General features: G+C 40.3%; 2 pseudogenes; one reads left to right on the forward strand and one right to left on the reverse strand.

Moving 5' to 3' along the window:
• Positions 1–25,521: 25,521 nt before the first annotated feature.
• On the reverse strand, positions 25,522–32,536 carry LOC141249763 (uncharacterized; annotated as a pseudogene).
• A 17,669-nt stretch (positions 32,537–50,205) lies between these two features.
• LOC141249764 (uncharacterized) lies at positions 50,206–51,919 on the forward strand (annotated as a pseudogene).
• The last annotated feature ends 2,436 nt before the right edge of the window (positions 51,920–54,355 follow it).

Below are 54,355 nucleotides of genomic sequence, written 5' to 3' on the forward strand. Positions count from 1 at the left end.
CGCCCCGGTATCTAGGTCTAATTTTATTTTAGCTGTCCTCATAAAGGGTCTACCTAGTAGGACAGGTACATCCTGTGTATCATGAACATCATCTAGTACATAAAAATCAGCAGGGAATATAAGGTCCTCGACCATAACCAACACATCTTCGACTAACCCTTTCGGGTAAATCGTAGACCTATCAGCTAACTGAAGCACGATCCCTGTCCGACTCATAGATCCTAATTCTAATGATTTATACAATGAGTACGGTAAAACATTAATAGATGATCCTAGATCTAGCATGGCCTTATCGATTTTTGTTTTCCATATAGTGCACGGGATACTCACCATCGCTGGGTCTGAGCGCTTGGCAGCTATCTTCTGTTGGATGGCTGCCGAAACTCTTTCGCTGACTTGGACTTTCTTCCTTCCTTGTAGATTCTCACTTCTCTTCTTAGTGCACAGTTCTTTCAAATATTTAGCATAGCGAGGGACATTCTTGACGAGTTCGAGCAGAGGGATATTCACTTTACACTTACTAAGTGTTTTGAAAATATCTTTGTAGTCGCGGACATCGGCATTCGGTAGCGGTCGAGATGTATGGTCGCGGTAGAGATTGGATGAACTGGAGCTAAATCACGGTCAAAATGTTATATCACGGTCGAGATTCTTGTCGATCAATTTTTTGGAAACTCGGGTACCGTCATCTTGGTCGAGACATGCATGTCGCGATCGCGACATCTCTACTGGGGCCAAGTCTCGGTCGCGACCTTCCTGTCTTGGTCGAGACATCAGCTTAAGAACCGTTTTCAACATCTCTTCCTGTAACACCCCCAAATTACCTTGGGAATATTACCGCCAGTAACCCCGAATCATCGACCCGAAGTTACTAAGGCTTAGAACATTAAATGTAAAAACAAATACTCAATGTATTAATAATAAATAATTGTCTTACAATGCAAAACCAAATCCCAAAAATAATAATATAGCGGAAGACTTAATCATAAACAGATCGTAACCTTGTTGAAACTGAAACAAACAAAATCTTCAACTGCCCTGCGCCCGAAATCTTCAATCCTTGAAGCTACCACCTGATGTGCCGTAAAGAGACGGATGACACCAGCCAAACATAAGGAAAAAAAATAGTGGTTGGTTAGTCGAGAGACTATGCAGTGGGATTTATGTGATGCTCTATGTAGTCGTATCTAGTTAAACCTAACGGTTTCTCGAATAAAAAGCCGATAACCGAGGCAACTCCGACACTTCCACGGAATAAGGAAGAGATATAATAATATATATATATATGTATATATAACAAGAGAAGACTCCAAAAAGTTGAGTCTTATGGGAAGATATTAATATAATATTAATATAATAACTGTGTGGGAACATTTTATATAATTCAAGCAATAGGTTTTGAAATCACCCCCATGAATAATTGGGTCAACGACCAACCTCACCGCATACGTTTTGTGCGAATTCAGATCGGAAAGATGACTTACTTACCCAGGAGGCCAGACAATTTTCCAAGTTGTACTAATTGTCCGGAATACATTAATTATGCACAAAAGTGCTTATCTTTCGTACTTCCAAAACGATTTACGTTGAAGCTTTTAATGATGTCTCGCAATGAGAACAAGGGAATAATCCCGATAATCGGCACCAACTGTGTGCACCACCCTCATATAAGGATAAGGGTATGATCATGACCAAAAAGGCTATTAGGGAAAAATCCTCCTAATACCAGTTATAAAGAAACCACTAGACCTCGCGAGGTACATAGTGTTCCTACGAATACTCGTTCTAACTATATAGTATATATATCCACAACAATCCACAACAAGTCCATCAATCACCCTAAGGTAATAATATAAATATCATCATATATATACTATATCCACTATATGCATACAACCTAAATAACATTTATTTTAGGTTATTAAAGTTCCCAACACACAAGAGAATAATATTTTATCCCAACTTAATATAACAACCGATTCATTGTTAATTAAGACAAATATGGAATAAAAGCAAATAGATAAGCAAGAGCGAACCGCCACTTCCCTTAATTTCGGGAATTGATCGGGATCTAAGATGGAGTTTGGAGCCTTGTCAACGAACTCGATCTTCACGAATTTCGATCCAACGCGATACCGAAGAAAAATCAATAAATTACCATTAATCATTTATTCTGATACGACTTTTCTAATAAGTTTGTATCATTGATTAACTAGATGGTATCTCTAAGTATGTTATTAAACACTATATAATATATACTATACAGTCTTTCGTAAAATATATTTTATCTATTAATAGTGATTAATAAGATGATTAATGTATATAACTATGCACTTTAAGTAATCAACATGATTAAGTAGTACATGTGTATACTCTCTGAACGAAGCAGTATATATGATTAAGCAATACATGTATATACTTTTCTGAACGAATCAACACCTCTGTAGTTAACTATGTATATATAAGGAAACGTGGGTCTTTCAACCAAAACGTAACAGGGAAACGCACTCGGCAACTCACCGGAGGTGATGGCGGTGGTCTTGTGGTGGCACGGCAGCGACACGATGGCGATGGATAGGGCTGGGAACGGAACCGGAAGGGTTAGCACACCAGATCTATATATATACAAACCAAAAACTTTGAAAGCTCGGAGCTTTACCGATGGTTGCCGACGACGGAGGCGGAGCCACGGTGAAGACGACCACTGAACCGACTTCGACGATGCCGTCGACGACTATGATAGCGGACGAACCGGTGGCGCGGAGCGGCTTTCGTCGGCGCTGAAAACAGGGGACGTCGAACTTACCGGGAAGAAAGGAACTCTCGCCGGAAGAGGGAGGGAGGAGCTGCGGTGGTTGGCAAGCGACGACCGAAACAGAGGAGGAAGACGGCTGGGGGAGTAAACGAAACCTCTGTTTCGTTTATTTGTGCGGCCGTTTAAAGAGATATAAAAATATGTGGAACGGAGGTGGGTTTATATAGGGGTAGAATAGATACCTCCAAACCCTAATTTTAATTAAGGAAATCACTAATAAACAAAATTTAATCTAATTAAATTTATGGAACCACTTTATGGTTGATGCACCACAGATCACAGATACTACTCGTCGAGCATCTCCATGAGGTGCTCGTCGAGTATCTGTTGAAGGCCAAAGAGACACATAAATCAGATAGTCTTTGGGAGACTATCTGCTCGCCGAGTATCTCTCCAAGATGCTCGTCGAGAACCAATCCAACATGCTCGTCGAGAACCTATCCAACACGCTCGTCGAGAACCTATCCAACGTGCTCGTCGAGAACCTATCCAACGTGCTCGTCGAGAACCTCTCGACGGCCAAAGAGACACATATATCAGATAGTCTTTGGGAGACTATCTGCTCGTCGAGTATCTCTCCAAGATGCTCGTCGAGTACCTAACGACAGTTAAAGAGATACGTATAACAGATAGTCTCTGGGAGACTATCTGCTCAATTCATCCAAAATATAACATTCAAAAAGAAATCAACTGAATATCAAAGTACCAAAATAACCTTCAGAAATAGAGGGTTATTACAATACTACCCCCTTAAGAAAAAGTTTCGACCCCGAAACTTGGCTAAAAGAACGACAAGAACGACAAGAATCAAATACAAAAATAGGGGTTATTACATCACTCACCCCTCAAGAAAAGTTTCGACCCGAAACTAAGCTGAAAATAACTCAGGGAAACGACTATGCATATAAGCTTCAGTCTCCCAAGTTTCCCAAGTCACCTGCTCGGAACCGGTCTTGGACCATTGAACTCTGACGAGTGGAACATTCTTATGACGTAACTGCTTGACCCTTTCTTCCAGGATACGAACGGGTTGCTCTTCGTACGTTCCATTCTCCTGAATCTCGATGTCATCATAATTGAGAACATGAGAGTCGTCTGGGACGTATTTCCTTAGCAACGATACATGGAAGACATTATGCACCGGGTGCGCTGATGGCGGTAATGCTAGACGATAAGCCAACGATCCAACTCTATCAAGAATTTCGAACGGTCCAACGTAGCGAGGGTTAAGCTTCCCACGCTTGCCGAACCTGAACACTCCCTTCGATGGAGATACACGGACGAATACCTTGTCGCCGACTATAAACTCAACATCTCTCCTCTTCAAATCTGCATAGGACTTCTGTCTGCTCTGGGCTGTGAGCATCCTCTGTCTGATTAATGCGACATCTGTGGCAGTCCTTTCTACTAGCTCAGGACCCAACAAGATCTTGTCAGCATTCTCATCCCAACAGATAGGCGATCTGCACTTCCGACCATACAAGGCTTCGAATGGAGCCATCTTGATGGTTGCATGCCAACTGTTGTTGTAGGTGAATTCTATCAGACTTAAGCTACTTTCCCAACTGGATGTTCGATCTAGGACACAAGCTCTCAACATGTCTTCAAGAGTCTGAATCGTCCTTTCTGACTGACCATCTGTTTGTGGATGAAAAGCAGTACTAAACCTCAGCTCGGTTCCCATGGCCTTATGCAATTCTTTCGAGAACCTTGACATGAAACGACCATCACGATCAGAGATTATGGTCTTAGGAGTACCGTGAAGACGCACAATCTCCTGCAGGAATACTTCGGCCAACTTTTGAGTTCCCCAAGTCGACTTGATGGCGACAAAATGAGCACTCTTAGTAAGCCTATCAATAACCACCCCGATAGCGTCTTTCTGCCCTTGAGTCTTAGGCAGTCCAGTAACGAAGTCCATAGCAATGTCTTCCCACTTCCATACTGGTACCGGAAGAGGTTGCATCTCTCCACCTGGCCTACGATGTTCAATCTTTACCCTTTGGCAAGTCAAACACCTTGACACGAACTCTGCAACATCCCATTTCATGTTCGTCCACCAGAAGTTCCTCTTCAAGTCTTTGTACATCTTACTTGATCCTGGATGTACCGAATATGCTGAAGAATGAGCTTCCTTCATGATCAGTTGACGCACTTCTGCTACGTCAGGCACACAAATACGGTTCTGAAACCAAAGTGATCCATCATCCTGTATCACGAAACCAGGTACTTTCCCATCATGGACATCACTGCAAAGTTTGACCAAGACTAGATCATCCACTTGTTTCTCTCTAATCTGCTCTAGCAAGGTTGACTGCACTTCCAGCATGTTCAAGTGCCCTTGATGACGATCGAACAACACTTCAGTCTCACTTCTCAATAGTTCACGTTGCGATTCCGGCTGAGCAGTGAGCAAAGCTATAGCCGTTTCATGGTTTGGCTTCCTACTCAAAGCATCGGCTACAACGTTAGCCTTTCCTGGATGGTAGAGTAACTCGATATCATAATCCTTGATCAACTCCAACCATCGACGTTGTCTCATATTCAACTCCTTCTGAGTGAACACATATTTCAAGCTCTTATGGTCAGTGAATATCTGGCAACGCACACCATAGAGATAGTGTCTCCAGATCTTAAGAGCGAACACCACAGCTGCTAACTCGAGGTCATGGGTAGGGTAGTTTGCTTCATATGGCTTTAGCTGTCGAGAAGCATATGCTATGGCTTTCCCATTCTGCATGAGTACGCATCCCAAACCTTGTTTCGAGGCATCACTGTAAACCACATAACCATTTGTGCCCTCTGGCAGAGCTAACACTGGTGCAGATGTCAAACACTTTTTCAGCTTCTGAAAACTGGTCTCACAAGCTTCACTCCAGATAAATTTCTTGTGAACCTTGCGCAATAGAGCGGTCATAGGTAAGGCGATCTTTGAAAATCCCTCGACAAACCGTCTGTAGTAGCCCGCAAGTCCCAAGAAACTACGAACTTCTTTCACATTCTGAGGCTGTTTCCAGTTAGCAACCGCTTCGATCTTCTGAGGATCAACCATCACACCATTCTCGTTAATCACGTGACCCAAGAAGGCAACTTCCTTCAACCAGAAATCACATTTGGACAACTTGGCGTACAACTGGTTTTCCCGAAGAACTGATAAGACAATGCGAAGGTGGTCTTCATGAGTATGCCTGTCTGGAGAGTAGACCAGGATGTCGTCAATGAACACCACAACAAACTTGTCAAGATACTGCTGGAAACATCTATGCATCAGGTCCATGAACACAGCAGGGGCATTAGTTAGTCCGAATGGCATAACTACAAACTCGTAGTGGCCATAACGTGTCCGGAATGCAGTTCTCGGAATATCCTCCTCTCGAACCCTGAGCTGGTGGTAACCTGATCTCAGATCGATTTTGGAGAAGACTTTAGCACCCTGTAACTGGTCTAGGAGATCATCAATTCTAGGCAAAGGATACTTGTTCTTGATGGTGACTTTGTTTAGCTCGCGATAATCAATGCAAAGCCTAAACGATCCATCCTTCTTCTTGACAAACAAGACGGGAGCACCCCAAGGCGATGCACTTGGTCGAATATAGCCTTTCTCAAGCAACTCTTCAAGCTGCTTCTTCATCTCTTGCATCTTTATTGGAGCCATACGGTAGGGTGCCTTAGAGAATGGCACCGTCCCGGGTTCCAACTCAATAGTAAACTCCACGTCACGATTCGGGGGTAGACCTGGGATTTCTTCCGGAAAGACATCCGCAAATTCTCGCACAATAGGAATGTCGTGAACCAAAACTTCACCTTTCCTGGGCGCATCTAAATAGCACAAATACCCGACACAACCTTGTCGCAGTAGCTTAAACGCTGCCATAGCATTAATTAAGTTCCCGTTATCGGAGTCATTCCGACCTTTGAACTTACACACATGATGGCCCCCAGATGAAACTGTCACTGTCCTCGTACAAAAGTCAATCACCGCCGCATGACGTGTCAGCCAATCCATCCCGAGAATAATGTCGTATGGAGCCATGGCAATGCAGATTAAATCAGCTTCGAATTCCCGACCTTGGAGTGTCACTGGGAATCTTGACAACTGTCTAGTTCCTATTAACTGTTCTCCATTGGGAAGATTTACTACGAATGGTTCGCATGTATCTCACATGTCAGATTGGAATTTCATCACACACATATTATTACGATTTTGCAATAACTACATGCAAAAGTCATAACTTATGTGACTTGTGATTCTATAAATTCAAATCATGATAGAGAACAAATAAGGATGAGAAATATAGAACGGAAGGATCTGATCTTCCTATATTTCAAGTGGAATAGAACCATCATCACACGGGCGGGCAGAAGTTTTCAAGACATTTTAAGGGGATTTGGTAGGACAAAAATTCTTAAGTTTAAATAATTATTTATTCAAAATAATATTTTACAAAAACATCATGACGTATTAAAAATATTTTGGAAGAATATTTAAAATACGTTTTTAAAAAGTTTAGCTCTGATACCATAATTGTAACACCCCCAAATTACCTTGGGAATATTACCGCCAGTAACCCCGAATCATCGACCCGAAGTTACTAAGGCTTAGAACATTAAATGTAAAAACAAATACTCAATGTATTAATAATAAATAATTGTCTTACAATGCAAAACCAAATCCCAAAAATAATAATATAGTGGAAGACTTAATCATAAACAGATCGTAACCTTGTTGAAACTGAAACAAACAAAATCTTCAACTGCCCTGCGCCCGAAATCTTCAATCCTTGAAGCTACCACCTGATGTGCCGTAAAGAGACGGATGACACCAGCCAACCATAAGGAAAAAAAATAGTGGTTGGTTAGTCGAGAGACTATGCAGTGGGATTTATGTGATGCTCTATGTAGTCGTATCTAGTTAAACCTAACGGTTTCTCGAATAAAAAGCCGATAACCGAGGCAACTCCGACACTTCCACGGAATAAGGAAGAGATATAATAATATATATATATATATGTATATATAACAAGAGAAGACTCCAAAAAGTTGAGTCTTATGGGAAGATATTAATATAATATTAATATAATAACTGTGTGGGAACATTTTATATAATTCAAGCAATAGGTTTTGAAATCACCCCCATGAATAATTGGGTCAACGACCAACCTCACCGCATACGTGTTGTGCGAATTCAGATCGGAAAGATGACTTACTTACCCAGGAGGCCAGACAATTTTCCAAGTTGTACTAATTGTCCGGAATACATTAATTATGCACAAAAGTGCTTATCTTTCGTACTTCCAAAACGATTTACGTTGAAGCTTTTAATGATGTCTCGCAATGAGAACAAGGGAATAATCCCGATAATCGGCACCAGCTGTGTGCACCACCCTCATATAAGGATAAGGGTATGATCATGACCAAAAAGGCTATTAGGGCAAAATCCTCCTAATACCAGTTATAAAGAAACCACTAGACCTCGCGAGGTACATAGTGTTCCTACGAATACTCGTTCTAACTATATAGTATATATATCCACAACAATCCACAACAAGTCCATCTATCACCCTAAGGTAATAATATAAATATCATCATATATATAGTATATCCACTATATGCATACAACCTAAATAACATTTATTTTAGGTTATTAAAGTTCCCAACACACAAGAGAATAATATTTTATCCCAACTTAATATAACAACCGATTCATTGTTAATTAAGACAAATATGGAATAAAAGCAAATAGATAAGCAAGAGCGAACCGCCACTTGCCTTAATTACGGGAATTGATCGGGATCTAAGATGGAGTTTGGAGCCTTGTCAACGAACTCGATCTTCACGAATTTCGATCCAACGCGATACCGAAGAAAAATCAATAAATTACCATTAATAATTTATTCCGATACGAATTTTCTAATAAGTTTGTATCATTGATTAACTAGATGGTATCTCTAAGTATGTTATTAAACACTATATAATATATACTATACAGTCTTTCGTAAAATATATATTATCTATTAATAGTGATTAATAAGATGATTAATGTATATAACTATGCACTTTAAGTAATCAACATGATTAAGTAGTAAATGTGTATACTCTCTGAACGAAGCAGTATATATGATTAAGCAATACATGTATATACTTTTCTGAACGAATCAACACCTCTGTAGTTAACTATGTATATATAAGGAAACGTGGGTCTTTCAACCAGAACGTAACAGGGAAACGCACTCGGCAACTCACCGGAGGTGATGGCGGTGGTCTTGTGGTGGCACGGCAGCGACACGATGGCGATGGATAGGGCTGGGAACGGAACCGGAAGGGTTAGCACACCAGATCTATATATATACAAACCAAAAACTTTGAAAGCTCGGAGCTTTACCGATGGTTGCCAACGACGGAGGCGGAGCCACGGTGAAGACGACCACTGAACCGACTTCGACGATGCCGTCGACGACTATGATAGCGGACGAACCGGTGGCGCGGAGCGGCTTTCGTCGGCGCTGAAAACAGGGGACGTCGAACTTACCGGGAAGAAAGGAACTCTCGCCGGAAGAGGGAGGGAGGAGCTGCGGTGGTTGGCAAGCGACGACCGAAACAGAGGAGGAAGACGGCTGGGGGAGTAAACGAAACCTCTGTTTCGTTTATTTGTGCGGCCGTTTAAAGAGATATAAAAATATGTGGAACGGAGGTGGGTTTATATAGGGGTAGAATAGATACCTCCAAACCCTAATTTTAATTAAGGAAATCACTAATAAACAAAATTTAATCTAATTAAATTTATGGAACCACTTTATGGTTGATGCACCACAGATCACAGATACTACTCGTCGAGCATCTCCATGAGGTGCTCGTCGAGTATCTGTTGACGGCCAAAGAGACACATAAATCAGATAGTCTTTGGGAGACTATCTGCTCGTCGAGTATCTCTCCAAGATGCTCGTCGAGTACCTAACGACAGTTAAAGAGATACGTATAACAGAAAGTCTCTGGGAGACTATCTGCTCAATTCATCCAAAAGATAACATTCAAAAAGAAATCAACTGAATATCAAAGTACCAAAATAACCTTCAGAAATAGAGGGTTATTACACTTCCTCTACCTTTTCATCAAGTGTCTGTCCACCTCGTATCATGATGACACTTACGTTCTCCCTCGGGGCTGCGATAGTCTGCAATGGTAGCTTTCCCGAATTCTGTTGTTGCAAGTTGTTTACCGCCTCCGCTATTTGTGCGGCCTGTTTCTCTAGAATGCGTATGCTGGACTCGGTTGTTTGAACATGGGCGGTGAAGTGTTTGGTCAAGGACTCGAGCATTTTTTCATAGATGGTTCATCGGATTTCGGTTGATATGGAGAGCAGTACTGGTTTTTGTATGGATATTGTCTATTCTGCGCCCCAGCCGAGTCACCCCATCTAAAACCAGGATGATTGTTACCTCTCGGATTGTAGTTGTTATTCTCTCACTGATTGTAGTTGTTGTTGTTCTCAAACCGAGGTCTAGGAGGTCCGAAACCTCCTACAGCATGTACTTCAACGATGGTTTGTTCCTGGAGTTGTGGGAACATGTCGGTAGGATGGCTCTCGTCCGCACAAATTCCGCATAGTCTCGTAGGTTTCTGATTTCTGATGGCCATGTTCTTGATCATACTTTTTAGTTCAGCTAACTCTTCCATCCGGGCTCTCTAATGCGGATAAATCCAACACTAGCACGCGAACAAGTTCGGTTATAGTATCAAGGTGTCAAACACAGGGACTATGTAGTATCAATTGTTATGCCAACGAATAGACTAATCCAAAGATCACGGAGTGAATAGTTTATGATCAAATTCAAATTAACAAGTAACTCGAGTTATCAATAGAGATACTTCAAAGGCTAGGATCCCCACTATGATATTTCAATAAGCTTAAGACGATATATGGTTAACTTCCAAATTGAATTACGTTTGAAGGACCAACTATCTAATGTCAGCACTACCTCTTCTCAGAAGATAAGTGCATGTGCCTAGATTCGACTAGCCATCACTCTCGTGCAAGGCTATCGTAAACTAGACCCTTTACGCCTCTTAGAGATCAAATGACAAACAAATCAACTTCCGCTCTCGCGCTCCGCATAATCTATTCAATCATCGATCAACTACAATAGTTGAAATTCCACAAGAGAAATTAAATCACTCTCATGCAAATAATTCTCAAGTTCTTCCTAGGGATCTAACATGAATTGACCAAGGCAAACTCAAATGATCAATCCCTAAAATCAAAATCTCCTCTCGGACTCAAATGATAGTAGGACTTCCTATTGCAATAGTATTAGGGCACTAAGCATCCTAGGAGAGAATCAAACTTCATTCAAATGATCAATCAACCAAATAAGAGGACTTTGCAATTGTAGTCCAAGAAAGGCAAACAAGCTCACTAGGACATTTATCTAGAGTTTCGGTTCTAATGCATCTTAATCAAAGTCCACATGCTCAGTTCATTGTTCAAAGCGTGCTCAATCATATCATCCTCATAATGCAATTGAAATATCAACAACAAAAGAATATTAAAAAGATTCACAATCAATACACAATTATAAGAACCCACAAAAGATCAAGCCGGGAAAATTGTCAACTAAATACGCAAAGTACACCAAGCAAATGCGAATAGCAAATAATAACAAGAAAAACAAAAGAAAGATCCAACTAATAAAACAAACTACATGCAATGCAAATCATAGATGCTGTAGAAAACACGTGTTTGATCAGCTATTGTTCGCTGTCACTAAGGTTCATTAAGCCTTAGTTGCGCTTAACAAGGATTCAATTGCGCTTTGAATGCTTGGCTTGCGCTTAACCTATGATGAACTAATAGTAATGAATTTACTAAAGTCCTTAAGTGCGGAAAAGGTTAGACAGACAATAAAGCGCGCTTTAAGTTGTTAAAGCGCACCTATATTTGCACACACAAGAATTTCCAAACGGTGAGAACCCTAAGTCACTAGTTGACTCGGGATAAAACTCACCACTACACTTGTATTGATTAAGAAAGGATTACAATCTCTCGCTTCAACACTTGAAGCTCACTCATAAACACTCTCTTTACAATACTCTGAGTTCAGCTCTGAAGAACAAGAAGGCACTCTCAACACTCTCTGATTACAAACGAAATATCTCTTAAGCTCTCTCTAACTTCCTATATTCTCTCGGTTTGCAATTCCTAGAGTGAATGTAATAGTACTCTATTTATACACAATCCTCAAGCTAAACCTATAACTCAATTATGTAACAAAGAAATACTAAACACAATGCCACCTCATCAACACCGTTTGTAACCGAGGCATTGAGGTTGATAGAGCTAAGATCAAAGTCATTGTAGGGATGCCACCACCTACCTCGGTGAATGGAGTAAGAAGTTTTCTTGGGCATGCAGGCTTCTACAGGCGGTTCATAAAAGATTTTTCTAAAATTGCCAAACCACTAACCAATCTGCTTTTTTACTATTCTATAGTGAAATAGAAGGGAGAAAATTGGATATAAAGAGCAAGATAACACTCTATAATCATATATCATTGTCCACCTCATCATCTACCACTCCCCAACACTTGTCTCACACCCACACAAAGTAAATAGAAGTTCAATCCCCTAGATAGGTAGGATACAAATATAAGCTCGGATTACTTTTGTGGAGCTACAAAAGAAACGCTAATAGGCTCAAAAGGGCTACAAGAAGAGGATAACAATTCAATGGTGTTCAAGGATAATATGGGCTCACGAAAATAATGTCTCAATCAAATGTGATGCATTTTTAGTCCTATATGCAATCTCAAAGAGATTTAGAAGTAAGTTCTAGAGATACAAACAAAGAGAGTTCACCCATGAGAAATAAGAGGACTTTGCAATTGTAGTCCAAGAAAGGCAAACAAGCTCACTAGGACATTTATCTAGAGTTTCGGTTCTAATGCATCTTAATCAAAGTCCACATGTTCAGTTCATTGTTCAAAGCGTGCTCAATCATATCATCCTCATAATGCAATTGAAATATCAACAACAAAAGAATATTAAAAAGATTCACAATCAATACACCATTATAAGAACCCACAAAAGATCAAGCCGGGAAAATTGTCAACTAAATACGCAAAGTACACCAAGCAAATGCGAATAGAAAATAATAACAAGAAAAACAAAAGAAAGATCCAACTAATAAAACAAACTACATGCAATGCAAATCATAGATGCTGTAGAAAACACGTGTTTGATCAGCTATTGTTCGCTGTCACTAAGGTTCATTAAGCCTTAGTTGCGCTTAACAAGGATTCAATTGCGCTTTGAATTCTTGGCTTGCGCTTAACCTATGATGAACTAATAGTAATGAATTTACTAAATTCCTTAAGTGCGGAAAAGGTTAGACAGACAATAAAGCGCGCTTTAAGTTGTTAAAGCGCACCTATATTTGCACACAAAAGAATTTCCAAACGGTGAGAACCCTAAGTCACTAGTTGACTCGGGATAAAACTCACCACTACACTTGTATTGATTAAGAAAGGATTACAATCTCTCGCTTCAACACTTGAAGCTCACTCGTAAACACTCTCTTTACAATACTCTAAGTTCAGCTCTGAAGAACAAGAAGGCACTCTCAACACTCTCTGATTACAAACGAAATATCTCTTAAGCTCTCTCTAACTTCCTATATTCTCTCGGTTTGCAATTCCTAGAGTGAATGTAATAGTACTCTATTTATACACAATCCTCAAGCTAAATCTATAACTCAATTGTGTAACAAACAAATACTAAACACAATGCCACCTCATCAACACCGTTTGTAACCGAGGCATTGAGGTTGATAGAGCTAAGATCAAAGTCATTGTAGGGATGCCACCACCTACCTCGGTGAATGGAGTAAGAAGTTTTCTTGGGCATGCAGGCTTCTACAGGCGGTTCATAAAAGATTTTTCTACAATTGCCAAACCACTAACCAATCTGCTTTTTTACTATTCTATAGTGAAATAGAAGGGAGAAAATTGGATATAAAGAGCAAGATAACACTCTATAATCATATATCATTGTCCACCTCATCATCTACCACTCCCCCACACTTGTCTCACACCCACACAAAGTAAATAGAAGTTCAATCCCCTAGATAGGTAGGATACAAATATAAGCTCGGATTACTTTTGTGGAGCTACAAAAGAAACGCTAATAGGCTCAAAAGGGCTACAAGAAGAGGATAACAATTCAATGGTGGTCAAGGATAATATGGGCTCACGAAAATAATGTCTCAATCAAATGTGATGCATTTTTAGTCCTATATGCAATCTCAAAGAGATTTAGAAGTAAGTTCTAGAGATACAAACAAAGAGAGTTCACCCATGAGAAATAAGAGGACTTTGCAATTGTAGTCCAAGAAAGGCAAACAAGCTCACTAGGACATTTATCTAGCGTTTCGGTTCTAATGCATCTTAATCAAAATCCACATGCTCAGTTCATTGTTCAAAGCGTGCTCAATCATATCATCCTCATAATGCAATTGAAATATCAACAACAAAAGAATATTAAAAAGATTCACAATAAATACACCATTATAAGAACCCACAAAAGATCAAGCCGGGAAAATTGTCAACTAAATACGCAAAGTACACCAAGCAAATGCGAATAGCAAATAATAACAAGAAAAACAAAAGAAAGATCCAACTAATAAAACAAACTACATGCAATGCAAATCATAGATGCTGTACAAAACACGTGTTTGATCAGCTATTGTTCGCTGTCACTAAGGTTCATTAAGCCTTAGTTGCGCTTAACAAGGATTCAATTGCGCTTTGAATGCTTGGCTTGCGCTTAACCTATGATGAACTAATAGTAATGAATTTACTAAAGTCCTTAAGTGCGGAAAAGGTTAGACAGACAATAAAGCGCGCTTTAAGTTGTTAAAGCGTACCTATATTTGCACACACAAGAATTTCCAAACGGTGAGAACCCTAAGTCACTAGTTGACTCGGGATAAAACTCACCACTACACTTGTATTGATTAAGAAAGGATTACAATCTCTCGTTTCAACACTTGAAGCTCACTCGTAAACACTCTCTTTACAATACTCTGAGTTCAGCTCTGAAGAACAAGAAGGCACTCTCAACACTCTCTGATTACAAACGAAATATCTCTTAAGCTCTCTCTAGCTTCCTATATTCTCTCGGTTTGCAATTCCTAGAGTGAATGTAATAGTACTCTATTTATACACAATCCTCAAGCTAAACCTATAACTCAATTGTGTAACAAACAAAGACTAAACACAATGCCACCTCATCAATCCGTGTGCCTTGATCACTTCACCAGAATTAATCAACGGCTTGGAGTGAATTGGTTTTGTTCTTCATGTGTTGATCCACGCCACATAAGCAATCCGTGTGCTTCAAGCTCTAACAAACTCTTGCCACGTTGGCGATCCCTAGAGTGGCGTCCCAAAGAGTGTAAAGTTCTTCTCGCACCTTCCTGTGCACACAACTTGCACTCTCCCGCTTTACCAGCCTTCGTAGCGTGTAGATTTGTTCTTCTGCGCTCTGGCGCACCCTATGCTTCAGTGGAACCTCGTGGTCAACTTTCTTCAACTTCATTCAAGCGCGTCTCTACGCCCTCGAAGCTCGATCACTCTTACTTCTTGGTCTTGAATGGATTTATTAAACACCGTTTGTGAAACTTACTTTCTCCGCTTGGTGTTAAGCGCGACTGTGACCAGTCAAGCGCATCTCTAAGTGACTTAAGCGCATCCTTACAAATATGGAAATGACCTGGAAGGCTTAAAAATACTAAGAGATTAAACATATTAGTTTGTTATCATCAAAACAAAGAGAAATAGATTAAGCTTTAACAAGACGATTAAAGCTCAACTAACAATTTCCCCCTTTTTGATGATGACAAACTGTAAACAGGTAAGCTCATGAATACTTTCTTAAGTGACTAAAATGAAGACAGTAATATCAATTTAATCAAGTATTCAGATTCGGAATTGGATCAAAGTATCTTACCAAGGTACTTAACCATACCAGTTTTCAATTCCCCCTGAATTCAAGCACGATCTCATACTTCCCCCTTAATCAAAGAGGAATGTACCTGTGTTTCCCCCCTTTTGACATCATCGAAAAATTCAAAGCAAAGTCATACGGTAAGAAAAATAGTAGAGTGCGCTTGCTAGCTAAGACGTCACACAAAGCTCAATAGAGAACATTAAGCAACTGAAGTAAAGAAAAGTCACGTTAGTAAGGCTCTCAAAGATATAAAAATCAAATGCATACTTCATTATCATTAATCACAAACTGTCACAAGAAAGGCTGGAACCCTAACGAGCGAATTCATAAAAAACATAAACAAAGCAGAGAGAAAAGAGAGAATCAGCGCTTAAAAGCGCAACCATCACAACATCTCAAGAACTACCACCCCGTTCAGTATCGAACTTCTCATGAACTAGCTTCAACATAGAAGACATAATCTCCACCATCTCACCGAGACGCTTCTCAACCCGCTCCTGATGCGCTTCCATCAAAGCCACTATAACAGACAGATCAACCGAGCTAGAGGAGACCCGAGCGCGAGGGCTCAGCTCCGACCGCGAGCTAGAGTGGGGTTTCTCCTCAGTCTTGGGTAAAAGAATGGGCGACGATGGCGTCGGTGGTAAGAAACGTAGAACATGCATAGTCGGGGAGAGAATTGTCATACAAACCGTCTACTCGAAGCATTTTGCAGATAAGGTGGGGAAAAGGCAGAGGACCGGAAGTAGCAGCGCGACACAGCACCAAGTGGCTCATCATAAGCTGAGCAGTGTTGACTACCTGATTGGAAATTACGGCGGCCATAATGCAACAGTCAGCGATAGTCACCTTATCACTATCATAATCGCGTGGCGTGATGTTGGTGATGATGAAGTGGTGGAGTAAGCGCTTGGAAGGGCAAAGAAGGTCAACTGTGAGTGCACCCTTCGGCACATTGGGGCCAAACACGGTCTTCTTAAGCGCAGTAGCACCAGCTGGCCAATTCTTCTTGTATAGCCGACCAAACCCACTGGACTGCTCTGTCAGCCCTATTGCCTTTGCCAGATCTTTAACCCTAAAGCTTTCCTTAGCATTCCCTTTCCAAGTGAAGGTCACCGAGCTGTATTCAGGATTGGGCGGTGAGTACTCTAGAGTGGCATAGAATTGATAGACCATCGCGTTGTTGCAGCGCGCTGGTTCCGTCTCGAGCGTATCCCACCCTTGAAAGCTTAACCACGTGGCAAAGCGAGCAACATGAGAGGAGTCTTGAAGGCCGGTGAGCAAGTCGGGAGTCACTATCTCCGGAAACAAAAAGGAGCGCTTCTGCACACCCTGAGGAATGAGAGGAAAGTCAGTCAAACCTATTACCTTGGTGCGCTTTGATCTTGTTGAAGCGCCAACCGGTTTCGGCTCAGGGGGAGGAGACTCATGCTCGGAACCATCGGAGGATTCAACATCCTCTGAGACAACTGGTGGAGGAGCAACTGCCTTGCGCTTTTTACCTTTTCTGTGAAGCGCATCACTCTATCTATCCGGCTTCTGAGACTGGAGAGGAAGAGGAGACTGAGCGCTAGATCTGGGAAGGAGCTGGAACTCTTCATCGGCGTCAGAGTCAGAGGGGATACTGGCCAAGAGCTCCTTAGGTGACTGGAGGGATTGCGCTGGAGGCCTGATTTTAGAGCCAGGGTGAGAGGGAGTATCTATACTGAGAATCCCTTTACCTTTAGTCGGTGTGGTGTGAGAGGTCTCGGTCTGAAGTCTTCCAAGCTCTTGAACCGGATCATATCCAGCGAGCTCTAGATCTGAAGCAAGCAAATCCAAGTCTACAGGAGGATCATGTGAGAATTTGGGTTTTGAGGGGTTGTCTGTGTGAGGAGATGGGTCATCGGTGATGGTTAGATCAATGGGAGGAGATGGTGATTTATGAGCTGGGGACGTAGTAGGTGGTGGTGGTTGAGATGCCGCTTTAGTGGAGGGGGATGTTACCTCATGAGATACTGGGGTATGGTGTGAGGCAGGCTGTGTTGAGGATGAAGCTTGGACGATGGATTGGATTTTTGCAAGTGTTTCAGGGTCAAGGTCTGGAAGTGCGCTCAGAACTTTGTCCATGGTGGCGTGTGTAAGTAAAAATGGAGAAAGAGGGTAGGAGAAGAGAGTAAAGGTAGGAGATAAAAGATGGTAAGGTACGATAGGAAGAAGAATACCTCATATATATATCTCTTTCAACAATTCTGGAGCCGCTTCAAGGACCAATCAAATAAAAGAGCCGTTGCCCAACCAACGGTCCAATAAAATCGCCTGAATCCGCACTAGGCCTGCGCATAGCCTCCAACAGCTAGAAATACGACCGTTACACTGCAAAGTAGCCGTTACATCTCTCGAGCGGCACGCTGATTAGATCAAAAGGCATTTCTTCAACGTTAAGCAAACCCAACTCGGAAGGAATTCCACCCTGATGCGCTGCAAAGCGCGATGCACTATAACACTTATATGCGCTAAACACTGAAGGGCATGCCGAATCACCTTTGAATGCTAAAACCGAAGAAGCATAACACTGATTGAGATGAGTAGATGTAAGAGTGTGATGTCCAGTTCAATTCTCAAACTACAATGTAAAGAAATTCATGAATAGGAAGATGCACATTTCATAAAAGGGACATTAGAGCATTCAATTACTCAAGTTGATGTGGAAGTATGTGCATATACATGTAGCATGGTAATTTAGGCTTTATGTCACCAAATGAATACTTCTCTAATGTAGAGCTTAATAAAGAACGAGAGAAGCGTTACATCTAGTCAGGCTAGGGACACCTATGCAATGGATCATTTCTTAGGCATGTAATATGGGTAGAAGACGATCACCATTGTCACAGTTTTGGCAAAGAAGAGCATGCATGGACTAGGATTATATCAAATCGAGCCAAACAAGTCAGACAAGTTCAATACTAATTCATTTCAATGATCAACTAAAAGCATGAAAGACTCAAAGCTATCAAGCGCAAGCGACCATAGTTCGTACCTTGATACTAAGCTCGCTAGTTCTAGTCAAATAGAGGAATACTTACAGTTCCATTGCCTCGAAGCTAATGGAGTCAAACAAGGCCAAGCTGAACCCTGAGGTTTAGGAATACCTGACGATTAAGCGCCTTAGTGAAGATATCTGCCAATTGCCCTTCTGAAGATACTTGAATAAGCTCAATATGCTTGCGCTCCACATGGTCTCGTAGAAAGTGATGTCTTACGTCAATGTGCTTCGTTCTTGTATGATGGACATGATTCTTCGAAACACATATAGCGATAGTATTATCACAAAATATAGATATAGTGTCAAGAGTAATACCATAGTCAACGAGTTGTTGCTTTATCCACAACACTTGAGCGCAACATTGCGCTGCAGCTATGTATTCGGCCTCAGTCGTTGAAAGCGCTGTACAGTTTTGTTTCTTGGATCCCCAGGAGACTAAGCAGGGGCCAAGGAACTGTGCCATACCACTAGTGCTCTTTCTATCAACCAAGTAACCTGCATAATCTGCATCGGTATAGCCAACAAGAGAAAGACCGCCCCCTTTGGAGTACCAAAGGCAAAGATCGCCAGACCCTTTTAAATACCTGAAGATGCGCTTTACATGAGCAAGGTGAGAAGCGCGAGGGTCTGACTGTGATCGAGCGCATAAACTACCGGCAAAAACGATATCGGGATGTGCAGCAGTTAAATACATTAAGGAACCTATCATACCTCGATACATGGTTTCATCTACATTCTCAGCCATTAGATCTTTGTCCAGTTTTGTAGTAGTTGAGAGAGGAGTAGGACAAGGTTTAGAGTTCTCCATTTGATACTTCTTAAGCAACTCTTTGATGTATTTCTTCTGGTGAATCTCAATGCCTTCATCCATTTGGTTGACTTGAAGCCCTAGAAAATACTTGAGCTCACCAATCATGCTCATGCTGAACTTGAGGCTCATGGTGTTCCTAAAGTCTTCTACAAGCTGCAAGTTAGTAGAACCAAATATAATATCATCAACATAAATTTGAACAATGAGAATATCACCTTTCACTTCCCTTATGAAGAGGGTTTTGTCCACCATACCTCTCTTGTAGTCATTTGCCAACAAGTACTTAGATAGACAGTCATACCAAGCGCGAGGGGCTTGCTTTAGTCCATATAGCTCTTTGTCAAGAAAGTACACGTGGTCTGGATAAGCTGGATCTTCAAATCCTGGTGGTTGCTTGACATAGACCTCCTCATTAAGCTTACCATTGAGGAAGGTTGTCTTCACATCCATTTGAAATAGCTTGAATCCTTTGTGTGTTGCGTAAGCTATCAACAGTGGAATTGCCTCTAGACGAGCTACTGGTGCGTACGTTTCATCGTAGTCAATGCCCTCTTGTTGATTGTAACCCTGTGCAACAAGACGCGCTTTGTTTCGTACCACCACTCCACTATTATCCAGCTTGTTTCTGTATACCCAGCGCGTACCAATAATGCTTCTATCACCTGGCCGGGGTACTAGACGCCAAACTTGGTTGCGCTTGAACTCCTCTAACTCTTCTTGCATGGTTATTATCCAATCTGGATCTTGAAGCACAACTTGTATGGACTTGGGTTCCTTTTTCATACTGAGATATGATAGCAGAAACTGGATGAGAGTTCATCTGTTGATAATCGCGCACGGTGACCTCTGTATTGTCTGGTAGCTTCATCGTTGTTGTTTTGGACAAGCTTTCACTACCACCAGAAAGGCCACTTGGTCCCGCTTGAGGACTTCCAGGTTGTGCTTCACCATTGCTAGGTCCCGCTTGAGAGCTAGAAGGGGTAGAAGAAGTAACAGAGGGAGTTACCTGACCTGGAGAAAGAGGTGAAGGAGGAGCAAGAACGTCAATGGATGGGCCACTTTCATGATCTTCATTCTGAGTATTGTCCTCTGGAGTTGCTTCTTCACTGGGAATGCAGGCTTCTGTGGCCAAGGGATGAGAAGCGCATCTTCCACTATCATCATCGTCACTTTCCATACCTGAAGAAGGGATAGAAGGTTGCGCTTGAGGACTGGGAAGAAAAGCTGGAAGTAGATCATGACTGGAGAATGGATCATCGTTGATTTCTGGAACACTTTCAAGCCCTCCTTCATTGAATTTCACATGGATGCTATCTTCTTCCCTCTGAGTTCTCAGATTGAGTACTCTATATCCTTGACTAGTAGGTGCATATCCAAGGAAGATAGCCTCGTCATTCCTAGCATCAAATTTATCCAAAAGATCTCTCCCATTGTTATGGATGTAACACTTGCAACCAAACACCCTTAGGTGAGAGATATTTGGTGTATGCCCTTTAAGCAGTTCATAGGGAGTTTTCTCAAGAATAGGCCTTAAGAAGGCACGGTTAGTTATATAACATGCAGTGCTCACAGCTTGAGCCCAATAGTGTGAAGCGACACCACTAGAGATTAGCATTGTACGTGCCATCTCTTGGAGTGTCCTATTCTTGCGCTCAACCACACCATTTTGCTCAGGGGTTCTAGGAGTAGAAAAATTATGATCTATACCCCTATCTTCACAAAATGATAGGAACTCATCATTCTTGAATTCAGTTCCATTGTCAGAACGAATTGAACAAATGGGGAGCCCTAGCTTCTTTTCCAGTAAAAGCGCAAGAGCTTGAAACTTTGCAAAGGTTTCACTCTTGTGTTTCAAGAAAAGAGTCCAGGTATAGCGAGAATAATCATCAACTATTACAAAAATATAGCGATTACCTCCTTTACTCTGCGTTCGTAGTGGTCCACATAAGTCCATGTAGAGAAGCTCAAGGGGAGCTTTAGTCTGCACTACCTTGATAGAGGGAAAGGAGCTATGAGTCGCTTTAGCTTTTGAGCAGTCTGAGCACGAAGTCATGGATTCAACCTTGATGTGAGGAAGACCACGAACCAGATCTTTGGACTGAAGCTTGTTGAGTAGATGTAGACTTGCGTGTCCCATTCTCTTGTGCCAAAGATTTGTCGTTTCAGTGAGTGTAGCTAGACAAAGGTTGCGCTTAGGAGAGAAGGAGTGGTCGAAGAGGTAAGTGTTGTCTATGCGCTTTCCCTTAAGAAGCACCTCTTGTTAAGGACTGACCACTGCACACTCAGTTGTACTAAACCATACCTTATTACCTCCTTGGTCGCATAGTTGTGCTACATTCAGTAGATTAAACCAAAGGTTCTCTACTAAGTTTACATATCCTATCTGAATAGCTTTGTTGAGATGCGCTTGTCCTTTAGCAATGATCTTCCCTTGCTTTTTGTCACCGAAGGAGACGCTGCCTCCTTCCTTAGCTTGGAATGAAAGTAGTAACTGTGGATCACCCGTCATATGGCACGAGCAACCGATGTCGATATACCACCTACATTTCATCCCAACCTGCAAAAATAGAGATCAAGATTTGATCTCCCATCGAAGCTTGCGCTTCGTGGGAATATTAGACATAAATATTTCTGAGCTATTTTTTTGGACTGGCTCATAATAGCTAGGATCGTTCAGATCTAACACAATGTGAGGTCGCGCTGGACGAAGCGCACCTTTGTGTCTAGAAGCGCAACCGTGCTCAACAGAGGACTGTTGAATACGTGTACGCTTGCCCTTATTTTTAGCCATTGGCTTATAGGGCTTACTCTTAAGGACCTTCAAGTCCTTGCACTCACGCTTGTCATGTCCATTTTGACCACAAAAGGTACAGTAATGGTTACCTCTCACATAACCATACTTGCCCTTTCCCGGTCTAAATGGTTCTTTCTTTTGCAAGACGGGAGGCTGAGTTAGGGTAAGCGCTTGTTTCTTATACAAATGATGCGCTTTTCCCCCACGAAACCACTCTTTGGTTTCTGAAGGTTGTTCCTCAAGTACCTTAATCCTTCTCTTCAAATGAGAGTTTTCACTCTTGTAGGCAGTTAGGTCTTGTTCAAGTGATTTGATCTTAGAAGATAATTCACTTGCTTGAGGAGGAATGGAGGAAGAGGAAGATTCCTGGGGGTCATAACCCAATCCAGGTCTAGCTTTAACAAAGCCTGCTTGAGGAACAGACTTTGTTTCCACTAACTTAGTAAGAACATCAAGCTTTGATATGATCTGATCAAGCTTAACATCGTTAGTTGAGACAGAGTTACTTTCCAACCCTTTACCATGACAAAGTTCACAAGATTTAGAGAGGAGTGTGGTTTTGTCATGTAAATGTTTGGAAAGCTCAACCAGTTCTTCCTTAGCATTATCTAGTTCAACAAGCCGTGCTCTAGCATCAGTTGCTAGAGACTTATGTTGAACCATAAACTCTTTTAGAAGGAGGATAAGATTGCGCTTGGGAAGAATGTCAAGGTTCAGATCATTTACCTCAATCTCAGAGCCAGAGTCTGAGTCAGATGCGGCGCCAGCCATTAAGCACAAGTCAGGTTGCGCTCCATCTTCCGAATCGTCATCAGATTCTCCCCAAAGTGTGACGAACGCTTGTTTGGGGGGCTGTTTTGAGCTTGATCCTGGATTCACTTTTGGATGAGGACACGCTTTTGCAAGGTGACCTTTCTCATTGCAGTTGAAACAAGTGAAATCCTTGAGGTCGCGCTGCTTATAGGTAGAGTCGCGCTTATGACCGCCTTGTTTCTTGAAAAACTTTTTCACGAGCTTGGTCATCATAGCAACGTCCCTATCATCGTCGTCTTCTCCTTCATCATCATTTTCAAGCTTTTGGAGAACACGAGATAATTTGAGCGCCATCCCTTTGTTCTCTCGTTCTGATTGCTTTTCCTCATTGTTCTTGATTTCCTACACTTTAAATTTCCCTACAAGAACAGAGATAGGCAATTCTCGAGTTTCCTTGGACTGAAGAAGAATTTGCTTGAGGGTTGTATACTTTGAGTTCACTCCATGAATGAACTCCATAGAATACTCCCAAGCTTTCTTCTCCATTCCAGCAGAAAGCATCTTGTCATACAGGATTTGACACCGAGAATGATAATCAGAGACGAGCTCATTTTCCCCCATTCGAATGGAGCAAAATTCGCGATTAAGCTCAAAGATACGGTTGTCCTTCATATCATCACTACCTGAGTGCATGTTTATAATGGCTTTCCACATGGCTTGGGCAGTGGGGAGGGACATTACCTTGTCTATATCTTTCCTTGAAAGAGCATTAAGAATGAGCTGTCGCGCTTTAGCATTCTTCTCCATAAGTTGGTACTTTTTTGCTTCCCATTTTGAGTCATCCGTTTCGGAGATATTCTCATCACCTTTGTCAATAATCTTCCATCACTGGTAGTCCGTCTGCTGGATGTAGTTCTTCGTCATAGTGAGCCACCATTCGAGTTCGCCTTCAACAAGGACATGGGGCTTGGCGAGAGAAATACCGAGGTTGAAACTGGCCATTGTTCTAGACTTGAGAATCCTTTTGAACCTGTAAAAGGATTAGTGCAAATAGCTAACCTGTAGCTCTGATACCAATTGTAGAAAACACGTGTTTGATCAGCTATTGTTCGTTGTCACTAAGGCTCATTAAGCCTTAGTTGCGCTTAACAAGGATTCAATTGCGCTTTGAATGCTTGGCTTGCGCTTAACCTATGATGAACTAATAGTAATGAATTTACTAAAGTCCTTAAGTGCGGAAAAGGTTAGACAGACAATAAAGCGCGCTTTAAGTTGTTAAAGCGCACCTATATTTGCACACACAAGAATTTCCAAACGGTGAGAACCCTAAGTCACTAGTTGACTCGGGATAAAACTCACCACTACACTTGTATTGATTAAGAAAGGATTACAATCTCTCGCTTCAACACTTGAAGCTCACTCGTAAACCCTCTCTTTACAATACTCTGAGTTCAGCTCTGAAGAACAAGAAGGCACTCTCAACACTCTCTGATTACAAACAAAATATCTCTTAAGCTCTCTCTAGCTTCCTATATTCTCTCGGTTTGCAAGTCCTAGAGTGAATGTAATAGCACTCTATTTATACACAATCCTCAAGCTAAACCTATAACTCAATTGTGTAACAAACAAAGACTAAACACAATGCCACCTCATCAATCCGTGTGCCTTGATCACTTCACCAGAATGAATCAACGGCTTGGAGTGAATTGGTTTTGTTCTTCATGTGTTGATCCACGCCACATAAGAAATTCGTGTGCTTCAAGCTCTAACAAACTCTTGCCACGCTGGCGATCACTGGAGTGGCGTCCCAAAGAGTGTAAAGTTCTTCTCGCACCTTCCTGTGCACACAACTTGCACTCTCCCGCTTTAACAGCCTTCGTAGCGTGTAGATTTGTTCTTCTGCGCTCTGGCGCCCCTAAGCTTCAGTGGAACCTCGTGGTCAACTTTCTTCAACTTCATTCAAGCGCGTCTCTACGCCCTCGAAGCTCGATCACTCTTACTTCTTGGTCTTGAATGGATTTATTAAACACCGTTTGTGAAACTTACTTTCTCCGCTTGGTGTTAAGCGCGACTGTGACCAGTCAAGCGCATCTCTAAGTGACTTAAGCGCATCCTTACAAATATGGCAATGACCTGGAAGGCTTAAAAATACTAAGAGATTAAACATATTAGTTTGTTATCATCAAAACAAAGAGAAATAGATTAAGCTTTAACAAGACGATTAAAGCTCAACTAACAGATGCTCCCCCAAACTTAAAACCGACATTGTCCCAATATAAAACGTAAGAGGAACACTCACGATGGAACTACCCTTGCGGAGATCAAGGAGGACCCGAATGCCCCATGTATGTGCGAAGCTGGTCAATCTTGTCTTCAATTGCGGAAACACGGGTGCCCACCAAATCAACCTTGCCATCGATCAGGGAGACCTGGGTGCGTAGAGAAGAGAACTGATCGGTCATGTTGTGATGCAAGGAGCTAAGCAAGGCGTGCACATCAGGAGCACTAGCACGTAAACCCGAGGAGGAGGGGGCAGAAGCAACATCGGCATGCCTCGCAGCAGCATCAGCCTCCATAGGATCAGCATCCGTAGGTGGACCACTCTGTAGAGATGCATGTGTCGGGTCGGAAGGCCAAGGGACAAGATGCCAGTTGGAGCGTCGAAGAAGAGAAACGCGGTCGGGACATGGAAGGCGGAGAAGCTGCGTGGACGAAGGAAACGCCCAATACCAACTAGACTGGTAAAAGTGGAGCAACCTTATGTTGCGGAATAGCAGAAGGCCAATGGACGGGGGATGGAGAAAATCAGGACGCCGGTGTAGTACAACCCTGAAGTGGCGGGCGAGATGAGTGACCAAACCACCTACAGCGATCACCCCGGATGGTCTATTACCCACAACACTCAAGTCGTTCATCAAGAAGGCAGAGGAGTGAATGGGACGACCGAGCAACGCGGCGCATAAAACAATAACCTCTTTCTTGGTAGCATTGTTCTCACCACCATCGCCGCGGGCAAATATAGTGTGGGCCATAAACCGGTGAAACACACGAAGCGCGGGGTTGGTGATGCTGGAAGCCTTGGTTGTCGTAGGAGAATAATCACCAGACCCTATTTCCCGCCAGAACAACGTGGGGCTGCAGAAATCAACGCGGGACTCGCCCCTAGGAGTGCGGGAATCAGTCACAACCGGAAACCAAATATCCCACTAACCTCAGCTAAAGTAAGCGCACGATCAACATTCCCAAGCCGAAATGTGCAAAGCCCCGCCTCACAGTCAGGACCTTGCAAAATCTGAGGTTCAAGGGTACTCAGAAACTCAAGCGTGAGACCTGTATATGTAGGTTCCTGAAGCTGAAGGAAATCCGTCCACCCTAGACGCTCGGCAAGCCACTCAACATCGGTCCGTATCCCCAAGGTATCAAGCAACTCAAAGTCTAAATAACGAGTCGGGACCAAGTTCCGCGTCTTGATACGCTCAAATGCCTGGACGTGTTCGTCCTTGAGAAAATGAATGTCGTAAGATGCAGGAGAATCGTCACGCGGTGGGGGGACGGAATACGAGAAGAAGAAGAAGGAGTCGGTCGTTTCTTGCGTTTAGGACCCATAAAAGCACCTGCAATAAGAATAAGAAATACAACACCAATGCAAGAGAGAGCAATGTCACACAAGTGTGTAGAATACTCTCGCCAAGGGCCTAATCAACGATCGCGCATGAATAATCCCGCCATGGGCCTAATAAAGACAATCTAGCATGAATCCCGCCAAGGGCCTAATAAAGACAATCTAGCATGAATCCCGCCAAGGGCCTAAGCAACAAGCTAACATGAATCCCGCCAAGGGCCTGATCAACAATTCAATTTATTCAATAAGCATTGTGACATCATAAACAAAGAAAAATGACAAAATAGGAAAACTATTAAGCGAATTTCTCAAAAAAATGAAATCAAACAACACTTATAAAAAAAAGAAATGTCAATCTTCATGCTTAACCCTTAATCAAAATTCTCAATCATGATAACAACAATCCAAGCCCTTAAATCATTACAAGAAAACCTAAATCCTCAAATCATCCAACAAAAATAATCTAAATCCTCAAATCACCCAACAAAAAAATAATCTAAATCCTCGAATCATCCAACAAAAATAATCTAAATCCTCAAACTATCCAACAAGAATAAAAGAGGAGTAGAATACCTTAAACCCAAATTATAAAAATTAGGACTAAATTGGTGGAAGAGGATTATAGGCAATTGGGGAATAATGGGAATTGAGATCTAAATTGGTGGTCGAACAGGGCTGAAAGAGGAGTAGAAGAAGGAGCCGGTCGAACAGCGTTGGGAGGCGGCTGCGAAGCGGGACTGCAGACAGTGGAGGTGCGCAAAGGAAGGGCGGAGCTGTGTGGCGTGGAGAGGCGGCGCGCATGAAGGAAGAGCGGGGAGGAGTTGTTGGTGGCTGGGCGACGGCATGGAGAGGAAGAGGCGGAGAGGAAGAGAGGGGAGGAGCTGTTGGTGGCTGGGCGAGGGCGTGGAGAGGAAGAGGCGGAGAGGAGCTATGGGAGAGGTGAATAAAGTAGGGCCGGCGCGCAGGAGGGAAGTAGAAATGGGAGAGGAGAAAAAAAATTATAAATATAAAATTGAACCGGAGGCCGCAGAGTGAGACTCGGCCTGAGACTCGGCCGAGTCGCATACCGAGTCTCACTCTGCAGAGAATCTGGGGGCAGCGCTTAGAGCAGAACTCGGTCCAGGACTCGGCCGAGTCTCAAGCCGAGTTTCAGGTTGCGCAACATTTTTTCGCCAAGCTCATTGGCTCGATTTTTTTTATTGAAATGACATAATACAATACCTAACCCGATGGGTTGCCTCCCACCTAGCGCTTAGTTTAGGTCATTAGCTAGACCATCCGTCATCTTCTAAGAACTCGGATCGAGGAGAGCGACGGAAGAAAACTCCTCAACCGACCTATTGGTGACATACCTCTTAAGCCGTTGTCCATTAGCCTTAAAGACTTCCCCTTTATCGTTGCATAGTTCTATGGCTCCATGAGGAAACACCTTCCGAACTCTAAATGGGCCACTCCACTGAGATTTAAGCTTACCAGGAAAAGGCCTTAATCTCGAATTGAATAGCAAGATAATGTCACCTTCATGAAATTCCTTCGGAATGATGTGAGCGTCATGCCATCTCTTTGTTTTCTCTTTATAGATCTTGGCATTTTCATAAGCACACAACCTCAATTCTTTGAGCTCTTGTAGCTGAAACATCCTCTTCTCACCAGCTACCTTCATATAATAATTGAACAACTTGATTGCCCAATACGCTTTATGCTCAAGTTCCACCGGCAAATGACACGATTTCCCATAGATCAAACGGTAAGGTGTTGTGCAAATGGGGGTATTGAATGCTGTTCTATATGCCCAAAGAGCATCATCGAGCTTCATTGCCCAATCCTTGCGAGATCGAGACACCGTCTTCTCTAATATAGCCTTAATCTCTCTGTTAGAGACCTCAACTTGTCCACTCGTTTGTGGATGATATGGGGTTGCTATCCGATGAGTGACACCATATTTCCTCAACAAGCCCCCAAACTTCTTTTCAATGAAATGAGATCCACTGTCACTAATTATAACTCTTGGAGTGCCAAATCTTGGAAAAATCACCTTGTTAAGGAACTTGGAAACCACTCTAGTGTCGTTTGTCAGTGAAACAATGGCCTCAACCCATTTGGACACATAATCCACCGCCACAAGGATATACTTGTTAGAGCCGGACGGAGGAAAAGGGCCCATGAAGTCGATCCCCCATACATCAAAAATCTCGACCTCCTGAATATTATTAAGAGGCATCTCATTTCTTCTAGAAATATTGTCGGTACGCTGACACGCATCACAAGAAGCAACAAAGCGATGCACATCCTTGAACATAGAAGGCCAATAGAGAGCCGAATTCAGGATCTTGGTGGTGGTCTTCGATGAACTAGCATGTCCTCCACATGGTAGAGAATGACAGTGACAAATAACACTCTCCACCTCGCTCTCAAAAATGCATCTCCTAATAACTCCATCGGAGCATCTCTTGAAAAGATAAGGCTCATCCCAGTAATAATGACGAACATCGGACAAAAACTTCTTCTTCTGGTGAAAAGACATCCCATCGGGAATCTCATTGCACACAATATAGTTCACAAAGTCTGCATACCACGGCACCAAAGAAGATGAAAGTTGAAGGAGCTCTTCGGTTACCTTGAAGAGGTGATCATCCGGAAAGGAATAATCAATGGGAAGCTCCTTTCTAGTACATCCCATCTCTTCTTGCCTCAGCCTAGACAAGTGATCATCTACCAAGTTCTCCATTCCCTTCTTGCCCCTTATTTCCAAGTCAAACTCTTGTAACAAAAGGATTCGGCGAATCATCCTCGGCTTGGACTCTTTCTTGCTCAACAGATATCTTAGAGCAGCATGGTCGGTGTAAACGATTACTTTGGCTCCAACAAGGTAGGATCGGAACTTCTCAAAAGCAAACACAACGGCTAGCAGCTCCTTCTCTGTAGTGCATAATTGACCTGAGCTTCATACAAAGTCTTGATAGCATAGTAGATAGCATGAATTTTCCTATCCTTCCTTTGACCGAGAACAGCTCCCACAGCATAGTCGCTAGCATCACACATGACCTCAAATGGGAGATCCCAATCAGGAGCTTGCATGATGGGCGCCGAGATCAATGCTTCCTTCAACCTGTTAAAAGACTCAAGGCACTCTCCAAAAAAATTGAACTCAACATCTTTTAAAAGGAGATTGGTTAGCGGTTTGGAAATTTTAGAAAAATCTTTTATGAACCGCCTGTAGAAGCCTGCATGCCCAAGAAAACTTCTTACTCCCTTCACCGAGGTAGGTGGTGGCATCCCTTCAATGACTTCGATCTTAGCTCTATCAACCTCAATGCCTCGGTTAGAGACCATGTGGCCAAGGACGATTCCTTCACTTACCATGAAATGGCACTTCTCCCAATTCAGCACTAGGTTAGCTTCCTCACAACGTTGCAAAACCCTGGACAGGTTAGCTAGACAAGCATCGAAAGAAGTACCATATACCAAAAAGTCATCCATAAACACTTCCATGATATCCTCAAAAAAATCAGAGAAAATAGCAGTCATACATCTTTGAAATGTGGTTGGATCATTACATAACCCAAAAGGCATTCTCCTATATGCAAAAGTGCCATAAGGACAAGTGAATGTAGTCTTCTCTTGATCATCGGGATGAATAGGGATTTGGAAGAATCCACTATAACCATCCAAATAACAAAAGTTGGTATGCTTAGCCAACCTCTCAAGCATTTGGTCAATGAAGGGAAGAGGGAAATGATCTTTTCGGGTTGCTTTATTGAGTTTTCTATAGTCAATACACATTCGCCAACCCGTGACAGTTCTAGTGGGAATTAATTCATTTTTCTAATTTCGCACAACAATCATCCCCCCTTTCTTAGGTACAACATGCACAGGACTCACCCAAGGACTATCAGAAACAGAGTAAATAATGCCAGCATCTAACAATTTCATCACTTCCTTCCTAACTACGTCCTTCATGTTTGGGTTAAGTCATCTTTGATGCTCAATAGAAGGCTTGTGATCATCTTCTAGCAAGATTCTATGCATGCACAAAGAAGGATTAATTCCTTTCAAATCATATAACCTATGGCCTTGCTATGCAACTTAAGTTCTCGCAACAATTTTGTAGTTTCATCATCACTCAAGCTAGCATTAACAATCACATGATAAGTGGAATTAGAGCCTAGAAATTCATACCTCAATGAAGACGGTAGAGGCTTCAACTCTACTTTTGGCACAACAAGATTATCCTCTTCAAGCGTGGCGACCAAACCTCTCTGTAGCTCGTCATTTGGTACTTCGGAATGGTCCAAGATTTCCTCGAGAGAATCTCTACTAGTCACCGCCATCACCATTCCTTGAGTTTCCCTGTCAATAATATCTAACCTGCAAAACTCATCCTCAAACCTAGGTTGCTTGATAGCATTAGTGAAACTAAACTCGATTTTCTCCCCACCAATAGAAAATGAAAGTACACCCTCTTTTACATCAATAAGTGTTCCAGCAGTAGCTAAAAAGGGTCTTCCTAATACAATGGGAACGGAAAAATCAGCTTGCATATCAAGAACAATGAAGTCTACGGGCACAAAGAACTTACATACCTGAATGGGAATGTCCTCAAGGATACCTGTAAGAGAGACCGTGGATCTATCAGCCATGAAGAGAGTCATATCCACTGGTTCAAGGTCTCCAAGGTCCAACTTCTTGCAAATGGATAGAGGAATTAAGCTCACACTTGCTCCCAAGTCGCACTACGCATTGTAAGTGCACTTTCCGATCTCAATTGGGACACAAAAACTCCCGGGATTGCCTAGCTTAGGCGGCAACTTATTCTGGACAAGAGCACTACAATCTTGGTTGAGGGACACTTGTTGACATCCTTCAAATTTCCTCTTGTTTGACAAAATCTCCTTTAGGAATTTCACATAAAGTGGCATTTGTTGAAGAGCATCCGTGAATGGTATGTTGATGTAGAGCTTCTTCAAAACATGAAGGAATTTCCCAAATTGTTTTTCAGTTTGAGTCGTGGCTTATCTTTGAGGAAATGGAAGAGGAGGCTTAAATGGAGGAGGTGGAATGTAAGGAGCTTCACTCTCTTCTACTTCTCCTTCATCTTGAGGTTGAGGCGCTTTGGGTTTGGGATCTTCTAACTCTTTACCACTTCTAAGAGCTATAGCATTCAATTGGCCTCTTGGATTTAACTCGGGTTGCCCAGGAAGTTGACCACTTGGCCTTGGAAAATTAGCTGCATGTTGAGCTAATTGTTGCTCTACAATCTTCAAATTCTTTGCTTGAGAACGTACCTCCTCGGTTAGAGTTTTCATGGATGTATCAAGGATTTCTATAGCGGTCTCCCAAGCGGGTCTTTGGGAAGGTTGTGATGATTGTCCTTGGTAAGGAGAAGCTTTGGGTTTAAAACCAGGAGGTGGCCTTTGGTGTGCTTGATTGTTCCCATAAGAGAGGTTGTTGCGATTGCCCCAACCTTGGTTATAGGAGTTAGAGTAAGGATCATTCCTAGGACCTTTGTTAAAGTTGTTCATATAGTTCACCTCTTCTTCTTGGGGAGCATCCCGAGAAGCATAGATTTGGCAAGATGATGTGGTATGATCACCTCCCCCACAAAACTGGCAAACCACATTCGAGACAACTTGAGAGGAACTTTCCTCCTTCTTACCCTGAGACTTTCTCATCTGCAACTTCAACTTCTTAATCTCATGAGCCATAGCTTCCATTCTGGCTTGTTGGCAAATCTCATCATCAACCTCGTAGAGACCACCCGTTCTCTTAGAAGTAGGAAGAGAACGAACATCATTATATTAATGAGTGTGTTGGGAAATTTCCTCAATCTTCTCCCAGGCTTCATCAATATGCATCTTCATGATAGTACCTCCAGATGAGTCATCAATGAGCAGCCTATTGGTATTGTCCACGACATTGTAGAAGGTGTGAAGCAACACCCACTTATCTTGTCCATGGTGAGGACAATACATCAAAAGTTGCTTAAAACGCTCCCAACCTTCATACAGAGATTCCCCATCCTTCATCTGAAATGAACTGATCTGATTCCTCATCTCTGCGGTCTTCTTTGGTGGGAAATACTTGGTTAGGAATGCTTTAGCTAGCTCATCCCATGTATTGATAGTGCCGTGAGGCAAAGCGTTGAACCATGCTTTAGCTCGGTCTCTAAGGGAGAATGAGAAGGTATGCAAATAAAGCGCATCCTCAGAGGCATCATGAATCTTCACCGTATCCATAAGTTCCAAGAAAGTGTTGAGATGTTGGTGAGGATTCTCTGACGGTAGGCCTCCAAATTGATTTTGCTGAACCATATTAATCAGAGATGGATTCAGCTCAAAGTTTCGAGCAGCTACTGGAGGCCGGACCACACCAGATGTGGGTCCTTGGTGACGAGGGAGCACATAGTCATCCAAAGTCAGCGGCGCTGGAGGAATATTTTGCACTTGAAGCTATTCCAGTTGGTGTTGAAGATCCTCCAACTGTTGTTGTTGGCGAGCCATCAACTCATATTGTTCCTCCATCGCTCGGGATCTAGTTTCTCTTTCTCTCTTAACCCTCTATGAAGAGCACGCTCAGGCTCAGGTTCGTAGTCGCGTAGTGTACCACTGCTTAGAGCTCTTCGCATCAGCTAGGAGAACAAATCTGAAACCAAAGACACAAGAAACAAAATTAAAAAGAAAATGAGACTTAATCAATTAGTTGCTCAAATCAACCAATACTAGCCATAGTCCCCGACAACGGCGCCAAAAACTTGATGCGGATAAATCCAACACTCGCAAGCGAACGAGATCGGTTATAGTATCAAGGTGTCGAACACAGGGACTATGTAGTATCAATTGTTATGCCAACAAATAGACTAAGCCAAAGATCACGGAGTGAATAGTTTATGATCAAATTCAAACTAACAAGTAACTCGAGTTATCAATAGAGAAATACTTCCAAGGCTAGGATCCCCACTATGATGTTTCAATAAGCTTAAGACGATATATGGTTAAGTTCCAAATTGAATTACTTTTGAAGGACCAAGTATCTAATGTCAGCACTACCTCTTCTCAGACGATAAGTGCATGTGCCTAGATTCGACTAATAATCACTCTCGTGCAAGGCTATCCTACACTAGACCCTTTACGCCTCTTAGAGATCAAATGACAAACAAATCAACGTCCGCTCTCGCCCTCCGCATAATCTATTCAATCATCGATCAACTACGATAGTTGAAATTCCACAAGAGAAATTAAATCACTCTCATGCAGATAATTCTCAAGTTCTTTCTAGGGATCTAACATGAATTGACCAAGGCAAACTCAAATAATCAATCCCTAAAATCAAAATCTCCTCTCGGACTCAAATGATAGTAGGACTTCCTATTACAATAGTATTAGGGCAATAAGCATCCTAGGAGAGAATTAAACTTCATTCAAATGATCAATCAACCAAATACCATCATAAAAACTCATCTACTTCATCATAGGGTTCACCCAACCATGGAAATTGAAGCTTAGCTAGACATGGAGAAGGAAGAAATCAAATTCATTGTAATAAACAACATATCATTCAACTTCAATCCAATCCAAGTTATCCAATCCACCAGCTTTCTCTTAGGGTTTTTAGATCTCCCAAATGTTTTCTAACCCCCCAAAAAGGTCTACCCAAGAGTCCCCAAGAATTTTTCTTTTTATATCTAGGTTAGAAGAGGAAAAATCAACCTGACGCGGCCCGTAACTCGGCCGAGTTACGTGGCAATCATTCTTCTCGGAACGAGACTCAGGGCACGACTCGGTCCATGACTCGGACGAGTCTCAGGCCGAGTCTCACCCTACATAGGGCAATTCTTTGGTGTTATGACTCGGGCCACAACTCGGCCGAGTCTCACTCTGCATGGGCTTCACTTCAATCTTATTTTACTCATTGCACCACACGTTCTTGACCCCGGCATTGCAAATCCAAGTTATCCACATGAGCGTCCCCGAAATATAGTCCACGGTCATAAAAAACGCCTCCAATTCATCCTGAAAACACATAACACAAGGGTAGACTCCGAACACTAGAAATCCAAAAGAAAAAGAAACAAAACTATCGAAAATAAAACAAAACCAACCTAATGAAAAAGAAATAAACATGTCCTAAACTAGACTAAATGCAAATTATCAATATCCGGAATCCATAAAGTTTAATCCTTTCCTCGTGTACATCCTTCCAAAACTTCTCGTTCCCTCAACAATCTCATTTAGTCAGGCTCTACCTTTGGCGGGAGTCAAATTCAGCACACTCCCATTACACGCAGCATCTACTAACCTCCTTTGGTTTTCAAGTAAACCATTGTAAAGGTGGGTCACCAAATCTTTCTCCTCAAACCATGGAATGGGGAGCTAGCACATAATCTTGCGAATCTTTCTACGTAGTCATACAGCGTCTCAGCATCCTACTGTTCCACCATTGCAATAGCTTTTTCAATGCGACCGCCTTCTTTGACGGGAAATACTTACTAAGGAAAGCTTTGTGAAGTTTCTCCCAAGTGTCGATACTTCCGGTGGGTAGCAAATAATACCATTGACGCGCGCTGTCTTTCAGCGTAAGACAGAAAGCTCTCATCTTAATTTGCTCATCGGTGATGTTACTTGGCTTACTGCAGCTGCAGATGTCGTGGAACGCACTAAGATGCATAATCGGGTCTTCCCCAACCAGGCCATGAAACTTTGGTAGCAAATTGATGAATCCGGTCTTTAGTTCAAATGTAACGTCGGCATTCAAGGCAGGCAGCGTCACTCCTAGATGTTGTTGCGTCAGATCTGGGTCTGTAAGCTCTCGCAACGTTCTGGCAGCCATTGATTCGATCACTAGATCTTGTAGTGATTCTCGCATATTGCGTATATGCGTCCGCTCTATCTCTGGAATGAAATCAAGCAAATCTGAATTATTAGCGCGAGTGTGGACCATAAGATAGTTTCATACCAAAGTAACACAAAAAGAAACAAACTATAGCAGTTGGCTCCCCGACAACGGCGCCAAAATTTGACAGGCGTAAAACGGTCGATGTTCCAATCAAAGATAATCCAACTAAACAATCCACTAGTAAAGTGGTAAGTCAGAGTCGAATCCCAAGAGATCCACAACAATAGTCTATTTCTTTCGTGTTACCTAGTAGTAACTAGGGGTTTTTGAATGTTGTAATCTAAAGTGACAATAATAAAAGGGTAAATGTTGGATTTGTAAACTATTATGATGGAAAACTCACTCTTTTAGCATCAGCGCATTATTCTTATGGAAAGTTGATCACTAAATTCTCTTAATCCTATGTTCTTAACTAACTAGTCTAGTTGTCCTACTTTTTGTTCGTAAATAGCAACTAGTCCAAATAGTCCTAGAAACCCTTGTTGTAAGCAATAACCAAAGAAATCCTAAGGTTAAAAAGTGCAACAGCATAAAGATCAAAGATAAGTAGGCCTATGCAATACCATTGGCAAATCACCGATACTCGACATAGGTTTATAATCTCTACAAAATAAGCACACGCAAATAGTCTATGCAAATTCTGATGCTACCTAAAAGACAAGACTTTTCAAATCGAATTATCAATCCTAGCAATATGATGGATAATAATCAACCTAGTTGTACACCTAGATAAAATCAAGATCAATCAATAGACAATAAAGCACAAGAGATCATAAAACAATGCTGAAATTATTATTAGAACATAGACATAAGAATTCTCACAAACATATCCTAGAATAATGGCTTCAACCTAAGAGTGAACTAGTAGGATCTTAGCCAGGCATAGTCAATTGAAAGCATTACATAATTATGGTGAAAACTAACCAAGGAGGATGATGAAAGTGGAACAAAGGTGGAAGCTTTCTTCTTGGCTGCTGAATTTCTAAGGATGAAGTTGTGAAATTGAACAAAAGTCTAATCTAACCTAATATCTAAGGGTTTATATATTTCCTAGTGAAAAGGAAATAAAATAAATCAAAAGAAATAAAAATAACTAAAAAACAAATCAGAATCTCACACTAAAATCTTCGTTTTGGGCCAGTCCGTGTCCGTGGGTCGCGATCGAGACATGTGGGTCGCGATCGCGATCTGGCTCTAGTTCTCAGGGTCGACAAAAGTCGTGATCGCAACAGGATGGTCTCTGTCAAGAAATGTCTACTGAGGCTATGTCTCAATCACGGCATATAGTCTCGGTCGATACATCGTCTCTAAAGCTGGATCTCGGTCGCGACACCTCCTCTTGGTCGTGATGTCTTCTCTCGAACTGGTCTTCGATCTTCTATAAGCTTCAACGCAGCTCGGCTTCGCCTCTCGGCTTCTCCATGGGTGTAGGCGTGGTATCCTTCTCCTAGATCCATCCCAAATGCACTCCAAGTGAGTACAAACAGGATCTCCATAATAAAACCACAAAATAACGCTTATGAGCATCCCGCAAATCTATAAATGAACACCATACCGGATTCCGGGAATACCACTCAATAAGCACCTAAACACCACTATTCCTAAGCTAATAGTCTCTAGTTAACACCATATAATAAGCTCCTATCAATGGTCTAAGGTTCAAACCTTTCCAGAAATGGTTCATAAAAGAGATTCTGAAATCAAAAGTTCCAAAGGGACCGAAAGACGCTGGTTGATTCACTCTACGTTGTGCCATGACGTTTTAACTAAGGTGTTGATTGGGAGGCAACCCGAGGGAGCATTACCAACATTTCTCCCATTATTATGTTTTGTTTTTGTTTCTTTCTCAGAAAATCCACGAAGCTAGCATGTAGGAAGCCATAGGATGAGTAAAACCGACACAAACCTCGCAAAATCTCCCTTGTCACGATCACGACATACTCATCACGATCGCGATTTTGTTCCATTTGAGACGTCACGGTCGTGATACTCCATCACGATCGTGATACGGCACCAGTATTCTCTCAATCCGACGATGACGACGACGGTTGATTGGGGGGTCTTCTTCCTTTTCCCTTTTTGTGGTGTCCTCTTTTGCTGCATTGAGGAGAATGCGCGATTCAAGTGTGGGAGAGGAGTTGACTTGTTTAGGTGTTTTTCGCTGGTTTTTTTCTATTCTATTATTTGTACCAGATATTTCTTGAACCTTTGCATTATTTTTATTAAAAAAATAGAAAAACCCTGGAGAGTAAAAAGTGATTGGATCAAAAAAGGGGGGCTCCAACAAAAAAATATAAAATATAAAAAAAATACAAAAGAACCAGGAAAGTAAAAATGGTTAAAAAGGAAAAGGTGGGTGCATGAATATAAATAAAGAAAAATAGAAAGAAAATAGTTCCTACCACTTAAAAATTTTGGTGAAAATCCAAAAGGGCGCCGGGATTACATTGTTTGTGATTATTTATTTGATTGCATCATTTATTGGCGTCCGAGACATAAGAAGGGAGCTGAAGGATTGTCTCGGATTTTAGGATTCACCAAGGAGGGATAAGAAGTTAGTATTTAGCCTTTTATTCCTCTGTTTTTGAGCTTGTTGATATCCATACTTCGCATGCTCACCATTTCACTACTTCATTAGATTTGTTACACAATATTGGCGGTTGTATTAGATTCTAGGATTAGATTTCTATTTCTTGGAGTTTCATGCATATTGTTGTGGTTGTGCTATGAAGATTTTTGGATTAGGATTGGTGCTTGTGATGTATGGTGTGATTACATTGATTAGTGGTTTAGGACATTAATTGAAGAGGAGGTATAAGAAGTGTATAAGCGAGTGGGAGACTCGATTTTTATCTTCATTATCATTGTATATGTACCCTTACCCTTAGAGGAGATTAGGAGTCCACTTGTGCTTTATTGCGCATCACTTGGTTCGATTTTATTATTGTTATGGAGTGGTGACATATGAAGTGGAGAAATAAGGATGGATTTGGGTATGTCATCTTGGAGAGATAAGAAGATAGATCGAAGTTAGGTTAGTGCTCGTTTACACTTGGAGTTTGAAGTATAGTCGCTAGCAAACTGTCTCTACACTTACTGCAGACCTTTGTGCTTTTAGGAGGAGTAAGTTTCATTTTGCTTACTCGAGGATGAGCAAGGTTTAAGTGTGGGGAAGTTTGACAGGAGCTAATATTATGGTTTTAACTAGCGACTATTACACTAGGATTAGTGGTGTTTAGGTGCTTAACGAGTGGTATTCCCGGAATCCGGTTTGGTGTTCATTTATGGATTTGCGAGATGATGGTAAGCGGTATTTAGTGGTTTTATCATGGAGATCCCGGTTGTGCTCACTTTTAGTGCATTCGGGACGGAGCTAGAGGAAGTATACCACGCCTACATCCAAGAAGAAGCCGAGAGGCGAAGCCGAGCTGCCTCGATGCTTGTAGAAGACTGAAGACCATCTCAGGAGCAAAAGTCACGACCGAGAGAAAGGTGTCACGACCGAGATTCAGCCACAGAGAAGAAGTAACGACCGAGACATACATGTCGCGATCAAGACTTAGCCTCAGTTGAGGTGTCACGACCGAGACCCTCTGATCACGATCGCGACCTTCCACCGACCTGGGAACTGAAGCAAAGTCGCGATCGCGACTCTCATGTCACGATCGCGATGCGGAAAGGGACGGCCCAAATACGAAGATTTTATCCGAGATTTTTATTAGTTTTTCCACATCTTTTGATTTATTTTATTTCCCTTTTATTAGATACTATATAAGCCTTTAGAAATTAGGTTAGAAGGACCTTTGATTTTTTTTCCAATTTTCATGCTTAGAAATTCAGCAGCCAAGAAGAAAGCTTCCACCTTTGTTCCACTTTCATCATCCTCCTTGGTTTGTTTTCCATTCATTCATCCATATGTATTCATTGCTTTCGATGGCTATGTCTGGCTAAGTTCATCGTAGTTCACTCTTAGGTTGAAGCCATTATTCTAGGTTTGTTGTGAGAATTCTAATGTTTATGTTCTAAGTTTAATTTCATGATTGCTTTATGATCTCTTGTGCTTAATCGTATCATTGATTGATCTTGATTCTATCTAGGTTGCAAACTAGGTTGATTGTTGTCCATCATATTGCTAGACTTGATAATTCGATTTGAAAAGTCTTGTCTTTTAGGTAGCGAGCAGAATTTGCATAGACTATTTGCAAGTGCTTATTGTGTAGAGATTATAAACCTGTGTCGAGTATCGGTTATTTTCCAATGGTATTGCATAGGCCTACTTATCTTTGATCTTTATGTTGGTGTGCTTTTGAACCTTGGGATTTTCTTGGTTATTGCTTACAATAAGGGTTTCTAGGACTATTTGGACTAGTTGCTATATACGAACAAAGAGTAGGACAACCGGATTAAATAATTCAGAATATAAGTTAATATAATTTGATGATCAACATTCCAATTGAATAATGCGTTGATTCTTAAGGAGTGATATTTTTACCATAAATGTTTACAACCCAACCAATATTGCTTTTATATTTGCTTAAGTTGTTAAGATCACACATTAAAAAAAACATTGTTACTACTTGGTAGCATATTAGGAAATAAACTATCGTTCTGGCTCTCTTGGGATTCGACCCTGACTTCCCACTTTACTAGTGGTTACTTTAGTTGGGTATCTTTGATAGGGACAACGACCTTAGCGCCCATCATTGTGGATAAGGGTTTGAAGTAGGGTGAAGGAATAGGCATTGTGCTATACAGTTGTATGCGTGTTGTAACTAGCTTCTAAACGTTGTGGGTGTAATACAGCTGCAAACAACTATGAATTTAAGAAATAAAATGGGTGACTCCAAGACATAACATACAAATGTGACAACCACCTAATAGTCTATACAAAGTAGACATAAGTACGGGGATGAATTCAAGTGCCACTTAATGTCACATGATCTCAATATAGGTCATTAGATATCACACGACATTGTTAAAACACCCTAATACATCCCTTTCATCCATTATAAGTACGTTTTCATCCTGTCAAACACCCTTACAGTCCCACCGAGCCTACCACCATGATTTAATGTGATTTTCTTGTCAAAAATAGCATAAAAAGGCTTTAAATAACCATTTAGAACTAATAAAAATACTTTCGAACATCAAAAACACCTTCTATCATGAAATAGCAATTACGTCACGCCTGTTGTCACATATGTCGTCACGATCTATCATTAACTTCTCGTCACGCCTCCTCCGCCTCCAATGAAACGTCATGCCCATTGCTTGGTTTCTCGTCACGTTTCTGGCTGCACCTGGCATCACGTCCTCCCCCCTGTATTCACGTCACGACGTTGCCTGCATCTGTCGTCACAAAAGCATGTGCGATGGTTAGCAAAAATTTTGTGTGATAAATAACCGGACCGTATTCATATACTTCTTGGTTATATGAACTTCGTTTATTGAAATGTTTATTGTACTCATTTGTGGAATGAAGTTAGTTTTTTCTTAAAGACAAACTATCTTGATTTGCTTTTTCTAAGGTGAAACGAAATTCAACACACCTCCTTATGCAGAGTTTGTTCACCGTATGGGATTCAAACATAGAAATATCTCCGATTGATAATACTAAATGTGGTATATGGCTTCTCACTACTAACAATGTCCCTTGTTCTTTCATTTCAGTTGTGTATAATGCTAATATTTTTTCGCTCATTTATGCTTCCTCGGTAGACCTGGGAAAACAGGTACTAGCCCACCCGGCCTACCCGCTTTATAAAGCAGGCTTGGATAGCCTAAGAAGCCCGAACGGGTCGATGTGCCCGAGCCCGTTCAAATGAGAGGATTGTATGATATGTTTATAGAGCCTGACGGGCCGATCAGGGCCCGACCCTTTACCCGTCCCTTAAGCCCGCATCAAGACCCTTATAATCCCCTATGAAATCTAAATATGAAAATATAAAAATCTAAAGCAACATAGTTAGAGACAATCACATATTGATCTAATCAAATATTAAACCATAATCTCTTTTTTCTAAAAAAACACATGTTACTATTTACTTCTATAATATTTTGTTTACTTCTTAAATATATAGTTAAGGAGTTATAAATTAGCGGATGTTATTGTTTTTTCTATAATTTTTTGTCCACTTCTTAAATATATAAATTTTGTTTCAAAAAATATACATATATAATTTAAGGTGTTTTAAATAATACATCAAATGAGATAAATTTGCAATTTTTAGGGATACGGGTACACGCAGGCCTACCCGGCCCGTTTGTCAAAATGGGTATGGACAAATGTTTCATTCCGATGAGCGGGCCTAGCCCGACGTGTACCCGCTCATATGGGCCAAAAAATTAGTTGAGGCCCGACCCTTAACCGGCCCATACCCACATATGATCAGGTCTACTCCTTGGTTAACACTATAAATCTTCCTTTTGGAATCTCAAACATTCCCTAATAAACCAACTCCAACTTCCATTTTTTATCAACAACGATTTCAATGTCATTTTATCATCTAATGACAAATGTGGGGTTCTCAACCCAACTATTCTCACTTTCATCATCTTCAATCATCCTTTACCAATATGGTCTTCATACGATCCAGTTTGAAGGTTATCCTTTTAGTTGGCATCAATCGCTTCTGAATTTTGTTACTGTTTATGAACGTCTGGACCGTCTTCTTGTACGATGTACTTCATAAACCTTTTACCACTTTTGATCATTGTTGTATCATTCTCCAACTGGACACTCGTGCTCCCTTCCATTCCTATCCCTTTTAGATTCAAAAACGCCTGGATTGATTATCCTTTCTACCTCAAAACTATTGGGACTAAATTCTGGTCGTATAGTTTTGAGGCATCAAGCCATATTTATACCCTCTATATGAGGTGATGGATTCTCAAATAACTATCTAAAATTTGGGCAAGTGTAACACCCATAATGTTCAAACTCAACTATCTAAAATTGAATTGAAACTTAAAGGACTTCAATCGCATTGCACTTAATATCCTTACATGATAGATATTCAACTTCTTTATCAGAACCACTTGCTCAAATACAACTGACTTTTTCAATTTCGGCATAATTTTTTGAATCAACGAGCAAAACAACACCATGCTCTCTCTACAGACAACAACACGAAATATTTTCATAATTGTGCCAAGATCCGGAAATGCAAACAACATATTATCCAATTCACCATGGTTTATGGTCTGTCTATTGTTGGGAATCTAAATATAACCCAAGCAATTACGCATGATATTCAGCGAAGATAATTACTACATATCATATGACAATCCCAAACGAGGGTCTTACGATCATTCCGCCTCTAATATCATAAGTTGATAATAACATTGCTTTCACAACCTTCCCAATATGATATCTCTCAGGTGGTATTCAATCTTCCCAAAATTATAACAAGTGGTCCAGATGGATTCCCTCTTGAATTATATCAAGCATATTGGAACATAGTTGGCCAAATGTTATTGCTCAGCTTTCCACTCCCAAACTCTGCTCTAGGACGCAACTCAATCATTCATTAAACTTATTCCCAAGACAGACAACCGCACCATAATTAATCAATTTCCTCCTATTAGTCTTATGTAATACATCATACAAAATTATAGCCAATCACCTTGGTCAATTACTATCATCACTTATTCATTCCTTTCAATGAGCCTTTGTTAACATGTCTCTTATTCAAGATAATATTCTAATTGCTCATGAAATATTCCAGTGATTTCATAAAAGAAGAAAAGGTCGTCGTGGTCGGATGGCTATTAATCTTGATCTTAAAAATCATACGACAAGTTGCAGCGGCCATTTATTGAATTGGTGTTACACCATTTTGGTTTTTATGAGGATTGTATTAATCTTGTCGAGATTTGTATCAAGTTTTCCTCGTTCTCGGTTCTAGTCAATAATATTCCTGGACCAGTTTTTTAAACCAATGTGTGGTCTTAGGGATGGCAATGGGGCAGGTTTGGGGGGGACTAATATCCCCATCCCATACACGTTTAGGTTTTTAGTCCACGTACCCATCCCCATCACCGTCGGGGTTAATTATTTTCCACATACCCTTCCCCGTCAAGTCCCCATCCCCATCGAGGATTCCCCATCCTTGTTACCGAGTTTATATTTTCAAATTTCTTGCTACATATCCACTGAAAATATGAACAAAATAAATCTAAAATGAAAGTAATTAACAATTACAAAGGAACAAATAAATTATGACAAATAGGATATTCAAAAATTAAACTTAAATGAAGTCTAATATTATCAACTTACACAAAAAAGCACCATAATCTAACAGATAGTTTAAAACATGGAAAAAATATTTTTTAGGGTTGTCATCGGAAATTCCCCAAGGACTCTCCCATCGGAGATTCCCCATGGGGCCACTCATCAAGGATACCCCATCAGGGTCGGGATCGGGGCAGGGATACCATTCTCTGCCCCATACCCATCCTCATGCGGGGATTTTATTTTCTACTCTTCCCCGCTCCCATCCCCATTAAAAATCCTCATCCACATACCCGTCATGGGGATTCCCCGTGGAAAAGTGGGGATCCCCGCCCCATTTCCAGTGGTCTTCACCAAGATGACCCAATTGCTCCTTTAATTTTCATTTTAGTTATGGAATACTTAACCCGTACTCTACAAGTTGAAGTTCAAAGCACAAATCACAAAGTCAAATTAAACTCACTTAACATGGTACTTGTCTTTCTTTTCTTAGTTTTGCAAGTGATACAATTATTCTTGCTAATGCAACGGAGTGAAACATTCGTTATATTCATGGTGTTCTCCAAAATTTAACAACCTCTCCGGTTTGGCTATAAAAACTATCATAAAAGTTCCTTCGTCTTGCATATATTCTAAATATTCATGTAACGACAAATATGGAGAAATAACTAGAAATCCCAATAGTATCTCACAGAGTTAAAAATGAATGTTTTGATTATGCCGTTGCCAAGATCAAGAAACAACTTTCCACCTGGAACGCTATTTCTTTATCCCAATCTAGGAGGACAATTATGATTCAATCCAATCTCTTATCGAAAAAGAATTATCTTATGTAGAGTTTTGTTTTTTTCCTGTTGGTGTTTGCAATTAGGTTGATGATATTCATATGGATTTTTTGGAATAAACCTAACTCCACAGACCCTCCCCCCTTCTAACCTAGGATATTATTTGTAGGTCTAACCTCTTGGAAGTTTGGGATTATACAAAGCATATCATCTTAATTTTTCCCTTCAAAGAAAGTTACTTTGGAAAATTCTCTCTTTCCCCTCGAATATGAGGGTACATCTTATCACTGAGAAATATTTATATCATTCTAATTTCTTTTCATACAAAAAGAAGAAGCATCAATCTTGGTAATTCTCTCGCCTATTACAGTTTCGGAATGTTTTCCGAACTGGTACGTGCGGACTCTTGGTAATGGGAGAACTATTAACACTATGACTGATGATTGGATTCTTGATACAAATATATGTCCTTTTGATCCGGCAATCCATTATATAAGCCTTAAATTCATTTCTTTTTGTTAATCCTTCACGTCAATGGAACCGACTCAGTTTCTCTACTCTCCTACCAACACATATTGTTAATAAGATAATTCAGATTTATATCCCTTGCTCGGAAACTTATGACCAGCTTATCTGGAAACACTCATCATCAGGCATTTTTGCACAAAGTCTGTTATCCTTTTGATTTCTCAACAAAATCTACCAAATTCAAATTCTTTTAATGATATTATTTGGCGTCTTCAAATCCCTCAAAAAATCCAGACTTTTCTCTAGATATCCTTGGCAAATTGCCTCTCCAACAACGAAGCGTCTTAATTGTTAGTCACCCACAATTGCACAATCATGTTCCCTTTGTGGTGCACCTAATTAAAAGTTGATTATATATTCTTTAATTGTACTTTTACAAATACAATGATTATCTAGTTTCGGCAAAAGATTGGCCACACCTACATTGTCAATCTATTTGCAAGTTTCCAAAGTGATTTTGCTGAATTTATTAATAACAACACCAAAGTGGAGGAAATATGCTTTCTTTGGTTCCAAATATGGAAATATTGTAACAACCAAATATTTGTACAAACTCACTCATCCCAACTACCCTCCACTATGGCTTTCTTTCAATATTCGAACTGGGTTGTGGCTCTCATGAACGACCCAAATAAGCATTCACCGTCGCCTGATCGTCGCTCTAGGCGTCATCATATTCATTGGAAAAAAAACTGGCTAGATTAATATGAATTTGATGCATAGTTGGATTCTTTGTTCGGGACTCTAATGGTAAAATTTTATTATTAAACCCTCATGAAATTCTTTATACGACTCCTCTATACGAAAAAGCAACGGTGGCTTTCTTTCCGATTAAGGAAATTATTAAGATAAATAGACCTAATATCATTGTAGAGGGTGACAATATCTCCTTGATTAATTGTATTAAACAGATCTAGCATATGTCTTTGAAAATACCAACTATTTTTAAAGATATTTGTTTATTCATGGGGTCTATTACAGGTACTCGGATCTACCACTATTACCGGAAATCCAACAAAGCAATTGATATCCTTGCTTCTTCAACAACCACTACTAAACACATCAATTATGTTCAGGCTCCTTTGCAAAAGATTTCGGGATTCCGATTACCTAGTCTTCTCTGGTGCTACTCGTTATTTTTTCTCTATAATCTATAGCATCATCTGCAATGATGATCGGTTGGCCTCTGCCTGGATGAAGGACCCCAGTGTTAGCCCTGTATATAAAAAAAGATGTCTATTAAACAAAATCTCTAGGACTACATGGACTTGATTCCTTGTGAAATTGATACGTAGGAAATTCGAGTAATACATATATGTATATTGTATTCAGTCATTCATATAAAATAATAAACGTTTCTAAAAACTAAATTCGATTTGATCCCTTTTTTGATAACGGCATGTAGGAAACTCACTATAAAGTCATTGCTTGACAAGTTCAATCAAAACACACATGAAAAATATAATTTTATGTAAAAAATATATTAAGAACTAAGTATGACTTGATCATACATTAATAGTGGGAAGAGTAGACTAGCCTTCCTAGAAGGTGAGTTTAGTGTTGTTCACGTCGCACAAATGATAGTTGGGTCACCTCTAGACAACCCTTCCTAGAAGGTGCATGGGTCTATACGTGTTCTTCTGATGTATGGATAAAAAAATGCTTTCAACTTGTAAGGCTTGATTCTTACAAAAGAGATATATAGGCATCCTTTAAATTTCAAATGCAGCCCAAATCCTAAGAAAATTAAAATATTTTCTATCTAAATTATTTTTAATCAAAAGAGTCAAAAAGAGGAGCCCGAGCCACACAAAAAAATTCAAATGTGTTTTTGCAAATTTATTAACATTTTCACTCAACATTATTCACTAGTAAAGTTTAGGTGCTTGGTTGGTCTGGGTACGAGATCTAAATTTCCTTTATTTTAAACTCATCATTTATAAATGCTGATAGTGAAATCCTACTAGGAAAACTTAAAGATATATGTTTCACTTCAATGACTAGTTGGTTGTTGAAGAATTCTTCTCTAATGAAAGATGTCATTGTTACTTACTGTTATTTACTATTCCTCTACCCAAGTATTAGTTCATCAATCATTGAACTGACACATAAGATTCAACATTAAGTTTAGGCATTTTTGCACCGAACCACCCCTTATATGGCCGAATTTGCAAGGAACCGCCCCTATATCAATAATTATTCCGAACCATCCAAATTTCACTCTTTTCTTACCCGGAGCCACTCTTGGACGGTTTCCGTCAATATTTCTGTTAAAAACGGTGAAATGTCTAAGATACCCTTGTTAATTTCCAATAAAATCACACAAATATCCTCCTTCTTCCTCATTCCCTCAACCTTTTCCTTAATTTTTTATTTTAATAATGAAATTGAATCATCTAAAATATCATTGCTGGTCGATTCTACTCACTTGTTGAATCTGAAATTACACAACATTATTTGTTTCGTTACACTACATTATTTGTTTCGTTATCCTTGCAAACTGAAATTACACAAAATGAATTGTAACACAAAATGGCTGGTGGGAGGCGGTGCGAAGAACGAAACCTATGAGAAAGCATTGGACCGAAGATGCAGGGGGCGGTGTTCATGCATTGGACGGAAGAACGAAACCGATGAGCAAGATCCTTGGGTCTGAAAAGTAGCGACGATGAAGACTAGTGAAGAGTCTGGCAACCAGGTCGCCAAACACACTGGAGATTGGTCTCCTATCAGAGCTTACTCCCCGCTAGGAGTCAAAGAACGACAACCTCCAACACGGGGGGGGGGGGGGAAATCAAATCCACAAAAGCGATTCCTAGAACAGACAGCGGAAGAGCTGCAAGAGAGCGAAGAACGAAGCTTCAAAATTGTTCTTCAATGGCGAATTACAGGAGAAGCGAAGAAGAAACAAAGAAGATTAAAGCGACAGGAGTGAATAAACACAAAGGAAACAGGAATTCGGCAGATTTCTTCAAGATTTGAGATTTGGTTCGTCGGTTAGGGTTTTTTAAGGATCAATTGGGGCTAACTCGAGAGGGGTTTGGTTCGATTGGTGAAATTGGCTATAAATCTACATAAGGGAGAATGGATTTGGTTCGGGCTGGTGAAATTGGTTGTGAAATAGGCTATTAATCTACCAAATTGAAGCTTTGAATTTGTCAACAATGGCGGCTGGACATGGTTGGCACGCAGAGAGCAACAGTGAAGATTGTATTTCTTTTGTTGAGGTTGGAGTGTTCTTTTAAAAAGAAGTATTGGTTGTAATTTTTGTTAAAATATCATGATAAATTTAAAATCTCATGATAATTTGATAAAGGGTAGGAACTTCTTGGTTTTTTTATAATTTTTGTATTTTATCAAGGGTAAAATGGCATTTCGTCATTTCAGAGGGAAAACTTAACGGAATCCGTCCAAGGGTGGCTTCGGGTAAGAAAAGAGTGAAATTTGGGTGGTTCAGAATAATTATCGATATAGGGGTGGTTCCTTGCAAATTCGGGCATATAAGGGGTGGTTCCGTGCGAAAACGCCTTAAACTTATGCATTTATTAGAAGTAGTTAATTGTCTATGTTATAAAGTGAGTTTTAATAGTTCGTAGTTAATAGAGAATTAATATGTATGTTATCGTTACTCTTGTTTAGTTTTGATGCATGTACCTGTTTATCCTTGTTAAATCATGCTTCTTATGCTATTTATGTGGATTGTATTCTAGGTTAAAGCGATTCCTAGAACAGACAGCGGAAGAGCTGCAGGAGAGCGAAGAACGAAGCTTCAAAATTGTTCTTCAATGGCGAATTACAGGAGAAGCGAAGAAGAAACAAAGAAGATTAAAGCGACAGGAGTGAATAAACACAAAGGAACAGGAATTCGGCAGATTTCTTCAAGATTTGAGATTTGGTTCGTCGGTTAGGGTTTTTTAAGGATCAATTGGGCTAAACTCGAGAGGGGTTTGGTTCGATTGGTGAAATTGGCTATAAATCTACATAAGGGAGAATGGATTTGGTTCGGCTGGTGAAATTGGTTGTGAAATAGGCTATTAATCTACCAAATTGAAGCTTTGAATTTGTCAACAATGGCGGCTGGACATGGTTGGCACGCAGAGAGCAACAGTGAAGATTGTATTTCTTTTTGTTGAGTTGGAGTGTTCTTTTAAAAAGAAGTATTGGTTGTAATTTTTGTTAAAATATCATGATAAATTTAAAATCTCATGATAATTTGATAAAGGGTAGGAACTTCTTGGTTTTTTTATAATTTTTGTATTCTGTCAAGGGTAAAATGGCATTTCGTCATTTCAGAGGGAAAACTTAACGGAATCCGTCCAAGGGTGGCTTCGGGTAAGAAAAGAGTGAAATTTGGGTGGTTCAGAATAATTATCGATATAGGGGTGGTTCCTTGCAAATTTGGGCATATAAGGGGTGGTTGCGAAAACGCCTTAAGCTTATGCATTTATTAGAAGTAGTTAATTGTCTATGTTATAAAGTGAGTTTTAATAGTTCGTAGTTAATAGAGAATTAATATGTATGTTATCGTTGCTCTTGTTTAGTTTTGATGCATGTACCTGTTTATCCTTGTTAAATCATACTTCTTATGCTATTTATGTGGATTGTATTCTAGGTTTATCCATGAATTTAGAATATTCTAGGAACAAGTTGTGACCAAGGAAGATTGGAATTAGGACATTGTTAAGTAGACAAGTAAATCGTTTTACTAGCATCATAGTAATTACATGTTTAGGTTGGTAGAGTTCAACTGAGCACTTTTCCAATCAATATATTTACAAATATTAAATTGATAACCTCCCCGATTTGGGATAGACTAGACTCCCACTAACTACCAAGTTAGGAGAAGAGCGATTATTTCACTAGTACAAAAACTCTCTTTTATATTATTAGATATATACCGGGTGTACATCTCAGGGTATAAAATGTCTACATATTTTGGTTATACATGTATTTTGGTTGTTATCCAATGTATAAAGTAGGAGGCGGCAAAGTAAATAACCGATGTATATACTATATACATCATATATTTTTGTAACACATGTATAAAGATAAATACGCCCGGTGTAAAATACGTTTATAAACCGATGTATATAGTTTATACTAGGTTGATGAGTTAAGCACAAGTATATACATAAGGCTTCTTATACAACCGATGTATTATAGCTACCATACTTTAATTTAGCCCAAAAAATTCTGGCCCGCCAAAGATTTTCCTTTCCCACCCGCCAAAAATTCTTCCACGCAGTCATCAATTCTTCAACCTCATTCCATAAATTCTTCAACCTAATCTCCCATCAATCCGGACTTCTCGTTCCATCAATTCTTCGACCTAATCTCCCATCGATTCGGACTTCTTGTAATCTGCTTAGACCGTAATCTGCTTAGAAATTGCATCTGAAAGGTGCCGAATTATTCGACTTGGCTTCATCTTTTTATCAGGGATTATTTGTACAGTTGATCCTGATACCATTCGTACCGTTGTTTCGCTGTGTTTAGGTTTGATGTGATTTTTGATAGGCAAACTGCCATCAGATTGAGCGGGTTTCCAGAGAAGGTGTACATCAGATCGTTCAATTCGTTACAAAGTATGCTCGATATCAGGTGCATATTCATCTCTTTGTTGCGCTTTCTAATGGAGTGTGGCTTACTTTCTTTTCCTTGTACTTGCGGAGCTACAAGACTGATCAATTTATCGCTAATGTTGTAGCATTAAGCTGGATGTGAGAGAACTTGGTATTCAATTCGGATGTGTGAGGCTAATCCCCCTCGTAAGAAAAAGGCTTATCATTGTGAGTTAAAAAAGAACCCTCTTGCTCTTCTTTTTTATTCTGAACATGGTTAGCCTATCAACTGTTTGACAAATTGCCTATATGGGGAATGCGATCAAGTTTTGTACTGGAATTTATACTGCCTTTCTCTTGTAGATTGAAATATTTTTCTTCCATCTTAAATGCTTATGATCACATAGGTTCTAGGACTAAATCAACAAGCATTTTTTGGGGGTGAATTGCAGGTATAAAGAAAGATTTCTTGCTTCTCTGCCAGCTACAAGGCGCTCCAGCACTGATTTTAATCGCCTGGTATTTACTGTCGTGGCTTTCTATCTATGTGCTAAAAAGAACAAGGTAAATATATATAGCTTTACAACATCAACAACATCAACCTATCTAACTTGCATTGTTCTTGCAGCTTAAGGTTGACAAGATTAAGCTGGTCGAGCTATGTGGGACTTCCGAATCAAAATTCAGTAGTGTAAGCTTTCATCTTCTATATGCTTCATTTTTGAGAATTATTGCTATTCTCTGGTTCAATAAAAGTCTTATTTATGTCTACAAGTTTCAACCTCCATGATGGACTTATGTTTCGATGTATTGAGTGATGAAGGAAACGAAAGATGCAAAGGAAGTTAAAGGGAAACAGCATCCTTGTGATCTCTTCACATACATTTTTCACCTTTTTGTGTTTAGAAACCATTTTCAAGAGCTTCAGAGGATGAACAATCTCAGGTATAGTCATAAATTTAATGCTCAATCGAATCAATAATTCAATTTTTACAATTATGAGTATCTTATGAATTGGTGTTGGCTTATATATACCTCTACTGAATTACTTATCCTAACTGATCATCATGTGGTAAATTTTCTTATAGTTGGAACTAATGTTGAATTATTTTATGTGTAGCAGTTAGTCAAATTTACTTAGATTTGGTACCCTTTCTTTTAGTTTTTCCTTCATAATATTTATAAATGATGTTATTAGACTCATTGGTATAATATTTATCTTGATTCATTCAGGTCTTTGAGAAAGCCCTTCTATGCACATTTTCAAGTTATGAAGAGGTACTTTTCTATACTGTGCATTTTCTCCGGTTTTTTTTCTTCTTGTGATTGGGTTTTCTTGTGTAAACTCATATACTTCTTCCTCTTGGTTGCAAATATCCTTGTTATATGGACCTTGCATCCTCAAAATGATTTGCCTCTATTACTTGAGTGCATTCATATTTCTTAATTTCTTATTTAATTATAAATCGATTGTAGAAACTTGTGGATCACTTATTTTGACATACAAGCAGAAAACTTGTGCATATTCTATATGATGTCCAGATCAAAATTTTACTAACCCCAACCTCTTTTGTCTTAGTACTTGGATTTATTCCTTACTTGGATAGATGGTTTAAGAAGGATGATGTTTGTTGCTAAAGAAATTCAGGTCTTGGATTATGCTGTCATTCGAGACACATTTCAGGTACAGTGATACAAGATTTGTATCTATAACTATTTTATCCTATAAATATTTGTCCATAATAATTTCTTCTATGCCCTTCCCAGCGCGCATCACATTATTTGTCAACTCGGATGACAGGCACTGATGCTTTGTTACAATTATATACATACTGGACTCGTTTGGAATTGAGCTTGCGCAAAGATATAGCTGCAGCTTGTACCCTTTGGGAAAGCTTGCTAAAAATTAGGTGTGGATATCGGCCCTTTTTTTCCTATTGCATAAATCACGTTGTTGAAAATTCATACTTTCTCAATGATGGTTGATTTTTCTTGGTGTAGTAGTTTGATATTGGAGGCCTGGACAGGTTATATAGCAATGGAAATTGAGAATGATAATATTAATGAAGCTAGGTCTATTTATAGAAGATGTTATACCAAAATATTTCCTGGTTCAGGCTCAGAGGTAAGACTAATCGCACCTCTCTGAACTTTTTCTGAAGTGGTACTGTATTAGAATTAGAGGATACCTTTGTTTCGTAATAAAACAGGTTAATTCAGGATATATGTCAATTATGGTTGAGGTTTGAGAGGGAATTTGGCACTCTAGAAGATTATGACCATGCTTTTCTAAAGGTATGTTCTTTTTGTCAAAAGAAGTGAAAACATCAGCTGTCTTTTATTTCCAATCTAGGAATTGATTTTACTATTTTTACTGAGTAGGTTTCGCACCGTTTAGAAGAGCTGCAATTATTTAGGAAACAACAGCAGTCAAAAATGTTGCTACATCAGTAGAACAGAGGGATAATAATTCTCCAAAGAAAAATGCCCATGAGAAAATGAAACTCGATCCAACTCTTACAGATCAACATCCTGCAAAAGGGTAAAATGATTTAGAAGATTCTCCAATAGTACAGATGAAGATGGAATCTGGGCTAGAGCATAAACCAATTGAAAAGAACACAGAAGAGAAGGAAGCAAAACCGAAGTCGATGGAGCAAATAAACATCTAAAGAAAGATTTTAGCCGAGAAAAACCAAAATTCAGTGACCAGTGCACTGCATTTGTATCAAACCTTAACTTTGATGTAAGTTCTTTCCTTTCTATCCCAATTCAGTAAGTAGAAAAGTCTTAATAATGTTTACTGTGCTTGTTTGCAAACAAATAATAATAATCTTGGAAATTTCTTTAGTGATGTTGGTGGGGTTGTTGGAATTCGGATATTGAAGGACAGGTTCACAGGGAAATCAAGGGTGAGTCTCCTTTAGTAATATTCATTTAATCATCTATGATTAGTTGCTATCTTTTGGATAGAGTTTTGACCATTGTCTCCATTTCTATCAGGTTAACTATGTTGCTAATCGAGTTGATGTGGGAATACACTTCAATCCTTTTGTCTCTTGAAATGATAGGGTATATGACATTCAATTCATTGAAACTTTGCCTCTTTTTATTTGTTTAATTCAAATGATAGTCTTTTACTGAATCTACTTATCAGGTAGCACATCTTCCTTGTGTCATAAAAGTCTGAATTTTATATCATGTATTTTGATTTTTGATAACAGACATTCAAGTATGGTGTAGTCAGAATGCATGACTTAATTCAAGATATGCTGCACTGGGAGAAGCTTTATTTCAGCGGGTGTTTACAAAAGCCTGTAAGGATTATATAATTGATTCCTGAACATTTTGTCATAGAAAATATATTGTTTACTTATTCTAATCTTTTCCATACATTTTACTTTGTGTTCAAAATATGTTAACACAAGCAAACTCTTTTACTATACAGGTTAATATCCTTGTTGTCACGTTGGACATTGAAAAAACGAACTATATTAATTTGAGAGCTGCAACTTCAGCTGTGTTGCTTCGTTT

This window comes from Phyllobates terribilis, unplaced genomic scaffold (assembly GCF_046119375.1).
Source record: "Phyllobates terribilis strain yellow unplaced genomic scaffold, ASM4611937v1 Scaffold_5109__1_contigs__length_54354, whole genome shotgun sequence".
NCBI lineage: Eukaryota > Metazoa > Chordata > Amphibia > Anura > Dendrobatidae > Phyllobates > Phyllobates terribilis.